We start from the raw sequence: 72,089 nt of genomic DNA on the forward strand, positions 1-72,089 counted from the left end.
ATTGATTTACCTGTTTTTGCAAGGAAATAAAATGTGAAAAAAATATTTCTACATCCCATGGCCTTTCCCAACCATTTAAATTTTTCTCTTACAGGTCTAACACTTCCGAAAAACCAATACAACGCCCACCCGGAACAATATATAAAGCTAAACGAACCGTTCACTGGGTACATATGCGTACGAAAATCCCTATTGATTTACCTGTTTTTACAAGGAAATAAAATGTGATAAAATATATTTCTACATCCCATGGCCTTTCCCAACCATTTAAATTTTTCTCTTACTGGTCTAAGACTTCCGAAAAACCAATACAACGCCCACCTGGAACAATATATAAAGCTAAATGAACCGTTCAATGGGTACTTAGACGTACGAAAATCCCTATTGATTTACCTGTTTTTACATGGAAATAAAAAGTAAAAAAATATTTCTACATCCCATGGCCTTTCCCAGCCATTTAAATTTTTCTCTTACAGGTCTAACACTTCCGAAGAACCAATACAACACCCAACCGGAACAATATATAAAGCTAAAAGAACCGTTCACTGGGTACTTACACGTACGAAAATCCCTATTGATTTACCTGTTTTTGCAAGGAAATAAAATGTGAAAAAAATATTTCTACATCCCATGGCCTTTCCCAACCATTTAAATTTTTCTCTTACAGGTCTAACACTTCCGAAAAACCAATACAACGCCCACCCGGAACAATATATAAAGCTAAACGAACCGTTCACTGGGTACATATGCGTACGAAAATCCCTATTGATTTACCTGTTTTTACAAGGAAGTAAAATGTGAAAAAAATATTTCTACATCCCATGGCCTTTCACAACCATTTAAATTTTTCTCTTACAGGTCTAACACTTCGGAAAAACCAATACAACGCCCACCCGGAACAATATATAAAGCTAAACGAACCGTTCACTGGGCACTTGTCCGTACGAAAATCCCTATTGATTTACCTGTTTTTACAAGGAAATAAAATGTGATAAAATATATTTCTACATCCCATGGCCTTTCCCAACCATTTAAATTTTTCTCTTACTGGTCTAAGACTTCCGAAAAACCAATACAACGCCCACCTGGAACAATATATAAAGCTAAACGAACCGTTCAATGGGTACTTAGACGTACGAAAATCCCTATTGATTTACCTGTTTTTACATGGAAATAAAAAGTAAAAAAATATTTCTACATCCCATGGCCTTTCCCAGCCATTTAAATTTTTCTCTTACAGGTCTAACACTTCCGAAGAACCAATACAACACCCAACCGGAACAATATATAAAGCTAAAAGAACCGTTCACTGGGTACTTATCCGTCCGAAAATCCCTATTGATTTACCTGTTTTTACAAGGAAATAAAATGTGAAAAAAATATTTCTACATCCCATGGCCTTTCCCAGCCATTTAAATTTTTCTCTTACAGGTCTAACACTTCCGAAAAACCAATACAACGCCCTCCCAGAACAATATATAAAGCTAAACGAACCGTTCACTGGGTACTTACACGTACGAAAATCCCTATTGATTTACCTGTTTTTGTAAGGAAATAAAATGTGAAAAAAATATTTCTACATCCCATGGCCTTTCCCAACCATTTAAATTTTTCTCTTACAGGTCTAACACTTCCGAAAAACCAATACAACGCCCACCCGGAACAATATATAAAGCTAAACGAACCGTTCACTGGGTACTTATACGTACGAAAATCCCTATTGATTTACCTGTTTTTACAAGGAAATAAAATGTGAAAAAAATATTTCTACATCCCATGGCCTTTCCCAACCATTTAAATTTTTCTCTTACAGGTCTAACACTTCGGAAAAACCAATACAATGCCCACCTGGAACAATATATAAAGCTAAACGAACCGTTCACTGGGCACTTATCCGTACGAAAATCCCTATTGATTTACCTGTTTTTACAAGGAAATAAAATGTGAAAAAAATATTTCTACATCCCATGTCCTTTCCCAACCATTTAAATTTTTCTCTTACTGGTCTAAGACTTCCGAAAAACCAATACAACGCCCACCTGGAACAATATATAAAGCTAAACGAACCGTTCAATGGGTACTTAGACGTACGAAAATCCCTATTGATTTACCTGTTTTTACAAGGAAATAAAAAGTAAAAAAATATTTCTACATCCCATGGCCTTTCCCAGCCATTTAAATTTTTCTCTTACAGGTCTAACACTTCCGAAGAACCAATACAACGCCCAACCGGAACAATATATAAAGCTAAAAGAACCGTTCACTGGGTACTTATCCGTCCGAAAATCCCTATTGATTTACCTGTTTTTACAAGGAAATAAAATGTGAAAAAAATATTTCTACATCCCATGGCCTTTCCCAGCCATTTAAATTTTTCTCTTACAGGTCTAACACTTCCGAAAAACCAATACAACGCCCTCCCAGAACAATATATAAAGCTAAACGAACCGTTCACTGGGTACTTACACGTACGAAAATCCCTATTGATTTACCTGTTTTTGCAAGGAAATAAAATGTGAAAAAAATATTTCTACATCCCATGGCCTTTCCCAACCATTTAAATTTTTCTCTTACAGGTCTAACACTTCCGAAAAACCAATACAACGCCCACCCGGAACAATATATAAAGCTAAACGAACCGTTCACTGGGTACATATGCGTACGAAAATCCCTATTGATTTACCTGTTTTTACAAGGAAGTAAAATGTGAAAAAAATATTTCTACATCCCATGGCCTTTCACAACCATTTAAATTTTTCTCTTACAGGTCTAACACTTCGGAAAAACCAATACAACGCCCACCCGGAACAATATATAAAGCTAAACGAACCGTTCACTGGGCACTTGTCCGTACGAAAATCCCTATTGATTTACCTGTTTTTACAAGGAAATAAAATGTGATAAAATATATTTCTACATCCCATGGCCTTTCCCAACCATTTAAATTTTTCTCTTACTGGTCTAAGACTTCCGAAAAACCAATACAACGCCCACCTGGAACAATATATAAAGCTAAACGAACCGTTCAATGGGTACTTAGACGTACGAAAATCCCTATTGATTTACCTGTTTTTACATGGAAATAAAAAGTAAAAAAATATTTCTACATCCCATGGCCTTTCCCAGCCATTTAAATTTTTCTCTTACAGGTCTAACACTTCCGAAGAACCAATACAACACCCAACCGGAACAATATATAAAGCTAAAAGAACCGTTCACTGGGTACTTATCCGTCCGAAAATCCCTATTGATTTACCTGTTTTTACAAGGAAATAAAATGTGAAAAAAATATTTCTACATCCCATGGCCTTTCCCAGCCATTTAAATTTTTCTCTTACAGGTCTAACACTTCCGAAAAACCAATACAACGCCCTCCCAGAACAATATATAAAGCTAAACGAACCGTTCACTGGGTACTTACACGTACGAAAATCCCTATTGATTTACCTGTTTTTGTAAGGAAATAAAATGTGAAAAAAATATTTCTACATCCCATGGCCTTTCCCAACCATTTAAATTTTTCTCTTACAGGTCTAACACTTCCGAAAAACCAATACAACGCCCACCCGGAACAATATATAAAGCTAAACGAACCGTTCACTGGGTACTTATACGTACGAAAATCCCTATTGATTTACCTGTTTTTACAAGGAAATAAAATGTGAAAAAAATATTTCTACATCCCATGGCCTTTCCCAACCATTTAAATTTTTCTCTTACAGGTCTAACACTTCGGAAAAACCAATACAATGCCCACCTGGAACAATATATAAAGCTAAACGAACCGTTCACTGGGCACTTATCCGTACGAAAATCCCTATTGATTTACCTGTTTTTACAAGGAAATAAAATGTGAAAAAAATATTTCTACATCCCATGGCCTTTCCCAACCATTTAAATTTTTCTCTTACTGGTCTAAGACTTCCGAAAAACCAATACAACGCCCACCTGGAACAATATATAAAGCTAAACGAACCGTTCAATGGGTACTTAGACGTACGAAAATCCCTATTGATTTACCTGTTTTTACAAGGAAATAAAAAGTAAAAAAATATTTCTACATCCCATGGCCTTTCCCAGCCATTTAAATTTTTCTCTTACAGGTCTAACACTTCCGAAGAACCAATACAACGCCCAACCGGAACAATATATAAAGCTAAAAGAACCGTTCACTGGGTACTTATCCGTCCGAAAATCCCTATTGATTTACCTGTTTTTACAAGGAAATAAAATGTGAAAAAAATATTTCTACATCCCATGGCCTTTCCCAGCCATTTAAATTTTTCTCTTACAGGTCTAACACTTCCGAAAAACCAATACAACGCCCTCCCAGAACAATATATAAAGCTAAACGAACCGTTCACTGGGTACTTACACGTACGAAAATCCCTATTGATTTACCTGTTTTTGCAAGGAAATAAAATGTGAAAAAAATATTTCTACATCCCATGGCCTTTCCCAACCATTTAAATTTTTCTCTTACAGGTCTAACACTTCCGAAAAACCAATACAACGCCCACCCGGAACAATATATAAAGCTAAACGAACCGTTCACTGGGTACTTATACGTACGAAAATCCCTATTGATTTACCTGTTTTTACAAGGAAATAAAATGTGAAAAAAATATTTCTACATCCCATGGCCTTTCCCAACCATTTAAATTTTTCTCTTACAGGTCTAACACTTCGGAAAAACCAATACAATGCCCACCTGGAACAATATATAAAGCTAAACGAACCGTTCACTGGGCACTTATCCGTACGAAAATCCCTATTGATTTACCTGTTTTTACAAGGAAATAAAATGTGAAAAAAATATTTCTACATCCCATGGCCTTTCCCAACCATTTAAATTTTTGTCTTACATGTCTAACACTTCCGAAAAACCAATACAACGCCCACCCGGAACAATATATAAAGCTAAACTAACCGTTCACTGGGTACATACACGTACGAAAATCCCTATTGATTTACCTGTTTTTACAAGGAAATAAAATGTGAAAAAAATATTTCTACATCCCATGGCCTTTCCCAACCATTTAAATTTTTCTCTTAGAGGTCTAACACTTCCGAAAAACCAATACAACGCCCTCCCAGAACAATATATAAAGATAAACGAACAGTTCACTGGGTACTTACACGTACGAAAATCCCTATTGATTTACCTGTTTTTACAAGGAAATAAAATGTGAAAAAAATATTTCTACATCCCATGGCCTTTCCCAACCATTTAAATTTTTCTCTTACAGGTCTAACACTTCCGAAGAACCAATACAACGCCCTCCCAGAACAATATATAAAGATAAACGAACAGTTCACTGGGTACTTACACGTACGAAAATCCCTATTGATTTACCTGTTTTTACAAGGAAATAAAAAGTAAAAAAATATTTCTACATCCCATGGCCTTTCCCAGCCATTTAAATTTTTCTCTTACAGGTCTAACACTTCCGAAGAACCAATACAACGCCCAACCGGAACAATATATAAAGCTAAAAGAACCGTTCACTGGGTACTTATCCGTCCGAAAATCCCTATTGATTTACCTGTTTTTACAAGGAAATAAAATGTGAAAAAAATATTTCTACATCCCATGGCCTTTCCCAGCCATTTAAATTTTTCTCTTACAGGTCTAACACTTCCGAAAAACCAATACAACGCCCTCCCAGAACAATATATAAAGCTAAACGAACCGTTCACTGGGTACTTACACGTACGAAAATCCCTATTGATTTACCTGTTTTTGCAAGGAAATAAAATGTGAAAAAAATATTTCTACATCCCATGGCCTTTCCCAACCATTTAAATTTTTCTCTTACAGGTCTAACACTTCCGAAAAACCAATACAACGCCCACCCGGAACAATATATAAAGCTAAACGAACCGTTCACTGGGTACTTATACTTACGAAAATCCCTATTGATTTACCTGTTTTTACAAGGAAATAAAATGTGAAAAAAATATTTCTACATCCCATGGCCTTTCCCAACCATTTAAATTTTTCTCTTACAGGTCTAACACTTCGGAAAAACCAATACAATGCCCACCTGGAACAATATATAAAGCTAAACGAACCGTTCACTGGGCACTTATCCGTACGAAAATCCCTATTGATTTACCTGTTTTTACAAGGAAATAAAATGTGAAAAAAATATTTCTACATCCCATGGCCTTTCCCAACCATTTAAATTTTTGTCTTACATGTCTAACACTTCCGAAAAACCAATACAACGCCCACCCGGAACAATATATAAAGCTAAACTAACCGTTCACTGGGTACATACACGTACGAAAATCCCTATTGATTTACCTGTTTTTACAAGGAAATAAAATGTGAAAAAAATATTTCTACATCCCATGGCCTTTCCCAACCATTTAAATTTTTCTCTTAGAGGTCTAACACTTCCGAAAAACCAATACAACGCCCTCCCAGAACAATATATAAAGATAAACGAACAGTTCACTGGGTACTTACACGTACGAAAATCCCTATTGATTTACCTGTTTTTACAAGGAAATAAAATGTGAAAAAAATATTTCTACATCCCATGGCCTTTCCCAACCATTTAAATTTTTCTCTTACAGGTCTAACACTTCCGAAGAACCAATACAATGCCCTCCCAGAACAATATATAAAGATAAACGAACAGTTCACTGGGTACTTACACGTACGAAAATCCCTATTGATTTACCTGTTTTTACAAGGAAATAAAATGTGAAAAAAATATTTCTACATCCCATGGCCTTTCCCAACCATTTAAATTTTTCTCTTACAGGTCTAACACTTCCGAAAAACCAATACAACGCCCACCCGGAACAATATATAAAGCTAAACGAACCGTTCACTGGGTACTTATACTTACGAAAATCCCTATTGATTTACCTGTTTTTACAAGGAAATAAAATGTGAAAAAAATATTTCTACATCCCATGGCCTTTCCCAACCATTTAAATTTTTCTCTTACAGGTCTAACACTTCGGAAAAACCAATACAATGCCCACCTGGAACAATATATAAAGCTAAACGAACCGTTCACTGGGCACTTATCCGTACGAAAATCCCTATTGATTTACCTGTTTTTACAAGGAAATAAAATGTGAAAAAAATATTTCTACATCCCATGGCCTTTCCCAACCATTTAAATTTTTGTCTTACATGTCTAACACTTCCGAAAAACCAATACAACGCCCACCCGGAACAATATATAAAGCTAAACTAACCGTTCACTGGGTACATACACGTACGAAAATCCCTATTGATTTACCTGTTTTTACAAGGAAATAAAATGTGAAAAAAATATTTCTACATCCCATGGCCTTTCCCAACCATTTAAATTTTTCTCTTAGAGGTCTAACACTTCCGAAAAACCAATACAACGCCCTCCCAGAACAATATATAAAGATAAACGAACAGTTCACTGGGTACTTACACGTACGAAAATCCCTATTGATTTACCTGTTTTTACAAGGAAATAAAATGTGAAAAAAATATTTCTACATCCCATGGCCTTTCCCAACCATTTAAATTTTTCTCTTACAGGTCTAACACTTCCGAAGAACCAATACAACGCCCTCCCAGAACAATATATAAAGATAAACGAACAGTTCACTGGGTACTTACACGTACGAAAATCCCTATTGATTTACCTGTTTTTACAAGGAAATAAAATGTGAAAAAAATATTTCTACATCCCATGGCCTTTCCCAACCATTTAAATTTTTCTCTTACAGGTCTAACACTTCCGAAAAACCAATACAACGCCCACCCGGAACAATATATAAAGCTAAACGAACCGTTCACTGGGCACTTATCCGTACGAAAATCCCTATTGATTTACCTGTTTTTACAAGGAAATAAAATGTGAAAAAAATATTTCTACATCCCATGGACTTTCCCAAACTTTAAAATTTTTCTCTTACAGGTCTAACACTTCGAAAAAACCAATACAACGCCCACCCGGAACAATATATAAAGCTAAACGAACCGTTCACTGGGTACTTATGCGTACGAAAATCCCTATTGATTTACCTGTTTTTACAAGGAAGTAAAATGTGAAAAAAATATTTCTACATCCCATGGCCATTCCCAACCATTTAAATTTTTCTCTTACAGGTCTAACACTTCCGAAGAACCAATACAACGCCCTCCCAGAACAATATATAAAGATAAACGAACAGTTCACTGGGTACTTACACGTACGATAATCCCTATTGATTTACCTGTTTTTACAAGGAAATAAAATGTGAAAAAAATATTTCTACATCCCATGGCCTTTCCCAACCATTTAAATTTTTCTCTTACAGGTCTAACACTTCCGAAGAACCAATACAACGCCCTCCCAGAACAATATATAAAGATAAACGAACAGTTCACTGGGTACTTACACGTACGAAAATCCCTATTGATTTACCTGTTTTTACAAGGAAATAAAATGTGAAAAAAATATTTCTACATCCCATGGCCTTTCCCAACCATTTAAATTTTTCTCTTACAGGTCTAACACTTCCGAAGAACCAATACAACGCCCTCCCAGAACAATATATAAAGATAAACGAACAGTTCACTGGGTACTTACACGTACGAAAATCCCTATTGATTTACCTGTTTTTACAAGGAAATAAAATGTGAAAAAAATATTTCTACATCCCATGGCCTTTCCCAACCATTTAAATTTTTCTCTTAGAGGTCTAACACTTCCGAAAAACCAATACAACGCCCTCCCAGAACAATATATAAAGATAAACGAACAGTTCACTGGGTACTTACACGTACGAAAATCCCTATTGATTTACCTGTTTTTACAAGGAAATAAAATGTGAAAAAAATATTTCTACATCCCATGGCCTTTCCCAACCATTTAAATTTTTCTCTTACAGGTCTAACACTTCCGAAGAACCAATACAACGCCCTCCCAGAAGAATATATAAAGATAAACGAACAGTTCACTGGGTACTTACACGTACGAAAATCCCTATTGATTTACCTGTTTTTACAAGGAAATAAAATGTGAAAAAAATATTTCTACATCCCATGGCCTTTCCCAACCATTTAAATTTGTTTCTTACAGGTCTAACACTTCCGAAAAACCAATACAACGCCCACCCGGAACAATATATAAAGCTAAACGAACCGTTCACTGGGCACGTATCCGTACGAAAATCCCTATTGATTTACCTGTTTTTACAAGGAAATAAAATGTGAAAAAAATATTTCTACATCCCATGGCCTTTCCCAACCTTTTAAATTTTTCTCTTACAGGTCTAACACTTCCAAAAAACCAATACAACGCCCACCCGGAACAATATATAAAGCTAAACGAACCGTTCACTGGGTACTTATGCGTACGAAAATCCCTATTGATTTACCTGTTTTTACAAGGAAGTAAAATGTGAAAAAAATATTTCTACATCCCATGGCCTTTCCCAACCATTTAAATTTTTCTCTTACAGGTCTAACACTTCGGAAAAACCAATACAACGCCCACCCGGAACAATATATAAAGCTAAACGAACCGTTCACTGGGCACTTATCCGTACGAAAATCCCTATTGATTTACCTGTTTTTACAAGGAAATAAAATGTGAAAAAAATATTTCTACATCCCATGGCCTTTCCCAACCATTTAAATTTTTCTCTTACTGGTCTAAGACTTCCGAAAAACCAATACAACGCCCACCTGGAACAATATATAAAGCTAAACGAACCGTTCAATGGGTACTTAGACGTACGAAAATCCCTATTGATTTACCTGTTTTTACAAGGAAATAAAAAGTGAAAAAATATTTCTACATCCCATGGCCTTTCCCAGCCATTTAAATTTTTCTCTTACAGGTCTAACACTTCGGAAAAACCAATACAACGCCCACCCGGAACAATATATAAAGCTAAACGAACCGTTCACTGGGCACTTATCCGTACGAAAATCCCTATTGATTTACCTGTTTTTACAAGGAAATAAAATGTGAAAAAAATATTTCTACATCCCATGGCCTTTCCCAGCCATTTAAATTTTTCTCTTACATGTCTAACACTTCCGATAAACCAATACAATGCCCACCCGGAACAATATATAAAGCTAAACGAACCGTTCACTGGGCACTTATCCGTACGGAAATCCCTATTGATTTACCTGTTTTTACAAGGAAATAAAATGTGAAAAAAATATTTCTACATCCCATGGCCTTTCCCAACCATTTAAATTTTTGTCTTACATGTCTAACACTTCCGAAAAACCAATACAACGCCCACCCGGAACAATATATAAAGCTAAACGAACCGTTCACTGGGTACTTACACGTACGAAAATCCCTATTGATTTACCTGTTTTTACAAGGAAATAAAATGTGAAAAAAATATTTCTACATCCCATGGCCATTCCCAACCATTTAAATTTTTCACTTACAGGTCTAACACTTCCGAAAAACCAATACAACGCCCACCCGGAACAATATATAAAGCTAAACGAACCGTTCACTGGGCACTTATCCATACGAAAATCCCTATTGATTTACCTGTTTTTACAAGGAAATAAAATGTGAAAAAAATATTTCTACATCCCATGGCCTTTCCCAACCATTTAAATTTTTCTCTTACAGGTCTAACACTTCGGAAAAACCAATACAATGCCCACCTGGAACAATATATAAAGCTAAACGAACCGTTCACTGGGCACTTATCCGTACGAAAATCCCTATTGATTTACCTGTTTTTACAAGGAAATAAAATGTGAAAAAAATATTTCTACATCCCATGGCCTTTCCCAACCATTTAAATTTTTGTCTTACATGTCTAACACTTCCGAAAAACCAATACAACGCCCACCCGGAACAATATATAAAGCTAAACTAACCGTTCACTGGGTACATACACGTACGAAAATCCCTATTGATTTACCTGTTTTTACAAGGAAATAAAATGTGAAAAAAATATTTCTACATCCCATGGCCTTTCCCAACCATTTAAATTTTTCTCTTAGAGGTCTAACACTTCCGAAAAACCAATACAACGCCCTCCCAGAACAATATATAAAGATAAACGAACAGTTCACTGGGTACTTACACGTACGAAAATCCCTATTGATTTACCTGTTTTTACAAGGAAATAAAATGTGAAAAAAATATTTCTACATCCCATGGCCTTTCCCAACCATTTAAATTTTTCTCTTACAGGTCTAACACTTCCGAAGAACCAATACAATGCCCTCCCAGAACAATATATAAAGATAAACGAACAGTTCACTGGGTACTTACACGTACGAAAATCCCTATTGATTTACCTGTTTTTACAAGGAAATAAAATGTGAAAAAAATATTTCTACATCCCATGGCCTTTCCCAACCATTTAAATTTTTCTCTTACAGGTCTAACACTTCCGAAAAACCAATACAACGCCCACCCGGAACAATATATAAAGCTAAACGAACCGTTCACTGGGTACTTATACTTACGAAAATCCCTATTGATTTACCTGTTTTTACAAGGAAATAAAATGTGAAAAAAATATTTCTACATCCCATGGCCTTTCCCAACCATTTAAATTTTTCTCTTACAGGTCTAACACTTCGGAAAAACCAATACAATGCCCACCTGGAACAATATATAAAGCTAAACGAACCGTTCACTGGGCACTTATCCGTACGAAAATCCCTATTGATTTACCTGTTTTTACAAGGAAATAAAATGTGAAAAAAATATTTCTACATCCCATGGCCTTTCCCAACCATTTAAATTTTTGTCTTACATGTCTAACACTTCCGAAAAACCAATACAACGCCCACCCGGAACAATATATAAAGCTAAACTAACCGTTCACTGGGTACATACACGTACGAAAATCCCTATTGATTTACCTGTTTTTACAAGGAAATAAAATGTGAAAAAAATATTTCTACATCCCATGGCCTTTCCCAACCATTTAAATTTTTCTCTTAGAGGTCTAACACTTCCGAAAAACCAATACAACGCCCTCCCAGAACAATATATAAAGATAAACGAACAGTTCACTGGGTACTTACACGTTCGAAAATCCCTATTGATTTACCTGTTTTTACAAGGAAATAAAATGTGAAAAAAATATTTCTACATCCCATGGCCTTTCCCAACCATTTAAATTTTTCTCTTACAGGTCTAACACTTCCGAAGAACCAATACAACGCCCTCCCAGAACAATATATAAAGATAAACGAACAGTTCACTGGGTACTTACACGTACGAAAATCCCTATTGATTTACCTGTTTTTACAAGGAAATAAAATGTGAAAAAAATATTTCTACATCCCATGGCCTTTCCCAACCATTTAAATTTTTCTCTTACAGGTCTAACACTTCCGAAAAACCAATACAACGCCCACCCGGAACAATATATAAAGCTAAACGAACCGTTCACTGGGCACTTATCCGTACGAAAATCCCTATTGATTTACCTGTTTTTACAAGGAAATAAAATGTGAAAAAAATATTTCTACATCCCATGGACTTTCCCAAACTTTAAAATTTTTCTCTTACAGGTCTAACACTTCGAAAAAACCAATACAACGCCCACCCGGAACAATATATAAAGCTAAACGAACCGTTCACTGGGTACTTATGCGTACGAAAATCCCTATTGATTTACCTGTTTTTACAAGGAAGTAAAATGTGAAAAAAATATTTCTACATCCCATGGCCATTCCCAACCATTTAAATTTTTCTCTTACAGGTCTAACACTTCCGAAGAACCAATACAACGCCCTCCCAGAACAATATATAAAGATAAACGAACAGTTCACTGGGTACTTACACGTACGATAATCCCTATTGATTTACCTGTTTTTACAAGGAAATAAAATGTGAAAAAAATATTTCTACATCCCATGGCCTTTCCCAACCATTTAAATTTTTCTCTTACAGGTCTAACACTTCCGAAGAACCAATACAACGCCCTCCCAGAACAATATATAAAGATAAACGAACAGTTCACTGGGTACTTACACGTACGAAAATCCCTATTGATTTACCTGTTTTTACAAGGAAATAAAATGTGAAAAAAATATTTCTACATCCCATGGCCTTTCCCAACCATTTAAATTTTTCTCTTACAGGTCTAACACTTCCGAAGAACCAATACAACGCCCTCCCAGAACAATATATAAAGATAAACGAACAGTTCACTGGGTACTTACACGTACGAAAATCCCTATTGATTTACCTGTTTTTACAAGGAAATAAAATGTGAAAAAAATATTTCTACATCCCATGGCCTTTCCCAACCATTTAAATTTTTCTCTTAGAGGTCTAACACTTCCGAAAAACCAATACAACGCCCTCCCAGAACAATATATAAAGATAAACGAACAGTTCACTGGGTACTTACACGTACGAAAATCCCTATTGATTTACCTGTTTTTACAAGGAAATAAAATGTGAAAAAAATATTTCTACATCCCATGGCCTTTCCCAACCATTTAAATTTTTCTCTTACAGGTCTAACACTTCCGAAGAACCAATACAACGCCCTCCCAGAAGAATATATAAAGATAAACGAACAGTTCACTGGGTACTTACACGTACGAAAATCCCTATTGATTTACCTGTTTTTACAAGGAAATAAAATGTGAAAAAAATATTTCTACATCCCATGGCCTTTCCCAACCATTTAAATTTGTTTCTTACAGGTCTAACACTTCTGAAAAACCAATACAACGCCCACCCGGAACAATATATAAAGCTAAACGAACCGTTCACTGGGCACTTATCCGTACGAAAATCCCTATTGATTTACCTGTTTTTACAAGGAAATAAAATGTGAAAAAAATATTTCTACATCCCATGGCCTTTCCCAACCTTTTAAATTTTTCTCTTACAGGTCTAACACTTCCAAAAAACCAATACAACGCCCACCCGGAACAATATATAAAGCTAAACGAACCGTTCACTGGGTACTTATGCGTACGAAAATCCCTATTGATTTACCTGTTTTTACAAGGAAGTAAAATGTGAAAAAAATATTTCTACATCCCATGGCCTTTCCCAACCATTTAAATTTTTCTCTTACAGGTCTAACACTTCGGAAAAACCAATACAACGCCCACCCGGAACAATATATAAAGCTAAACGAACCGTTCACTGGGCACTTATCCGTACGAAAATCCCTATTGATTTACCTGTTTTTACAAGGAAATAAAATGTGAAAAAAATATTTCTACATCCCATGGCCTTTCCCAACCATTTAAATTTTTCTCTTACTGGTCTAAGACTTCCGAAAAACCAATACAACGCCCACCTGGAACAATATATAAAGCTAAACGAACCGTTCAATGGGTACTTAGACGTACGAAAATCCCTATTGATTTACCTGTTTTTACAAGGAAATAAAAAGTGAAAAAATATTTCTACATCCCATGGCCTTTCCCAGCCATTTAAATTTTTCTCTTACAGGTCTAACACTTCGGAAAAACCAATACAACGCCCACCCGGAACAATATATAAAGCTAAACGAACCGTTCACTGGGCACTTATCCGTACGAAAATCCCTATTGATTTACCTGTTTTTACAAGGAAATAAAATGTGAAAAAAATATTTCTACATCCCATGGCCTTTCCCAGCCATTTAAATTTTTCTCTTACAGGTCTAACACTTCCGATAAACCAATACAATGCCCACCCGGAACAATATATAAAGCTAAACGAACCGTTCACTGGGCACTTATCCGTACGGAAATCCCTATTGATTTACCTGTTTTTACAAGGAAATAAAATGTGAAAAAAATATTTCTACATCCCATGGCCTTTCCCAACCATTTAAATTTTTGTCTTACATGTCTAACACTTCCGAAAAACCAATACAACGCCCACCCGGAACAATATATAAAGCTAAACGAACCGTTCACTGGGTACTTACACGTACGAAAATCCCTATTGATTTACCTGTTTTTACAAGGAAATAAAATGTGAAAAAAATATTTCTACATCCCATGGCCATTCCCAACCATTTAAATTTTTCACTTACAGGTCTAACACTTCCGAAAAACCAATACAACGCCCACCCGGAACAATATATAAAGCTAAACGAACCGTTCACTGGGCACTTATCCATACGAAAATCCCTATTGATTTACCTGTTTTTACAAGGAAATAAAATGTGATAAAAAATATTTCTACATCCCATGGCCTTTCCCAACCATTTAAATTTTTCTCTTACTGGTCTAAGACTTCCGAAAAACCAATACAACGCCCACCTGGAACAATATATAAAGCTAAACGAACCGTTCAATGGGTACTTAGACGTACGAAAATCCCTATTGATTTACCTGTTTTTACAAGGAAATAAAAAGTGAAAAAATATTTCTACATCCCATGGCCTTTCCCAGCCATTTAAATTTTTCTCTTACAGGTCTAACACTTCCGAAAAACCAATACAACGCCCACCCGGAACAATATATAAAGCTAAACGAACCGTTCACTGGGTACTTATGCGTACGAAAATCCCTATTGATTTACCTGTTTTTACAAGGAAGTAAAATGTGAAAAAAATATTTCTACATCCCATGGCCTTTCCCAACCATTTAAATTTTTCTCTTACAGGTCTAACACTTCGGAAAAACCAATACAACGCCCACCCGGAACAATATATAAAGCTAAACGAACCGTTCACTGGGCACTTATCCGTACGAAAATCCCTATTGATTTACCTGTTTTTACAAGGAAATAAAATGTGAAAAAAATATTTCTACATCCCATGGCCTTTCCCAGCCATTTAAATTTTTCTCTTACAGGTCTAACACTTCCGAAAAACCAATACAACGCCCTCCCAGAACAATATATAAAGCTAAACGAACCGTTCACTGGGTACTTACACGTACGAAAATCCCTATTGATTTACCTATTTTTACAAGGAAATAAAATGTGAAAAAAATATTTCTACATCCCATGGCCTTTCCCAACCATTTAAATTTTTCTCTTACAGGTCTAACACTTCCGATAAACCAATACAACGCCCACCCGGAACAATATATAAAGCTAAACGAACCGTTCACTGGGTACTTATACGTACGAAAATCCCTATTGATTTACCTGTTTTTACAAGGAAATAAAATGTGAAAAAAATATTTCTACATCCCATGGCCTTTCCCAACCATTTAAATTTTTCTCTTACGGGTCTAACACTTCGGAAAAACCAATACAATGCCCACCCGGAACAATATATAAAGCTAAACGAACCGTTCACTGGGCACTTATCCGTACGAAAATCCCTATTGATTTACCTGTTTTTACAAGGAAATAAAATGTGAAAAAAATATTTCTACATCCCATGGCCTTTCCCAACCATTTAAATTTTTGTCTTACATGTCTAACACTTCTGAAAAACCAATACAACGCCCACCCGGAACAATATATAAAGCTAAACGAACCGTTCACTGGGTACTTACACGTACGAAAATCCCTATTGATTTACCTGTTTTTACAAGGAAATAAAATGTGAAAAAAATATTTCTACATCCCATGGCCATTCCCAACCATTTAAATTTTTCACTTACAGGTCTAACACTTCCGAAAAACCAATACAACGCCCACCCGGAACAATATATAAAGCTAAACGAACCGTTCACTGGGTACTTATACGTACGAAAATCCCTATTGATTTACCTGTTTTTACAAGGAAGTAAAATGTGAAAAAAATATTTCTACATCCCATGGCCTTTCCCAACCATTTAAATTTTTCTCTTACAGGTCTAACACTTCGGAAAAACCAATACAACGCCCACCCGGAACAATATATAAAGCTAAACGAACCGTTCAATGGGTACTTAGACGTACGAAAATCCCTATTGATTTACCTGTTTTTACAAGGAAATAAAATGTGAAAAAAATATTTCTACATCCCATGGCCTTTCCCAACCATTTAAATTTTTCTCTTACAGGTTTAACACTTCGGAAAAACCAATACAATGCCCACCCGGAACAATATATAAAGCTAAACGAACCGTTCACTGGGCACTTATCCGTACGAAAATCCCTATTGATTTACCTGTTTTTACAAGGAAATAAAATGTGAAAAAAATATTTCTACATCCCATGGCCTTTCCCAACCATTTAAATTTTTGTCTTACATGTCTAACACTTCCGAAAAACCAATACAACGCCCACCCGGAACAATATATAAAGCTAAACGAACCGTTCACTGGGTACATACACGTACGAAAATCCCTATTGATTTACCTGTTTTTACAAGGAAATAAAATGTGAAAAAAATATTTCTACATACCATGGCCATTCCCAACCATTTAAATTTTTCTCTTACAGGTCTAACACTTCCGAAAAACCAATACAACGCCCACCCGGAACAATATATAAAGCTAAACGAACCGTTCACTGGGTACTTATACGTACGAAAATCCCTATTGATTTACCTGTTTTTACAAGGAAATAAAATGTGAAAAAAATATTTCTACACCCCATGGCCTTTCCCAACCATTTAAATTTTTCTCTTACAGGTCTAACACTTCGGAAAAACCAATACAACGCCCACCCGGAACAATATATAAAGCTAAACGAACCGTTCACTGGGCACTTATCTGTACGAAAATCCCTTTTGATTTACCTGTTTTTACAAGGAAATAAAATGTGAAAAAAATATTTCTACATCCCATGGCCTTTCCCAACCATTTAAATTTTTCTCTTAGAGGTCTAACACTTCCGAAAAACCAATACAACGCCCTCCCAGAACAATATATAACGATAAACGAACAGTTCACTGGGTACTTACACGTACGAAAATCCCTATTGATTTACCTGTTTTTACAAGGAAATAAAATGTGAAAAAAATATTTCTACATCCCATGGCCTTTCCCAACCATTTAAATTTGTTTCTTACAGGTCTAACACTTCCGAAAAACCAATACAACGCCCACCCGGAACAATATATAAAGCTAAACGAACCGTTCACTGGGCACTTATCCGTACGAAAATCACTATTGATTTACCTGTTTTTACAAGGAAATAAAATGTGAAAAAAATATTTCTACATCCCATGGCCTTTCCCAACCTTTTAAATTTTTCTCTTACAGGTCTAACACTTCCAAAAAACCAATACAACGCCCACCCGGAACAATATATAAAGCTAAACGAACCGTTCACTGGGCACTTATCCGTACGAAAATCCCTATTGATTTACCTGTTTTTACAAGGAAATAAAATGTGAAAAAAATATTTCTACATCCCATGGTCTTTCCCAACAATTTAAATTTTTCTCTTACAGGTCTAACACTTCCGAAAAACCTATACAACGCCCACCCGGAACAATATATAAAGCTAAACGAACCGTTCACTGGGTACTTATGCGTACGAAAATCCCTATTGATTTACCTGTTTTTAGAAGGAAGTAAAATGTGAAAAAAATATTTCTACATCCCATGGCCTTTCCCAACCATTTAAATTTTTCTCTTACAGGTCTAACACTTCGGAAAAACCAATACAACGCCCACCCGGAACAATATATAAAGCTAAACGAACCGTTCACTGGGCACTTATCCGTACGAAAATCCCTATTGATTTACCTGTTTTTACAAGGAAATAAAATGTGAAAAAATATTTCTACATCCCATGGCCTTTCCCAACCATTTAAATTTTTGTCTTACATGTCTAACACTTCCGAAAAAGCAATACAACGCCCACCCGGAACAATATATAAAGCTAAACGAACCGTTCACTGGGCACTTATCCGTACGAAAATCCCTATTGATTTACCTGTTTTTACAAGGAAATAAAATGTGAAAAAAATATTTCTACATCCCATGGTCTTTCCCAACAATTTAAATTTTTCTCTTACAGGTCTAACACTTCCGAAAAACCTATACAACGCCCACCCGGAACAATATATAAAGCTAAACGAACCGTTCACTGGGTACTTATGCGTACGAAAATCCCTATTGATTTACCTGTTTTTAGAAGGAAGTAAAATGTGAAAAAAATATTTCTACATCCCATGGCCTTTCCCAACCATTTAAATTTTTCTCTTACAGGTCTAACACTTCGGAAAAACCAATACAACGCCCACCCGGAACAATATATAAAGCTAAACGAACCGTTCACTGGGCACTTATCCGTACGAAAATCCCTATTGATTTACCTGTTTTTACAAGGAAATAAAATGTGAAAAAATATTTCTACATCCCATGGCCTTTCCCAACCATTTAAATTTTTGTCTTACATGTCTAACACTTCCGAAAAAGCAATACAACGCCCACCCGGAACAATATATAAAGCTAAACGAACCGTTCACTGGGCACTTATCCGTACGAAAATCCCTATTGATTTACCTGTTTTTACAAGGAAATAAAATGTGAAAAAAATATTTCTACATCCCATGGCCTTTCCCAACCATTTAAATTTTTCACTTACAGGTCTAACACTTCCGAAAAACCAATACAACGCCCACCCGGAACAATATATAAAGCTAAACGAACCGTTCACTGGGTACTTATACGTACGAAAATCCCTATTGATTTACCTGTTTTTACAAGGAAGTAAAATGTGAAAAAAATATTTCTACATCCCATGGCCTTTCCCAACCATTTAAATTTTTCTCTTACTGGTCTAAGACTTCCGAAAAACCAATACAACGCCCACCCGGAACAATATATAAAGCTAAACGAACCGTTCAATGGGTACTTAGACGTACGAAAATCCCTATTGATTTACCTGTTTTTACAAGGAAATAAAATGTGAAAAAAATATTTCTACATCCCATGGCCTTTCCCAACCATTTAAATTTTTCTCTTACAGGTTTAACACTTCGGAAAAACCAATACAATGCCCACCCGGAACAATATATAAAGCTAAACGAACCGTTCACTGGGCACTTATCCGTACGAAAATCCCTATTGATTTACCTGTTTTTACAAGGAAATAAAATGTGAAAAAAATATTTCTACATCCCATGGCCTTTCCCAACCATTTAAATTTTTGTCTTACATGTCTAACACTTCCGAAAAACCAATACAACGCCCACCCGGAACAATATATAAAGCTAAACGAACCGTTCACTGGGTACATACACGTACGAAAATCCCTATTGATTTACCTGTTTTTACAAGGAAATAAAATGTGAAAAAAATATTTCTACATACCATGGCCATTCCCAACCATTTAAATTTTTCTCTTACAGGTCTAACACTTCCGAAAAACCAATACAACGCCCACCCGGAACAATATATAAAGCTAAACGAACCGTTCACTGGGTACTTATACGTACGAAAATCCCTATTGATTTACCTGTTTTTACAAGGAAATAAAATGTGAAAAAAATATTTCTACACCCCATGGCCTTTCCCAACCATTTAAATTTTTCTCTTACAGGTCTAACACTTCGGAAAAACCAATACAACGCCCACCCGGAACAATATATAAAGCTAAACGAACCGTTCACTGGGCACTTATCCGTACGAAAATCCCTTTTGATTTACCTGTTTTTACAAGGAAATAAAATGTGAAAAAAATATTTCTACATCCCATGGCCTTTCCCAACCATTTAAATTTTTCTCTTAGAGGTCTAACACTTCCGAAAAACCAATACAACGCCCTCCCAGAACAATATATAACGATAAACGAACAGTTCACTGGGTACTTACACGTACGAAAATCCCTATTGATTTACCTGTTTTTACAAGGAAATAAAATGTGAAAAAAATATTTCTACATCCCATGGCCTTTCCCAACCATTTAAATTTGTTTCTTACAGGTCTAACACTTCCGAAAAACCAATACAACGCCCACCCGGAACAATATATAAAGCTAAACGAACCGTTCACTGGGCACTTATCCGTACGAAAATCACTATTGATTTACCTGTTTTTACAAGGAAATAAAATGTGAAAAAAATATTTCTACATCCCATGGCCTTTCCCAACCTTTTAAATTTTTCTCTTACAGGTCTAACACTTCCAAAAAACCAATACAACGCCCACCCGGAACAATATATAAAGCTAAACGAACCGTTCACTGGGCACTTATCCGTACGAAAATCCCTATTGATTTACCTGTTTTTACAAGGAAATAAAATGTGAAAAAAATATTTCTACATCCCATGGTCTTTCCCAACAATTTAAATTTTTCTCTTAAAGGTCTAACACTTCCGAAAAACCTATACAACGCCCACCCGGAACAATATATAAAGCTAAACGAACCGTTCACTGGGTACTTATGCGTACGAAAATCCCTATTGATTTACCTGTTTTTAGAAGGAAGTAAAATGTGAAAAAAATATTTCTACATCCCATGGCCTTTCCCAACCATTTAAATTTTTCTCTTACAGGTCTAACACTTCGGAAAAACCAATACAACGCCCACCCGGAACAATATATAAAGCTAAACGAACCGTTCACTGGGCACTTATCCGTACGAAAATCCCTATTGATTTACCTGTTTTTACAAGGAAATAAAATGTGAAAAAATATTTCTACATCCCATGGCCTTTCCCAACCATTTAAATTTTTGTCTTACATGTCTAACACTTCCGAAAAAGCAATACAACGCCCACCCGGAACAATATATAAAGCTAAACGAACCGTTCACTGGGCACTTATCCGTACGAAAATCCCTATTGATTTACCTGTTTTTACAAGGAAATAAAATGTGAAAAAAATATTTCTACATCCCATGGCCTTTCCCAACCATTTAAATTTTTCACTTACAGGTCTAACACTTCCGAAAAACCAATACAACGCCCACCCGGAACAATATATAAAGCTAAACGAACCGTTCACTGGGTACTTATACGTACGAAAATCCCTATTGATTTACCTGTTTTTACAAGGAAGTAAAATGTGAAAAAAATATTTCTACATCCCATGGCCTTTCCCAACCATTTAAATTTTTCTCTTACTGGTCTAAGACTTCCGAAAAACCAATACAACGCCCACCCGGAACAATATATAAAGCTAAACGAACCGTTCAATGGGTACTTAGACGTACGAAAATCCCTATTGATTTACCTGTTTTTACAAGGAAATAAAATGTGAAAAAAATATTTCTACATCCCATGGCCTTTCCCAACCATTTAAATTTTTCTCTTACAGGTTTAACACTTCGGAAAAACCAATACAATGCCCACCCGGAACAATATATAAAGCTAAACGAACCGTTCACTGGGCACTTATCCGTACGAAAATCCCTATTGATTTACCTGTTTTTACAAGGAAATAAAATGTGAAAAAAATATTTCTACATCCCATGGCCTTTCCCAACCATTTAAATTTTTGTCTTACATGTCTAACACTTCCGAAAAACCAATACAACGCCCACCCGGAACAATATATAAAGCTAAACGAACCGTTCACTGGGTACATACACGTACGAAAATCCCTATTGATTTACCTGTTTTTACAAGGAAATAAAATGTGAAAAAAATATTTCTACATACCATGGCCATTCCCAACCATTTAAATTTTTCTCTTACAGGTCTAACACTTCCGAAAAACCAATACAACGCCCACCCGGAACAATATATAAAGCTAAACGAACCGTTCACTGGGTACTTATACGTACGAAAATCCCTATTGATTTACCTGTTTTTACAAGGAAATAAAATGTGAAAAAAATATTTCTACACCCCATGGCCTTTCCCAACCATTTAAATTTTTCTCTTACAGGTCTAACACTTCGGAAAAACCAATACAACGCCCACCCGGAACAATATATAAAGCTAAACGAACCGTTCACTGGGCACTTATCCGTACGAAAATCCCTTTTGATTTACCTGTTTTTACAAGGAAATAAAATGTGAAAAAAATATTTCTACATCCCATGGCCTTTCCCAACCATTTAAATTTTTCTCTTAGAGGTCTAACACTTCCGAAAAACCAATACAACGCCCTCCCAGAACAATATATAACGATAAACGAACAGTTCACTGGGTACTTACACGTACGAAAATCCCTATTGATTTACCTGTTTTTACAAGGAAATAAAATGTGAAAAAAATATTTCTACATCCCATGGCCTTTCCCAACCATTTAAATTTGTTTCTTACAGGTCTAACACTTCCGAAAAACCAATACAACGCCCACCCGGAACAATATATAAAGCTAAACGAACCGTTCACTGGGCACTTATCCGTACGAAAATCACTATTGATTTACCTGTTTTTACAAGGAAATAAAATGTGAAAAAAATATTTCTACATCCCATGGCCTTTCCCAACCTTTTAAATTTTTCTCTTACAGGTCTAACACTTCCAAAAAACCAATACAACGCCCACCCGGAACAATATATAAAGCTAAACGAACCGTTCACTGGGCACTTATCCGTACGAAAATCCCTATTGATTTACCTGTTTTTACAAGGAAATAAAATGTGAAAAAAATATTTCTACATCCCATGGTCTTTCCCAACAATTTAAATTTTTCTCTTACAGGTCTAACACTTCCGAAAAACCTATACAACACCCACCCGGAACAATATATAAAGCTAAACGAACCGTTCACTGGGTACTTATGCGTACGAAAATCCCTATTGATTTACCTGTTTTTAGAAGGAAGTAAAATGTGAAAAAAATATTTCTACATCCCATGGCCTTTCCCAACCATTTAAATTTTTCTCTTACAGGTCTAACACTTCGGAAAAACCAATACAACGCCCACCCGGAACAATATATAAAGCTAAACGAACCGTTCACTGGGCACTTATCCGTACGAAAATCCCTATTGATTTACCTGTTTTTACAAGGAAATAAAATGTGAAAAAATATTTCTACATCCCATGGCCTTTCCCAACCATTTAAATTTTTGTCTTACATGTCTAACACTTCCGAAAAAGCAATACAACGCCCACCCGGAACAATATATAAAGCTAAACGAACCGTTCACTGGGCACTTATCCGTACGAAAATCCCTATTGATTTACCTGTTTTTACAAGGAAATAAAATGTGAAAAAAATATTTCTACATCCCATGGCCTTTCCCAACCATTTAAATTTTTCACTTACAGGTCTAACACTTCCGAAAAACCAATACAACGCCCACCCGGAACAATATATAAAGCTAAACGAACCGTTCAATGGGTACTTAGACGTACGAAAATCCCTATTGATTTACCTGTTTTTACAAGGAAATAAAAAATGAAAAAATATTTCTACATCCCATGGCCTTTCCCAGCCATTTAAATTTTTCTCTTACAGGTCTAACACTTCCGAAGAACCAATACAACGCCCAACCGGAACAATATATAAAGCTAAAAGAACCGTTCACTGGGTACTTATCCGTACGAAAATCCCTATTGATTTACCTGTTTTTACAAGGAAATAAAATCTGAAAAAAATATTTCTACATCCCATGGCCATTCCCAGCCATTTAAATTTTTCTCTTACAGGTCTAACACTTCCGAAAAACCAATACAACGCCCTCCCAGAACAATATATAAAGCTAAACGAACCGTTCACTGGGTACTTACACGTACGAAAATCCCTATTGATTTACCTGTTTTTGCAAGGAAATAAAATGTGAAAAAAATATTTCTACATCCCATGGCCTTTCCCAACCATTTAAATTTTTCTCTTACAGGTCTAACACTTCGGAAAAACCAATACAACGCCCACCCGGAACAATATATAATGCTAAACGAACCGTTCACTGGGCACTTATCCATACGAAAATCCCTATTGATTTACCTGTTTTTACAAGGAAATAAAATGTGATAAAAAATATTTCTACATCCCATGGCCTTTCCCAACCATTTAAATTTTTCTCTTACTGGTCTAAGACTTCCGAAAAACCAATACAACGCCCACCTGGAACAATATATAAAGCTAAACGAACCGTTCAATGGGTACTTAGACGTACGAAAATCCCTATTGATTTACCTGTTTTTACAAGGAAATAAAAAATGAAAAAATATTTCTACATCCCATGGCCTTTCCCAGCCATTTAAATTTTTCTCTTGCAGGTCTAACACTTCCGAAAAACCAATACAACGCCCTCCCAGAACAATATATAAAGCTAAACGAACTGTTCACTGGGTACTTACACGTACGAAAATCCCTATTGATTTACCTGTTTTTGCAAGGAAATAAAATGTGAAAAAAATATTTCTACATCCCATGGCCTTTCCCAACCATTTAAATTTTTCTCTTACAGGTCTAACACTTCCGAAAAACCAATACAACGCCCTCCCAGAACAATATATAAAGCTAAACGAACCGTTCACTGGGCACTTATCCGTACGAAAATCCCTATTGATTTACCTGTTTTTACAAGGAAATAAAATGTGAAAAAAATATTTCTACATCCCATGGCCTTTCCCAACCATTTAAATTTTTCACTTACAGGTCTAACACTTCCGAAAAACCAATACAACGCCCACCCGGAACAATATATAAAGCTAAACGAACCGTTCAATGGGTACTTAGACGTACGAAAATCCCTATTGATTTACCTGTTTTTACAAGGAAATAAAAAATGAAAAAATATTTCTACATCCCATGGCCTTTCCCAGCCATTTAAATTTTTCTCTTACAGGTCTAACACTTCCGAAGAACCAATACAACGCCCAACCGGAACAATATATAAAGCTAAAAGAACCGTTCACTGGGTACTTATCCGTACGAAAATCCCTATTGATTTACCTGTTTTTACAAGGAAATAAAATCTGAAAAAAATATTTCTACATCCCATGGCCATTCCCAGCCATTTAAATTTTTCTCTTACAGGTCTAACACTTCCGAAAAACCAATACAACGCCCTCCCAGAACAATATATAAAGCTAAACGAACCGTTCACTGGGTACTTACACGTACGAAAATCCCTATTGATTTACCTGTTTTTGCAAGGAAATAAAATGTGAAAAAAATATTTCTACATCCCATGGCCTTTCCCAACCATTTAAATTTTTCTCTTACAGGTCTAACACTTCGGAAAAACCAATACAACGCCCACCCGGAACAATATATAAAGCTAAACGAACCGTTCACTGGGCACTTATCCATACGAAAATCCCTATTGATTTACCTGTTTTTACAAGGAAATAAAATGTGATAAAAAATATTTCTACATCCCATGGCCTTTCCCAACCATTTAAATTTTTCTCTTACTGGTCTAAGACTTCCGAAAAACCAATACAACGCCCACCTGGAACAATATATAAAGCTAAACGAACCGTTCAATGGGTACTTAGACGTACGAAAATCCCTATTGATTTACCTGTTTTTACAAGGAAATAAAAAATGAAAAAATATTTCTACATCCCATGGCCTTTCCCAGCCATTTAAATTTTTCTCTTGCAGGTCTAACACTTCCGAAAAACCAATACAACGCCCTCCCAGAACAATATATAAAGCTAAACGAACTGTTCACTGGGTACTTACACGTACGAAAATCCCTATTGATTTACCTGTTTTTGCAAGGAAATAAAATGTGAAAAAAATATTTCTACATCCCATGGCCTTTCCCAACCATTTAAATTTTTCTCTTACAGGTCTAACACTTCCGAAAAACCAATACAACGCCCTCCCAGAACAATATATAAAGCTAAACGAACCGTTCACTGGGCACTTATCCGTACGAAAATCCCTATCGATTTACCTGTTTTTACAAGGAAATAAAATGTGAAAAAAATATTTCTACATCCCATGGCCTTTCCCAACCATTTAAATTTTTCACTTACAGGTCTAACACTTCCGAAAAACCAATACAACGCCCACCCGGAACAATATATAAAGCTAAACGAACCGTTCAATGGGTACTTAGACGTACGAAAATCCCTATTGATTTACCTGTTTTTACAAGGAAATAAAAAATGAAAAAATATTTCTACATCCCATGGCCTTTCCCAGCCATTTAAATTTTTCTCTTACAGGTCTAACACTTCCGAAGAACCAATACAACGCCCAACCGGAACAATATATAAAGCTAAAAGAACCGTTCACTGGGTACTTATCCGTACGAAAATCCCTATTGATTTACCTGTTTTTACAAGGAAATAAAATCTGAAAAAAATATTTCTACATCCCATGGCCATTCCCAGCCATTTAAATTTTTCTCTTACAGGTCTAACACTTCCGAAAAACCAATACAACGCCCTCCCAGAACAATATATAAAGCTAAACGAACCGTTCACTGGGTACTTACACGTACGAAAATCCCTATTGATTTACCTGTTTTTGCAAGGAAATAAAATGTGAAAAAAATATTTCTACATCCCATGGCCTTTCCCAACCATTTAAATTTTTCTCTTACAGGTCTAACACTTCGGAAAAACCAATACAACGCCCACCCGGAACAATATATAAAGCTAAACGAACCGTTCACTGGGCACTTATCCATACGAAAATCCCTATTGATTTACCTGTTTTTACAAGGAAATAAAATGTGATAAAAAATATTTCTACATCCCATGGCCTTTCCCAACCATTTAAATTTTTCTCTTACTGGTCTAAGACTTCCGAAAAACCAATACAACGCCCACCTGGAACAATATATAAAGCTAAACGAACCGTTCAATGGGTACTTAGACGTACGAAAATCCCTATTGATTTACCTGTTTTTACAAGGAAATAAAAAATGAAAAAATATTTCTACATCCCATGGCCTTTCCCAGCCATTTAAATTTTTCTCTTACAGGTCTAACACTTCCGAAAAACCAATACAACGCCCTCCCAGAACAATATATAAAGCTAAACGAACTGTTCACTGGGTACTTACACGTACGAAAATCCCTATTGATTTACCTGTTTTTGCAAGGAAATAAAATGTGAAAAAAATATTTCTACATCCCATGGCCTTTCCCAACCATTTAAATTTTTGTCTTACATGTCTAACACTTCCGAAAAAGCAATACAACGCCCACCCGGAACAATATATAAAGCTAAACGAACCGTTCAATGGGTACTTAGACGTACGAAAATCCCTATTGATTTACCTGTTTTTACATGGAAATAAAAAGTAAAAAAATATTTCTACATCCCATGGCCTTTCCCAGCCATTTAAATTTTTCTCTTACAGGTCTAACACTTCCGAAGAACCAATACAACACCCAACCGGAACAATATATAAAGCTAAAAGAACCGTTCACTGGGTACTTACACGTACGAAAATCCCTATTGATTTACCTGTTTTTGCAAGGAAATAAAATGTGAAAAAAATATTTCTACATCCCATGGCCTTTCCCAACCATTTAAATTTTTCTCTTACAGGTCTAACACTTCCGAAAAACCTATACAACGCCCACCCGGAACAATATATAAAGCTAAACGAACCGTTCACTGGGTACTTATGCGTACGAAAATCCCTATTGATTTACCTGTTTTTAGAAGGAAGTAAAATGTGAAAAAAATATTTCTACATCCCATGGCCTTTCCCAACCATTTAAATTTTTCTCTTACAGGTCTAACACTTCGGAAAAACCAATACAACGCCCACCCGGAACAATATATAAAGCTAAACGAACCGTTCACTGGGCACTTACCCGTACGAAAATCCCTATTGATTTACCTGTTTTTACAAGGAAATAAAATGTGAAAAAAATATTTCTACATCCCATGGCCTTTCCCAACCATTTAAATTTTTCACTTACAGGTCTAACACTTCCGAAGAACCAATACAACGCCCACCCGGAACAATATATAAAGCTAAACGAACCGTTCACTGGGTACATATGCGTACGAAAATCCCTATTGATTTACCTGTTTTTACAAGGAAGTAAAATGTGAAAAAAATATTTCTACATCCCATGGCCTTTCCCAACCATTTAAATTTTTCTCTTACAGGTCTAACACTTCCGAAGAACCAATACAACGCCCTCCCAGAACAATATATAAAGATAAACGAACAGTTCACTGGGTACTTACACGTACGAAAATCCCTATTGATTTACCTGTTTTTACAAGGAAATAAAATGTGATAAAATATATTTCTACATCCCATGGCCTTTCCCAACCATTTAAATTTTTCTCTTACTGGTCTAAGACTTCCGAAAAACCAATACAACGCCCACCTGGAACAATATATAAAGCTAAACGAACCGTTCAATGGGTACTTAGACGTACGAAAATCCCTATTGATTTACCTGTTTTTACATGGAAATAAAAAGTAAAAAAATATTTCTACATCCCATGGCCTTTCCCAGCCATTTAAATTTTTCTCTTACAGGTCTAACACTTCCGAAGAACCAATACAACACCCAACCGGAACAATATATAAAGCTAAAAGAACCGTTCACTGGGTACTTACACGTACGAAAATCCCTATTGATTTACCTGTTTTTGCAAGGAAATAAAATGTGAAAAAAATATTTCTACATCCCATGGCCTTTCCCAACCATTTAAATTTTTCTCTTACAGGTCTAACACTTCCGAAAAACCTATACAACGCCCACCCGGAACAATATATAAAGCTAAACGAACCGTTCACTGGGTACTTATGCGTACGAAAATCCCTATTGATTTACCTGTTTTTAGAAGGAAGTAAAATGTGAAAAAAATATTTCTACATCCCATGGCCTTTCCCAACCATTTAAATTTTTCTCTTACAGGTCTAACACTTCGGAAAAACCAATACAACGCCCACCCGGAACAATATATAAAGCTAAACGAACCGTTCACTGGGCACTTATCCGTACGAAAATCCCTATTGATTTACCTGTTTTTACAAGGAAATAAAATGTGAAAAAATATTTCTACATCCCATGGCCTTTCCCAACCATTTAAATTTTTGTCTTACATGTCTAACACTTCCGAAAAAGCAATACAACGCCCACCCGGAACAATATATAAAGCTAAACGAACCGTTCACTGGGCACTTATCCGTACGAAAATCCCTATTGATTTACCTGTTTTTACAAGGAAATAAAATGTGAAAAAAATATTTCTACATCCCATGGCCTTTCCCAACCATTTAAATTTTTCACTTACAGGTCTAACACTTCCGAAAAACCAATACAACGCCCACCCGGAACAATATATAAAGCTAAACGAACCGTTCAATGGGTACTTAGACGTACGAAAATCCCTATTGATTTACCTGTTTTTACAAGGAAATAAAAAATGAAAAAATATTTCTACATCCCATGGCCTTTCCCAGCCATTTAAATTTTTCTCTTACAGGTCTAACACTTCCGAAGAACCAATACAACGCCCAACCGGAACAATATATAAAGCTAAAAGAACCGTTCACTGGGTACTTATCCGTACGAAAATCCCTATTGATTTACCTGTTTTTACAAGGAAATAAAATCTGAAAAAAATATTTCTACATCCCATGGCCATTCCCAGCCATTTAAATTTTTCTCTTACAGGTCTAACACTTCCGAAAAACCAATACAACGCCCTCCCAGAACAATATATAAAGCTAAACGAACCGTTCACTGGGTACTTACACGTACGAAAATCCCTATTGATTTACCTGTTTTTGCAAGGAAATAAAATGTGAAAAAAATATTTCTACATCCCATGGCCTTTCCCAACCATTTAAATTTTTCTCTTACAGGTCTAACACTTCGGAAAAACCAATACAACGCCCACCCGGAACAATATATAAAGCTAAACGAACCGTTCACTGGGCACTTATCCATACGAAAATCCCTATTGATTTACCTGTTTTTACAAGGAAATAAAATGTGATAAAAAATATTTCTACATCCCATGGCCTTTCCCAACCATTTAAATTTTTCTCTTACTGGTCTAAGACTTCCGAAAAACCAATACAACGCCCACCTGGAACAATATATAAAGCTAAACGAACCGTTCAATGGGTACTTAGACGTACGAAAATCCCTATTGATTTACCTGTTTTTACAAGGAAATAAAAAATGAAAAAATATTTCTACATCCCATGGCCTTTCCCAGCCATTTAAATTTTTCTCTTACAGGTCTAACACTTCCGAAAAACCAATACAACGCCCTCCCAGAACAATATATAAAGCTAAACGAACTGTTCACTGGGTACTTACACGTACGAAAATCCCTATTGATTTACCTGTTTTTGCAAGGAAATAAAATGTGAAAAAAATATTTCTACATCCCATGGCCTTTCCCAACCATTTAAATTTTTCTCTTACAGGTCTAACACTTCCGAAAAACCAATACAACGCCCACCCGGAACAATATATAAAGCTAAACGAACCGTTCACTGGGTACATATGCGTACGAAAATCCCTATTGATTTACCTGTTTTTACAAGGAAGTAAAATGTGAAAAAAATATTTCTACATCCCATGGCCTTTCCCAACCATTTAAATTTTTCTCTTACAGGTCTAACACTTCCGAAGAACCAATACAACGCCCTCCCAGAACAATATATAAAGATAAACGAACAGTTCACTGGGTACTTACACGTACGAAAATCCCTATTGATTTACCTGTTTTTACAAGGAAATAAAATGTGAAAAAAATATTTCTACATCCCATGGCCTTTCCCAACCATTTAAATTTTTCACTTACAGGTCTAACACTTCCGAAAAACCAATACAACGCCCTCCCAGAACAATATATAAAACTAAACGAACCGTTCAATGGGTACTTACACGTACGAAAATCCCTATTGATTTACCTGTTTTTGCAAGGAAATAAAATGTGAAAAAAATATTTCTACATCCCATGGCCTTTCCCAACCATTTAAATTTTTCTCTTACAGGTCTAACACTTCCGAAAAACCAATACAACGCCCACCCGGAACAATATATAAAGCTAAACGAACCGTTCACTGGGTACATATGCGTACGAAAATCCCTATTGATTTACCTGTTTTTACAAGGAAGTAAAATGTGAAAAAAATATTTCTACATCCCATGGCCTTTCCCAACCATTTAAATTTTTCTCTTACAGGTCTAACACTTCCGAAGAACCAATACAACGCCCTCCCAGAACAATATATAAAGATAAACGAACAGTTCACTGGGTACTTACACGTACGAAAATCCCTATTGATTTACCTGTTTTTACAAGGAAATAAAATGTGATAAAATATATTTCTACATCCCATGGCCTTTCCCAACCATTTAAATTTTTCTCTTACTGGTCTAAGACTTCCGAAAAACCAATACAACGCCCACCTGGAACAATATATAAAGCTAAACGAACCGTTCAATGGGTACTTAGACGTACGAAAATCCCTATTGATTTACCTGTTTTTACATGGAAATAAAAAGTAAAAAAATATTTCTACATCCCATGGCCTTTCCCAGCCATTTAAATTTTTCTCTTACAGGTCTAACACTTCCGAAGAACCAATACAACACCCAACCGGAACAATATATAAAGCTAAAAGAACCGTTCACTGGGTACTTACACGTACGAAAATCCCTATTGATTTACCTGTTTTTGCAAGGAAATAAAATGTGAAAAAAATATTTCTACATCCCATGGCCTTTCCCAACCATTTAAATTTTTCTCTTACAGGTCTAACACTTCCGAAAAACCAATACAACGCCCACCCGGAACAATATATAAAGCTAAACGAACCGTTCACTGGGTACATATGCGTACGAAAATCCCTATTGATTTACCTGTTTTTACAAGGAAGTAAAATGTGAAAAAAATATTTCTACATCCCATGGCCTTTCCCAACCATTTAAATTTTTCTCTTACAGGTCTAACACTTCGGAAAAACCAATACAACGCCCACCCGGAACAATATATAAAGCTAAACGAACCGTTCACTGGGCACTTGTCCGTACGAAAATCCCTATTGATTTACCTGTTTTTACAAGGAAATAAAATGTGATAAAATATATTTCTACATCCCATGGCCTTTCCCAACCATTTAAATTTTTCTCTTACTGGTCTAAGACTTCCGAAAAACCAATACAACGCCCACCTGGAACAATATATAAAGCTAAACGAACCGTTCAATGGGTACTTAGACGTACGAAAATCCCTATTGATTTACCTGTTTTTACATGGAAATAAAAAGTAAAAAAATATTTCTACATCCCATGGCCTTTCCCAGCCATTTAAATTTTTCTCTTACAGGTCTAACACTTCCGAAGAACCAATACAACACCCAACCGGAACAATATATAAAGCTAAAAGAACCGTTCACTGGGTACTTATCCGTCCGAAAATCCCTATTGATTTACCTGTTTTTACAAGGAAATAAAATGTGAAAAAAATATTTCTACATCCCATGGCCTTTCCCAGCCATTTAAATTTTTCTCTTACAGGTCTAACACTTCCGAAAAACCAATACAACGCCCTCCCAGAACAATATATAAAGCTAAACGAACCGTTCACTGGGTACTTACACGTACGAAAATCCCTATTGATTTACCTGTTTTTGCAAGGAAATAAAATGTGAAAAAAATATTTCTACATCCCATGGCCTTTCCCAACCATTTAAATTTTTCTCTTACAGGTCTAACACTTCCGAAAAACCAATACAACGCCCACCCGGAACAATATATAAAGCTAAACGAACCGTTCACTGGGTACTTATACGTACGAAAATCCCTATTGATTTACCTGTTTTTACAAGGAAATAAAATGTGAAAAAAATATTTCTACATCCCATGGCCTTTCCCAACCATTTAAATTTTTCTCTTACAGGTCTAACACTTCGGAAAAACCAATACAATGCCCACCTGGAACAATATATAAAGCTAAACGAACCGTTCACTGGGCACTTATCCTTACGAAAATCCCTATTGATTTACCTGTTTTTACAAGGAAATAAAATGTGAAAAAAATATTTCTACATCCCATGGCCTTTCCCAACCATTTAAATTTTTCTCTTACTGGTCTAAGACTTCCGAAAAACCAATACAACGCCCACCTGGAACAATATATAAAGCTAAACGAACCGTTCAATGGGTACTTAGACGTACGAAAATCCCTATTGATTTACCTGTTTTTACAAGTAAATAAAAAGTAAAAAAATATTTCTACATCCCATGGCCTTTCCCAGCCATTTAAATTTTTCTCTTACAGGTCTAACACTTCCGAAGAACCAATACAACGCCCAACCGGAACAATATATAAAGCTAAAAGAACCGTTCACTGGGTACTTATCCGTCCGAAAATCCCTATTGATTTACCTGTTTTTACAAGGAAATAAAATGTGAAAAAAATATTTCTACATCCCATGGCCTTTCCCAGCCATTTAAATTTTTCTCTTACAGGTCTAACACTTCCGAAAAACCAATACAACGCCCTCCCAGAACAATATATAAAGCTAAACGAACCGTTCACTGGGTACTTACACGTACGAAAATCCCTATTGATTTACCTGTTTTTGCAAGGAAATAAAATGTGAAAAAAATATTTCTACATCCCATGGCCTTTCCCAACCATTTAAATTTTTCTCTTACAGGTCTAACACTTCTGAAAAACCAATACAACGCCCACCCGGAACAATATATAAAGCTAAACGAACCGTTCACTGGGTACTTATACGTACGAAAATCCCTATTGATTTACCTGTTTTTACAAGGAAATAAAATGTGAAAAAAATATTTCTACATCCCATGGCCTTTCCCAACCATTTAAATTTTTCTCTTACAGGTCTAACCCTTCGGAAAAACCAATACAATGCCCACCTGGAACAATATATAAAGCTAAACGAACCGTTCACTGGGCACTTATCCGTACGAAAATCCCTATTGATTTACCTGTTTTTACAAGGAAATAAAATGTGAAAAAAATATTTCTACATCCCATGGCCTTTCCCAACCATTTAAATTTTTGTCTTACATGTCTAACACTTCCGAAAAACCAATACAACGCCTACCCGGAACAATATATAAAGCTAAACTAACCGTTCACTGGGTACATACACGTACGAAAATCCCTATTGATTTACCTGTTTTTACAAGGAAATAAAATGTGAAAAAAATATTTCTACATCCCATGGCCTTTCCCAACCATTTAAATTTTTCTCTTAGAGGTCTAACACTTCCGAAAAACCAATACAACGCCCTCCCAGAACAATATATAAAGATAAACGAACAGTTCACTGGGTACTTACACGTACGAAAATCCCTATTGATTTACCTGTTTTTACAAGGAAATAAAATGTGAAAAAAATATTTCTACATCCCATGGCCTTTCCCAGCCATTTAAATTTTTCTCTTACAGGTCTAACACTTCCGAAAAACCAATACAACGCCCTCCCAGAACAATATATAAAGCTAAACGAACCGTTCACTGGGTACTTACACGTACGAAAATCCCTATTGATTTACCTGTTTTTGCAAGGAAATAAAATGTGAAAAAAATATTTCTACATCCCATGGCCTTTCCCAACCATTTAAATTTTTCTCTTACAGGTCTAACACTTCCGAAAAACCAATACAACGCCCACCCGGAACAATATATAAAGCTAAACGAACCGTTCACTGGGTACTTATACGTACGAAAATCCCTATTGATTTACCTGTTTTTACAAGGAAATAAAATGTGAAAAAAATATTTCTACATCCCATGGCCTTTCCCAACCATTTAAATTTTTCTCTTACAGGTCTAACCCTTCGGAAAAACCAATACAATGCCCACCTGGAACAATATATAAAGCTAAACGAACCGTTCACTGGGCACTTATCCGTACGAAAATCCCTATTGATTTACCTGTTTTTACAAGGAAATAAAATGTGAAAAAAATATTTCTACATCCCATGGCCTTTCCCAACCATTTAAATTTTTGTCTTACATGTCTAACACTTCCGAAAAACCAATACAACGCCTACCCGGAACAATATATAAAGCTAAACTAACCGTTCACTGGGTACATACACGTACGAAAATCCCTATTGATTTACCTGTTTTTACAAGGAAATAAAATGTGAAAAAAATATTTCTACATCCCATGGCCTTTCCCAACCATTTAAATTTTTCTCTTAGAGGTCTAACACTTCCGAAAAACCAATACAACGCCCTCCCAGAACAATATATAAAGATAAACGAACAGTTCACTGGGTACTTACACGTACGAAAATCCCTATTGATTTACCTGTTTTTACAAGGAAATAAAATGTGAAAAAAATATTTCTACATCCCATGGCCTTTCCCAACCATTTAAATTTTTCTCTTACAGGTCTAACACTTCCGAAGAACCAATACAACGCCCTCCCAGAACAATATATAAAGATAAACGAACAGTTCACTGGGTACTTACACGTACGAAAATCCCTATTGATTTACCTGTTTTTACAAGGAAATAAAAAGTAAAAAAATATTTCTACATCCCATGGCCTTTCCCAGCCATTTAAATTTTTCTCTTACAGGTCTAACACTTCCGAAGAACCAATACAACGCCCAACCGGAACAATATATAAAGCTAAAAGAACCGTTCACTGGGTACTTATCCGTCCGAAAATCCCTATTGATTTACCTGTTTTTACAAGGAAATAAAATGTGAAAAAAATATTTCTACATCCCATGGCCTTTCCCAGCCATTTAAATTTTTCTCTTACAGGTCTAACACTTCCGAAAAACCAATACAACGCCCTCCCAGAACAATATATAAAGCTAAACGAACCGTTCACTGGGTACTTACACGTACGAAAATCCCTATTGATTTACCTGTTTTTGCAAGGAAATAAAATGTGAAAAAAATATTTCTACATCCCATGGCCTTTCCCAACCATTTAAATTTTTCTCTTACAGGTCTAACACTTCCGAAAAACCAATACAACGCCCACCCGGAACAATATATAAAGCTAAACGAACCGTTCACTGGGTACTTATACTTACGAAAATCCCTATTGATTTACCTGTTTTTACAAGGAAATAAAATGTGAAAAAAATATTTCTACATCCCATGGCCTTTCCCAACCATTTAAATTTTTCTCTTACAGGTCTAACACTTCGGAAAAACCAATACAATGCCCACCTGGAACAATATATAAAGCTAAACGAACCGTTCACTGGGCACTTATCCGTACGAAAATCCCTATTGATTTACCTGTTTTTACAAGGAAATAAAATGTGAAAAAAATATTTCTACATCCCATGGCCTTTCCCAACCATTTAAATTTTTGTCTTACATGTCTAACACTTCCGAAAAACCAATACAACGCCCACCCGGAACAATATATAAAGCTAAACTAACCGTTCACTGGGTACATACACGTACGAAAATCCCTATTGATTTACCTGTTTTTACAAGGAAATAAAATGTGAAAAAAATATTTCTACATCCCATGGCCTTTCCCAACCATTTAAATTTTTCGCTTAGAGGTCTAACACTTGCGAAAAACCAATACAACGCCCTCCCAGAACAATATATAAAGATAAACGAACAGTTCACTGGGTACTTACACGTACGAAAATCCCTATTGATTTACCTGTTTTTACAAGGAAATAAAATGTGAAAAAAATATTTCTACATCCCATGGCCTTTCCCAACCATTTAAATTTTTCTCTTACAGGTCTAACACTTCCGAAGAACCAATACAACGCCCTCCCAGAACAATATATAAAGATAAACGAACAGTTCACTGGGTACTTACACGTACGAAAATCCCTATTGATTTACCTGTTTTTACAAGGAAATAAAATGTGAAAAAAATATTTCTACATCCCATGGCCTTTCCCAACCATTTAAATTTTTCTCTTACAGGTCTAACACTTCCGAAAAACCCATACAACGCCCACCCGGAACAATATATAAAGCTAAACGAACCGTTCACTGGGTACTTATACTTACGAAAATCCCTATTGATTTACCTGTTTTTACAAGGAAATAAAATGTGAAAAAAATATTTCTACATCCCATGGCCTTTCCCAACCATTTAAATTTTTCTCTTACAGGTCTAACACTTCGGAAAAACCAATACAATGCCCACCTGGAACAATATATAAAGCTAAACGAACCGTTCACTGGGCACTTATCCGTACGAAAATCCCTATTGATTTACCTGTTTTTACAAGGAAATAAAATGTGAAAAAAATATTTCTACATCCCATGGCCTTTCCCAACCATTTAAATTTTTGTCTTACATGTCTAACACTTCCGAAAAACCAATACAACGCCCACCCGGAACAATATATAAAGCTAAACTAACCGTTCACTGGGTACATACACGTACGAAAATCCCTATTGATTTACCTGTTTTTACAAGGAAATAAAATGTGAAAAAAATATTTCTACATCCCATGGCCTTTCCCAACCATTTAAATTTTTCTCTTAGAGGTCTAACACTTCCGAAAAACCAATACAACGCCCTCCCAGAACAATATATAAAGATAAACGAACAGTTCACTGGGTACTTACACGTACGAAAATCCCTATTGATTTACCTGTTTTTACAAGGAAATAAAATGTGAAAAAAATATTTCTACATCCCATGGCCTTTCCCAACCATTTAAATTTTTCTCTTACAGGTCTAACACTTCCGAAGAACCAATACAACGCCCTCCCAGAACAATATATAAAGATAAACGAACAGTTCACTGGGTACTTACACGTACGAAAATCCCTATTGATTTACCTGTTTTTACAAGGAAATAAAATGTGAAAAAAATATTTCTACATCCCATGGCCTTTCCCAAACTTTAAAATTTTTCTCTTACAGGTCTAACACTTCCAAAAAACCAATACAACGCCCACCCGGAACAATATATAAAGCTAAACGAACCGTTCACTGGGTACTTATGCGTACGAAAATCCCTATTGATTTACCTGTTTTTACAAGGAAGTAAAATGTGAAAAAAATATTTCTACATCCCATGGCCATTCCCAACCATTTAAATTTTTCTCTTACAGGTCTAACACTTCCGAAGAACCAATACAACGCCCTCCCAGAACAATATATAAAGATAAACGAACAGTTCACTGGGTACTTACACGTACGATAATCCCTATTGATTTACCTGTTTTTACAAGGAAATAAAATGTGAAAAAAATATTTCTGCATCCCATGGCCTTTCCCAACCATTTAAATTTTTCTCTTACAGGTCTAACACTTCCGAAGAACCAATACAACGCCCTCCCAGAACAATATATAAAGATAAACGAACAGTTCACTGGGTACTTACACGTACGAAAATCCCTATTGATTTACCTGTTTTTACAAGGAAATAAAATGTGAAAAAAATATTTCTACATCCCATGGCCTTTCCCAACCATTTAAATTTTTCTCTTACAGGTCTAACACTTCCGAAGAACCAATACAACGCCCTCCCAGAACAATATATAAAGATAAACGAACAGTTCACTGGGTACTTACACGTACGAAAATCCCTATTGATTTACCTGTTTTTACAAGGAAATAAAATGTGAAAAAAATATTTCTACATCCCATGGCCTTTCCCAACCATTTAAATTTTTCTCTTAGAGGTCTAACACTTCCGAAAAACCAATACAACGCCCTCCCAGAACAATATATAAAGATAAACGAACAGTTCACTGGGTACTTACACGTACGAAAATCCCTATTGATTTACCTGTTTTTACAAGGAAATAAAATGTGAAAAAAATATTTCTACATCCCATGGCCATTCCCAACCATTTAAATTTTTCTCTTACAGGTCTAACACTTCCGAAGAACCAATACAACGCCCTCCCAGAAGAATATATAAAGATAAACGAACAGTTCACTGGGTACTTACACGTACGAAAATCCCTATTGATTTACCTGTTTTTACAAGGAAATAAAATGTGAAAAAAATATTTCTACATCCCATGGCCATTCCCAACCATTTAAATTTTTCTCTTACAGGTCTAACACTTCCGAAGAACCAATACAACGCCCTCCCAGAAGAATATATAAAGATAAACGAACAGTTCACTGGGTACTTACACGTACGAAAATCCCTATTGATTTACCTGTTTTTACAAGGAAATAAAATGTGAAAAAAATATTTCTACATCCCATGGCCTTTCCCAACCATTTAAATTTGTTTCTTACAGGTCTAACACTTCCGAAAAACCAATACAACGCCCACCCGGAACAATATATAAAGCTAAACGAACCGTTCACTGGGCACTTATCCGTACGAAAATCCCTATTGATTTACCTGTTTTTACAAGGAAATAAAATGTGAAAAAAATATTTCTACATCCCATGGCCTTTCCCAACCTTTTAAATTTTTCTCTTACAGGTCTAACACTTCCAAAAAACCAATACAACGCCCACCCGGAACAATATATAAAGCTAAACGAACCGTTCACTGGGTACTTATGCGTACGAAAATCCCTATTGATTTACCTGTTTTTACAAGGAAGTAAAATGTGAAAAAAATATTTCTACATCCCATGGCCTTTCCCAACCATTTAAATTTTTCTCTTACAAGTCTAACACTTCGGAAAAACCAATACAACGCCCACCCGGAACAATATATAAAGCTAAACGAACCGTTCACTGGGCACTTATCCGTACGAAAATCCCTATTGATTTACCTGTTTTTACAAGGAAATAAAATGTGAAAAAAATATTTCTACATCCCATGGCCTTTCCCAACCATTTAAATTTTTCTCTTACAGGTCTAACACTTCCGAAAAACCAATACAACGCCCACCCGGAACAATATATAAAGCTAAACGAACCGTTCACCGGGTACTTATACTTACGAAAATCCCTATTGATTTACCTGTTTTTACAAGGAAATAAAATTTGAAAAAAATATTTCTACATCCCATGGCCTTTCCCAACCATTTAAATTTTTCTCTTACAGGTCTAACACTTCGGAAAAACCAATACAATGCCCACCTGGAACAATATATAAAGCTAAACGAACCGTTCACTGGGCACTTATCCGTACGAAAATCCCTATTGATTTACCTGTTTTTACAAGGAAATAAAATGTGAAAAAAATATTTCTACATCCCATGGCCTTTCCCAACCATTTAAATTTTTGTCTTACATGTCTAACACTTCCGAAAAACCAATACAACGCCCACCCGGAACAATATATAAAGCTAAACTAACCGTTCACTGGGTACATACACGTACGAAAATCCCTATTGATTTACCTGTTTTTACAAGGAAATAAAATGTGAAAAAAATATTTCTACATCCCATGGCCTTTCCCAACCATTTAAATTTTTCTCTTACAGGTCTAACACTTCGGAAAAACCAATACAATGCCCACCTGGAACAATATATAAAGCTAAACGAACCGTTCACTGGGCACTTATCCGTACGAAAATCCCTATTGATTTACCTGTTTTTACAAGGAAATAAAATGTGAAAAAAATATTTCTACATCCCATGGCCTTTCCCAACCATTTAAATTTTTGTCTTACATGTCTAACACTTCCGAAAAACCAATACAACGCCCACCCGGAACAATATATAAAGCTAAACTAACCGTTCACTGGGTACATACACGTACGAAAATCCCTATTGATTTACCTGTTTTTACAAGGAAATAAAATGTGAAAAAAATATTTCTACATCCCATGGCCTTTCCCAACCATTTAAATTTTTCGCTTAGAGGTCTAACACTTGCGAAAAACCAATACAACGCCCTCCCAGAACAATATATAAAGATAAACGAACAGTTCACTGGGTACTTACACGTACGAAAATCCCTATTGATTTACCTGTTTTTACAAGGAAATAAAATGTGAAAAAAATATTTCTACATCCCATGGCCTTTCCCAACCATTTAAATTTTTCTCTTACAGGTCTAACACTTCCGAAGAACCAATACAACGCCCTCCCAGAACAATATATAAAGATAAACGAACAGTTCACTGGGTACTTACACGTACGAAAATCCCTATTGATTTACCTGTTTTTACAAGGAAATAAAATGTGAAAAAAATATTTCTACATCCCATGGCCTTTCCCAACCATTTAAATTTTTCTCTTACAGGTCTAACACTTCCGAAAAACCCATACAACGCCCACCCGGAACAATATATAAAGCTAAACGAACCGTTCACTGGGTACTTATACTTACGAAAATCCCTATTGATTTACCTGTTTTTACAAGGAAATAAAATGTGAAAAAAATATTTCTACATCCCATGGCCTTTCCCAACCATTTAAATTTTTCTCTTACAGGTCTAACACTTCGGAAAAACCAATACAATGCCCACCTGGAACAATATATAAAGCTAAACGAACCGTTCACTGGGCACTTATCCGTACGAAAATCCCTATTGATTTACCTGTTTTTACAAGGAAATAAAATGTGAAAAAAATATTTCTACATCCCATGGCCTTTCCCAACCATTTAAATTTTTGTCTTACATGTCTAACACTTCCGAAAAACCAATACAACGCCCACCCGGAACAATATATAAAGCTAAACTAACCGTTCACTGGGTACATACACGTACGAAAATCCCTATTGATTTACCTGTTTTTACAAGGAAATAAAATGTGAAAAAAATATTTCTACATCCCATGGCCTTTCCCAACCATTTAAATTTTTCTCTTAGAGGTCTAACACTTCCGAAAAACCAATACAACGCCCTCCCAGAACAATATATAAAGATAAACGAACAGTTCACTGGGTACTTACACGTACGAAAATCCCTATTGATTTACCTGTTTTTACAAGGAAATAAAATGTGAAAAAAATATTTCTACATCCCATGGCCTTTCCCAACCATTTAAATTTTTCTCTTACAGGTCTAACACTTCCGAAGAACCAATACAACGCCCTCCCAGAACAATATATAAAGATAAACGAACAGTTCACTGGGTACTTACACGTACGAAAATCCCTATTGATTTACCTGTTTTTACAAGGAAATAAAATGTGAAAAAAATATTTCTACATCCCATGGCCTTTCCCAAACTTTAAAATTTTTCTCTTACAGGTCTAACACTTCCAAAAAACCAATACAACGCCCACCCGGAACAATATATAAAGCTAAACGAACCGTTCACTGGGTACTTATGCGTACGAAAATCCCTATTGATTTACCTGTTTTTACAAGGAAGTAAAATGTGAAAAAAATATTTCTACATCCCATGGCCATTCCCAACCATTTAAATTTTTCTCTTACAGGTCTAACACTTCCGAAGAACCAATACAACGCCCTCCCAGAACAATATATAAAGATAAACGAACAGTTCACTGGGTACTTACACGTACGATAATCCCTATTGATTTACCTGTTTTTACAAGGAAATAAAATGTGAAAAAAATATTTCTGCATCCCATGGCCTTTCCCAACCATTTAAATTTTTCTCTTACAGGTCTAACACTTCCGAAGAACCAATACAACGCCCTCCCAGAACAATATATAAAGATAAACGAACAGTTCACTGGGTACTTACACGTACGAAAATCCCTATTGATTTACCTGTTTTTACAAGGAAATAAAATGTGAAAAAAATATTTCTACATCCCATGGCCTTTCCCAACCATTTAAATTTTTCTCTTACAGGTCTAACACTTCCGAAGAACCAATACAACGCCCTCCCAGAACAATATATAAAGATAAACGAACAGTTCACTGGGTACTTACACGTACGAAAATCCCTATTGATTTACCTGTTTTTACAAGGAAATAAAATGTGAAAAAAATATTTCTACATCCCATGGCCTTTCCCAACCATTTAAATTTTTCTCTTAGAGGTCTAACACTTCCGAAAAACCAATACAACGCCCTCCCAGAACAATATATAAAGATAAACGAACAGTTCACTGGGTACTTACACGTACGAAAATCCCTATTGATTTACCTGTTTTTACAAGGAAATAAAATGTGAAAAAAATATTTCTACATCCCATGGCCATTCCCAACCATTTAAATTTTTCTCTTACAGGTCTAACACTTCCGAAGAACCAATACAACGCCCTCCCAGAAGAATATATAAAGATAAACGAACAGTTCACTGGGTACTTACACGTACGAAAATCCCTATTGATTTACCTGTTTTTACAAGGAAATAAAATGTGAAAAAAATATTTCTACATCCCATGGCCATTCCCAACCATTTAAATTTTTCTCTTACAGGTCTAACACTTCCGAAGAACCAATACAACGCCCTCCCAGAAGAATATATAAAGATAAACGAACAGTTCACTGGGTACTTACACGTACGAAAATCCCTATTGATTTACCTGTTTTTACAAGGAAATAAAATGTGAAAAAAATATTTCTACATCCCATGGCCTTTCCCAACCATTTAAATTTGTTTCTTACAGGTCTAACACTTCTGAAAAACCAATACAACGCCCACCCGGAACAATATATAAAGCTAAACGAACCGTTCACTGGGCACTTATCCGTACGAAAATCCCTATTGATTTACCTGTTTTTACAAGGAAATAAAATGTGAAAAAAATATTTCTACATCCCATGGCCTTTCCCAACCTTTTAAATTTTTCTCTTACAGGTCTAACACTTCCAAAAAACCAATACAACGCCCACCCGGAACAATATATAAAGCTAAACGAACCGTTCACTGGGTACTTATGCGTACGAAAATCCCTATTGATTTACCTGTTTTTACAAGGAAGTAAAATGTGAAAAAAATATTTCTACATCCCATGGCCTTTCCCAACCATTTAAATTTTTCTCTTACAAGTCTAACACTTCGGAAAAACCAATACAACGCCCACCCGGAACAATATATAAAGCTAAACGAACCGTTCACTGGGCACTTATCCGTACGAAAATCCCTATTGATTTACCTGTTTTTACAAGGAAATAAAATGTGAAAAAAATATTTCTACATCCCATGGCCTTTCCCAACCATTTAAATTTTTCTCTTACAGGTCTAACACTTCCGAAAAACCAATACAACGCCCACCCGGAACAATATATAAAGCTAAACGAACCGTTCACCGGGTACTTATACTTACGAAAATCCCTATTGATTTACCTGTTTTTACAAGGAAATAAAATGTGAAAAAAATATTTCTACATCCCATGGCCTTTCCCAACCATTTAAATTTTTCTCTTACAGGTCTAACACTTCGGAAAAACCAATACAATGCCCACCTGGAACAATATATAAAGCTAAACGAACCGTTCACTGGGCACTTATCCGTACGAAAATCCCTATTGATTTACCTGTTTTTACAAGGAAATAAAATGTGAAAAAAATATTTCTACATCCCATGGCCTTTCCCAACCATTTAAATTTTTGTCTTACATGTCTAACACTTCCGAAAAACCAATACAACGCCCACCCGGAACAATATATAAAGCTAAACTAACCGTTCACTGGGTACATACACGTACGAAAATCCCTATTGATTTACCTGTTTTTACAAGGAAATAAAATGTGAAAAAAATATTTCTACATCCCATGGCCTTTCCCAACCATTTAAATTTTTCTCTTACAGGTCTAACACTTCCGAAGAACCAATACAACGCCCTCCCAGAACAATATATAAAGATAAACGAACAGTTCACTGGGTACTTACACGTACGAAAATCCCTATTGATTTACCTGTTTTTACAAGGAAATAAAATGTGAAAAAAATATTTCTACATCCCATGGCCTTTCCCAACCATTTAAATTTGTTTCTTACAGGTCTAACACTTCCGAAAAACCAATACAACGCCCACCCGGAACAATATATAAAGCTAAACGAACCGTTCACTGGGCACTTATCCGTACGAAAATCCCTATTGATTTACCTGTTTTTACAAGGAAATAAAATGTGAAAAAAATATTTCTACATCCCATGGACTTTCCCAAACTTTAAAATTTTTCTCTTACAGGTCTAACACTTCCAAAAAACCAATACAACGCCCACCCGGAACAATATATAAAGCTAAACGAACCGTTCACTGGGTACTTATGCGTACGAAAATCCCTATTGATTTACCTGTTTTTACAAGGAAGTAAAATGTGAAAAAAATATTTCTACATCCCATGGCCATTCCCAACCATTTAAATTTTTCTCTTACAGGTCTAACACTTCCGAAGAACCAATACAACGCCCTCCCAGAACAATATATAAAGATAAACGAACAGTTCACTGGGTACTTACACGTACGATAATCCCTATTGATTTACCTGTTTTTACAAGGAAATAAAATGTGAAAAAAATATTTCTACATCCCATGGCCTTTCCCAACCATTTAAATTTTTCTCTTACAGGTCTAACACTTCCGAAGAACCAATACAACGCCCTCCCAGAACAATATATAAAGATAAACGAACAGTTCACTGGGTACTTACACGTACGAAAATCCCTATTGATTTACCTGTTTTTACAAGGAAATAAAATGTGAAAAAAATATTTCTACATCCCATGGCCTTTCCCAACCATTTAAATTTTTCTCTTACAGGTCTAACACTTCCGAAGAACCAATACAACGCCCTCCCAGAACAATATATAAAGATAAACGAACAGTTCACTGGGTACTTACACGTACGAAAATCCCTATTGATTTACCTGTTTTTACAAGGAAATAAAATGTGAAAAAAATATTTCTACATCCCATGGCCTTTCCCAACCATTTAAATTTTTCTCTTAGAGGTCTAACACTTCCGAAAAACCAATACAACGCCCTCCCAGAACAATATATAAAGATAAACGAACAGTTCACTGGGTACTTACACGTACGAAAATCCCTATTGATTTACCTGTTTTTACAAGGAAATAAAATGTGAAAAAAATATTTCTACATCCCATGGCCTTTCCCAACCATTTAAATTTTTCTCTTACAGGTCTAACACTTCCGAAGAACCAATACAACGCCCTCCCAGAAGAATATATAAAGATAAACGAACAGTTCACTGGGTACTTACACGTACGAAAATCCCTATTGATTTACCTGTTTTTACAAGGAAATAAAATGTGAAAAAAATATTTCTACATCCCATGGCCTTTCCCAACCATTTAAATTTTTCTCTTACAGGTCTAACACTTCCAAAAAACCAATACAACGCCCACCCGGAACAATATATAAAGCTAAACGAACCGTTCACTGGGTACTTATGCGTACGAAAATCCCTATTGATTTACCTGTTTTTACAAGGAAGTAAAATGTGAAAAAAATATTTCTACATCCCATGGCCTTTCCCAACCATTTAAATTTTTCTCTTACAAGTCTAACACTTCGGAAAAACCAATACAACGCCCACCCGGAACAATATATAAAGCTAAACGAACCGTTCACTGGGCACTTATCCGTACAAAAATCCCTATTGATTTACCTGTTTTTACAAGGAAATAAAATGTGAAAAAAATATTTCTACATCCCATGGCCTTTCCCAACCATTTAAATTTTTCTCTTACTGGTCTAAGACTTCCGAAAAACCAATACAACGCCCACCTGGAACAATATATAAAGCTAAACGAACCGTTCACTGGGTACTTAGACGTACGAAAATCCCTATTGATTTACCTGTTTTTACAAGGAAATAAAAAGTGAAAAAATATTTCTACATCCCATGGCCTGTCCCAAACATTTAAATTTTTCTCTTATAGGTCTAACACTTCCGAAGAACCAATACAACGCCCAACCGGAACAATATATAAAGCTAAAAGAACCGTTCACTGGGTACTTATCCGTACGAAAATCCCTATTGATTTACCTGTTTTTACAAGGAAATAAAATGTGAAAAAAATATTTCTACATCCCATGGCCTTTCCCAGCCATTTAAATTTTTCTCTTACAGGTCTAACACTTCCGAAAAACCAATACAACGCCCACCTGGAACAATATATAAAGCTAAACGAACCGTTCACTGGGTACTTAGACGTACGAAAATCCCTATTGATTTACCTGTTTTTACAAGGAAATAAAAAGTGAAAAAATATTTCTACATCCCATGGCCTGTCCCAAACATTTAAATTTTTCTCTTATAGGTCTAACACTTCCGAAGAACCAATACAACGCCCAACCGGAACAATATATAAAGCTAAAAGAACCGTTCACTGGGTACTTATCCGTACGAAAATCCCTATTGATTTACCTGTTTTTACAAGGAAATAAAATGTGAAAAAAATATTTCTACATCCCATGGCCTTTCCCAGCCATTTAAATTTTTCTCTTACAGGTCTAACACTTCCGAAAAACCAATACAACGCCCTCCCAGAACAATATATAAAGCTAAACGAACCGTTCACTGGGCACTTATCCGTACGAAAATCCCTATTGATTTACCTGTTTTTACAAGGAAATAAAATGTGAAAAAAATATTTCTACATCCCATGGCCTTTCCCAACCATTTAAATTTTTGTCTTACATGTCTAACACTTCCGAAAAACCAATACAACGCCCACCCGGAACAATATATAAAGCTAAACTAACCGTTCACTGGGTACATACACGTACGAAAATCCCTATTGATTTACCTGTTTTTACAAGGAAATAAAATGTGAAAAAAATATTTCTACATCCCATGGCCTTTCCCAACCATTTAAATTTTTCTCTTACAGGTCTAACACTTCCGAAGAACCAATACAACGCCCTCCCAGAACAATATATAAAGATAAACGAACAGTTCACTGGGTACTTACACGTACGAAAATCCCTATTGATTTACCTGTTTTTACAAGGAAATAAAATGTGAAAAAAATATTTCTACATCCCATGGCCTTTCCCAACCATTTAAATTTGTTTCTTACAGGTCTAACACTTCCGAAAAACCAATACAACGCCCACCCGGAACAATATATAAAGCTAAACGAACCGTTCACTGGGCACTTATCCGTACGAAAATCCCTATTGATTTACCTGTTTTTACAAGGAAATAAAATGTGAAAAAAATATTTCTACATCCCATGGACTTTCCCAAACTTTAAAATTTTTCTCTTACAGGTCTAACACTTCCAAAAAACCAATACAACGCCCACCCGGAACAATATATAAAGCTAAACGAACCGTTCACTGGGTACTTATGCGTACGAAAATCCCTATTGATTTACCTGTTTTTACAAGGAAGTAAAATGTGAAAAAAATATTTCTACATCCCATGGCCATTCCCAACCATTTAAATTTTTCTCTTACAGGTCTAACACTTCCGAAGAACCAATACAACGCCCTCCCAGAACAATATATAAAGATAAACGAACAGTTCACTGGGTACTTATCCGTACGAAAATCCCTATTGATTTACCTGTTTTTACAAGGAAATAAAATGTGAAAAAAATATTTCTACATCCCATGGCCTTTCCCAGCCATTTAAATTTTTCTCTTACAGGTCTAACACTTCCGAAAAACCAATACAACGCCCACCCGGAACAATATATAAAGCTAAACGAACCGTTCACTGGGTACTTAGACGTACGAAAATCCCTATTGATTTACCTGTTTTTACAAGGAAATAAAAAGTGAAAAAATATTTCTACATCCCATGGCCTGTCCCAAACATTTAAATTTTTCTCTTATAGGTCTAACACTTCCGAAGAACCAATACAACGCCCAACCGGAACAATATATAAAGCTAAAAGAACCGTTTACTGGGTACTTATCCGTACGAAAATCCCTATTGATTTACCTGTTTTTACAAGGAAATAAAATGTGAAAAAAATATTTCTACATCCCATGGCCTTTCCCAGCCATTTAAATTTTTCTCTTACAGGTCTAACACTTCCGAAAAACCAATACAACGCCCTCCCAGAACAATATATAAAGCTAAACGAACCGTTCACTGGGTACTTACACGTACGAAAATCCCTATTGATTTACCTGTTTTTACAAGGAAATAAAATGTGAAAAAAATATTTCTACATCCCATGGCCTTTCCCAACCATTTAAATTTTTCTCTTACAGGTCTAACACTTCCGAAAAACCAATACAACGCCCACCCGGAACAATATATAAAGCTAAACGAACCGTTCACTGGGTACATATACGTACGAAAATCCCTATTGATTTACCTGTTTTTACAAGGAAATAAAATGTGAAAAAAATATTTCTACATCCCATGGCCTTTCCCAACCATTTAAATTTTTCTCTTACAGGTCTAACACTTCGGAAAAACCAATACAATGCCCACCCGGAACAATATATAAAGCTAAACGAACCGTTCACTGGGCACTTATCCGTACGAAAATCCCTATTGATTTACCTGTTTTTACAAGGAAATAAAATGTGAAAAAAATATTTCTACATCCCATGGCCTTTCCCAACCATTTAGATTTTTGTCTTACATGTCTAACACTTCCGAAAAACCAATACAACGCCCAGCCGGAACAATATATAAAGCTAAACGAACCGTTCACTGGGTACATACACGTACGAAAATCCCTATTGATTTACCTGTTTTTACAAGGAAATAAAATGTGAAAAAAATATTTCTACATCCCATGGCCATTCCCAACCATTTAAATTTTTCCCTTACAGGTCTAACACTTCCGAAAAACCAATACAACGCCCACCCGGAACAATATATAAAGCTAAAAGAACCGTTCACTGGGTACTTATCCGTACGAAAATCCCTATTGTTTTACCTGTTTTTACAAGGAAATAAAGTGTGAAAAAAATATTTCTACATCCCATGGCCATTCCCAACCATTTAAATTTTTCTCTTACAGGTCTAACACTTCCGAAAAACCAATACAACGCCCTCCCAGAACAATATATAAAGCTAAACGAACCGTTCACTGGATACTTACACGTACGAAAATCCCTATTGATTTACCTGTTTTTACAAGGAAATAAAATGTGAAAAAAATATTTCTACATCCCATGGCCATTCCCAACCATTTAAATTTTTCTCTTACAGGCCTAACACTTCCGAAAAACCAATACAACGCCCACCCGGAACAATATATAAAGCTAAATGAACCGTTCACTGGGTACTTATCCGTACGAAAATCCCTATAGATTAACCTGTTTTTACAAGGAAATAAAATGTGAAAAAAATATTTCTACAACCCATGGCCTTTCCCAACCATTTAAATTTTTCTCTTACAGGTCTAACACTTCCGAAAAACCAATACAACGCCCACCCGGAACAATATATAAAGCTAAACGAACCGTTCACTGGGTAGTTACACGTACGAAAATCCCTATTGATTTACCTGTTTTTACAAGGAAATAAAATGTTAAAAAAAATATTTCTACATCCCATGGCCTTTCCCAACCATTTAAATTTTTCTCTTACAGGTCTAACACTTCTGAAAAACCAATACAACGCCCACCCGGAACAATATATAAAGCTAAACGAACCGTTCACTGGGTAGTTACACGTACGAAAATCCCTATTGATTTACCTGTTTTTACAAGGAAATAAAATGTGAAAAAAATATTTCTACATCCCATGGCCTTTCCCAACCATTTAAATTATTCTCTTACAGGTCTAACACTTCCGAAAAACCAATACAACGCCCACCCGGAACAATATATAAAGCTAAACGAACCGTTCACTGGGCACTTATCCGTACGAAAATCCCTATTGTTTTACCTGTTTTTACAAGGAAATAAAGTGTGAAAAAAATATTTCTACATCCCATGGCCTTTCCCAACCATTTAAATTTTTCTCTTACAGGTCTAACACTTCCGAAAAACCAATACAACGCCCTCCCAGAACAATATATAAAGCTAAACGAACCGTTCACTGGGTACTTACACGTACGAAAATCCCTATTGATTTACCTGTTTTTACAAGGAAATAAAATGTGAAAAAAATATTTCTACATCCCATGGCCTTTCCCAACCATTTAAATTTGTCTCTTACAGGTCTAACACTTCCGAAAAACCGATACAACGCCCACCCGGAACAATATATACAGCTCAACGAACCGTTCACTGGGCACTTCTCCGTACGAAAATCCCTATTTATTTACCTGATTTTACAAGGAAATAAAATGTGAAAAAAATATTTCTACATCCCATGGTCTTTCCCAACAATTTAAATTTTTCTCTTACAGGTCTAACACTTCTGAAAAACCAATACAACGCCCACCCGGAACAATATATACAGCTCAACGAACCGTTCACTGGGCACTTACACGTACGAAAATCCCTATTGATTTACCTGTTTTTACAAGGAAATAAAATGTGAAAAAAATATTTCTACATCCCATGGCCTTTCCCAACCATTTAAATTTTTCTCTTACAGGTCTAACACTTCCGAAGAACCAATACAAGGCCCAACCGGAACAATAAATAAAGCTAAACGAACCGTTCACTGGGTACTTACACGTACGAAAATCCCTATTGATTTACCTGTTTTTACAAGGAAATAAAATGTGAAAAAAATTTTTCTACATCCAATGGCCTTTCCCAACCATTTAAATTTGTCTCTTACAGGTCTAACACTTCCGAAAAACCAATACAACGCCCACCCGGAACAATATATAAAGCTAAACGAACCGTTCACTGGGCACTTATCCGTATGAAAATCCCTATTGATTTACCTGATTTTACAAGGAAATAAAATGTGAAAAAAATATTTCTACATCCCATGGCCTTTCCCAACCATTTAAATTTTTCTCTTACAGGTCTAACACTTCCAAAAAACCAATACAACGCCCACCCGGAACAATATATAAAGCTAAACGAACCGTTCACTGGGCACTTATCCGTATGAAAATCCCTATTGATTTACCTGATTTTACAAGGAAATAAAATGTGAAAAAAATATTTCTACATCCCATGGCCTTTCCCAACCATTTAAATTTTTCTCTTACAGGTCTAACACTTCCAAAAAACCAATACAACGCCCACCCGGAACAATATATAAAGCTAAACGAACCGTTCACTGGGCACTTACACGTACGAAAATCCCTATTGATTTACCTGTTTTTACAAGGAAATAAAATGTGAAAAAAATATTTCTACATCCCATGGCCTTTCCCAACCATTTAAATTTTTCTCTTACAGGTCTAAGACTTCCGAAGAACCAATACAAGGCCCAACCGGAACAATAAATAAAGCTAAACGAACCGTTCACTGGGTACTTACACGTACGAAAATCCCTATTGATTTACCTGTTTTTACAAGGAAATAAAATGTGAAAAAAATATTTCTACATCCAATGGCCTTTCCCAACCATTTAAATTTGTCTCTTACAGGTCTAACACTTCCGAAAAACCAATACAACGCCCACCCGGAACAATATATAAAGCTAAACGAACCGTTCACTGGGCACTTATCCGTATGAAAATCCCTATTGATTTACCTGATTTTACAAGGAAATAAAATGTGAAAAAAATATTTCTACATCCCATGGCCTTTCCCAACCATTTAAATTTTTCTCTTACAGGTCTAACACTTCCAAAAAACCAATACAACGCCCACCCGGAACAATATATAAAGCTAAACGAACCGTTCACTGGGCACTTATCCGTACGAAAATCCCTATTGTTTTACCTGTTTTTACACGGAAATAAAATATGAAAAAAATATCTCTACATCCCATGGCCTTTCCCAACCATTTAAATTTTTCTCTTACAGGTCTAACACTTCTGAAAAACCAATACAACGCCCACCCGGAACAATATATAAAGGTAAACGAACCGTTCACTGGGCACTTATCCGTACGAAAATCCCTATTGTTTTACCTGTTTTTACACGGAAATAAAATGTGAAAAAAATATTTCTACATCCAATGGCCTTTCCCAACCATTTAAATTTTTCTCTTACAGGTCTAACACTTCCGAAAAACCAATACAACGCCCACCCGGAACAATATATAAAGCTAAACGAACCGTTCACTGGGCACTTATCTGTACGGAAATCCCTATTGATTTACCTGTTTTTACAAGGAAATAAAATGTGAAAAAAATATTTCTACATCCCATGGCCTATCCCAACCATTTAAATTTTTCTCTTACAGGTCTAACACTTCCGAAAAACCAATACAACGCCCACCCGGAACAATATATAAAGCTAAACGAACCGTTCACTGGGTAGTTACACGTATGAAAATCCCTATTGATTTACCTGTTTTTACAAGGAAATAAAATGTGAAAAAAATATTTCTAAATCCCATGGCCTTTCCCAACCATTTAAATTTTTCTCTTACAGGTCTAACACTTCCGAAAAACCAATACAACGCCCACCTGGAACAATATATAAAGTTAAACGAACCGTTCACTGGGCACTTATCCGTACGAAAATCCCTATTGTTTTACCTGTTTTTACAAGGAAATAAAGTGTGAAAAATATATTTCTACATCCCATGGCCTTTCCCAACCATTTAAATTTTTCTCTTACAGGTCTAACACTTCTGAAAAACCAATACAACGCCCTCCCAGAACAATATATAAAGCTAAACGAACCGTTCACTGGGTACTTACACGTACGAAAATCGCTATTGATTTACCTGTTTTTACAAGGAAATAAAATGTAAAAAAAATATTTCTACATCCCATGGCCTTTCCCAACCATTTAAATTTGTCTCTTACAGGTCTAACACTTCCGAAAAACCGATACAACGCCCACCCGGAACAATATATACAGCTCAACGAACCGTTCACTGGGCACTTATCCGTATGAAAATCCCTATTGTTTTACCTGTTTTTACACGGAAATAAAATATGAAAAAAATATCTCTACATCCCATGGCCTTTCCCAACCATTTAAATTTTTCTCTTACAGGTCTAACACTTCCGAAGAACCAATACAAGGCCCAACCGGAACAATAAATAAAGCTAAACGAACCGTTCACTGGGTACTTACACGTACGAAAATCCCTATTGATTTACCTGTTTTTACAAGGAAATAAAATGTGAAAAAAATATTTCTACATCCAATGGCCTTTCCCAACCATTTAAATTTGTCTCTTACAGGTCTAACACTTCCGAAAAACCAATACAACGCCCACCCGGAACAATATATAAAGCTAAACGAACCGTTCACTGGGCACTTATCCGTATGAAAATCCCTATTGATTTACCTGATTTTACAAGGAAATAAAATGTGAAAAAAATATTTCTACATCCCATGGCCTTTCCCAACCATTTAAATTTTTCTCTTACAGGTCTAACACTTCCAAAAAACCAATACAACGCCCACCCGGAACAATATATAAAGCTAAACGAACCGTTCACTGGGCACTTATCCGTATGAAAATCCCTATTGATTTACCTGATTTTACAAGGAAATAAAATGTGAAAAAAATATTTCTACATCCCATGGCCTTTCCCAACCATTTAAATTTTTCTCTTACAGGTCTAACACTTCCAAAAAACCAATACAACGCCCACCCGGAACAATATATAAAGCTAAACGAACCGTTCACTGGGCACTTACACGTACGAAAATCCCTATTGATTTACCTGTTTTTACAAGGAAATAAAATGTGAAAAAAATATTTCTACATCCCATGGCCTTTCCCAACCATTTAAATTTTTCTCTTACAGGTCTAAGACTTCCGAAGAACCAATACAAGGCCCAACCGGAACAATAAATAAAGCTAAACGAACCGTTCACTGGGTACTTACACGTACGAAAATCCCTATTGATTTACCTGTTTTTACAAGGAAATAAAATGTGAAAAAAATATTTCTACATCCAATGGCCTTTCCCAACCATTTAAATTTGTCTCTTACAGGTCTAACACTTCCGAAAAACCAATACAACGCCCACCCGGAACAATATATAAAGCTAAACGAACCGTTCACTGGGCACTTATCCGTATGAAAATCCCTATTGATTTACCTGATTTTACAAGGAAATAAAATGTGAAAAAAATATTTCTACATCCCATGGCCTTTCCCAACCATTTAAATTTTTCTCTTACAGGTCTAACACTTCCAAAAAACCAATACAACGCCCACCCGGAACAATATATAAAGCTAAACGAACCGTTCACTGGGCACTTATCCGTACGAAAATCCCTATTGTTTTACCTGTTTTTACACGGAAATAAAATATGAAAAAAATATCTCTACATCCCATGGCCTTTCCCAACCATTTAAATTTTTCTCTTACAGGTCTAACACTTCTGAAAAACCAATACAACGCCCACCCGGAACAATATATAAAGGTAAACGAACCGTTCACTGGGCACTTATCCGTACGAAAATCCCTATTGTTTTACCTGTTTTTACACGGAAATAAAATGTGAAAAAAATATTTCTACATCCAATGGCCTTTCCCAACCATTTAAATTTTTCTCTTACAGGTCTAACACTTCCGAAAAACCAATACAACGCCCACCCGGAACAATATATAAAGCTAAACGAACCGTTCACTGGGCACTTATCTGTACGGAAATCCCTATTGATTTACCTGTTTTTACAAGGAAATAAAATGTGAAAAAAATATTTCTACATCCCATGGCCTATCCCAACCATTTAAATTTTTCTCTTACAGGTCTAACACTTCCGAAAAACCAATACAACACCCACCCGGAACAATATATAAAGCTAAACGAAGCGTTCACTGGGTAGTTACACGTATGAAAATCCCTATTGATTTACCTGTTTTTACAAGGAAATAAAATGTGAAAAAAATATTTCTAAATCCCATGGCCTTTCCCAACCATTTAAATTTTTCTCTTACAGGTCTAACACTTCCGAAAAACCAATACAACGCCCACCTGGAACAATATATAAAGTTAAACGAACCGTTCACTGGGCACTTATCCGTACGAAAATCCCTATTGTTTTACCTGTTTTTACAAGGAAATAAAGTGTGAAAAATATATTTCTACATCCCATGGCCTTTCCCAACCATTTAAATTTTTCTCTTACAGGTCTAACACTTCTGAAAAACCAATACAACGCCCTCCCAGAACAATATATAAAGCTAAACGAACCGTTCACTGGGTACTTACACGTACGAAAATCGCTATTGATTTACCTGTTTTTACAAGGAAATAAAATGTAAAAAAAATATTTCTACATCCCATGGCCTTTCCCAACCATTTAAATTTGTCTCTTACAGGTCTAACACTTCCGAAAAACCGATACAACGCCCACCCGGAACAATATATACAGCTCAACGAACCGTTCACTGGGCACTTATCCGTATGAAAATCCCTATTGTTTTACCTGTTTTTACACGGAAATAAAATATGAAAAAAATATCTCTACATCCCATGGCCTTTCCCAACCATTTAAATTTTTCTCTTACAGGTCTAACACTTCTGAAAAACCAATACAACGCCCACCCGGAACAATATATAAAGGTAAACGAACCGTTCACTGGGCACTTATCCGTACGAAAATCCCTATTGTTTTACCTGTTTTTACACGGAAATAAAATGTGAAAAAAATATTTCTACATCCAATGGCCTTTCCCAACCATTTAAATTTTTCTCTTACAGGTCTAACACTTCCGAAAAACCAATACAACGCCCACCCGGAACAATATATAAAGCTAAACGAACCGTTCACTGGGCACTTATCTGTACGGAAATCCCTATTGATTTACCTGTTTTTACAAGGAAATAAAATGTGAAAAAAATATTTCTACATCCCATGGCCTATCCCAACCATTTAAATTTTTCTCTTACAGGTCTAACACTTCCGAAAAACCAATACAACGCCCACCCGGAACAATATATAAAGCTAAACGAACCGTTCACTGGGTAGTTACACGTATGAAAATCCCTATTGATTTACCTGTTTTTACAAGGAAATAAAATGTGAAAAAAATATTTCTAAATCCCATGGCCTTTCCCAACCATTTAAATTTTTCTCTTACAGGTCTAACACTTCCGAAAAACCAATACAACGCCCACCTGGAACAATATATAAAGTTAAACGAACCGTTCACTGGGCACTTATCCGTACGAAAATCCCTATTGTTTTACCTGTTTTTACAAGGAAATAAAGTGTGAAAAATATATTTCTACATCCCATGGCCTTTCCCAACCATTTAAATTTTTCTCTTACAGGTCTAACACTTCTGAAAAACCAATACAACGCCCTCCCAGAACAATATATAAAGCTAAACGAACCGTTCACTGGGTACTTACACGTACGAAAATCGCTATTGATTTACCTGTTTTTACAAGGAAATAAAATGTAAAAAAAATATTTCTACATCCCATGGCCTTTCCCAACCATTTAAATTTGTCTCTTACAGGTCTAACACTTCCGAAAAACCGATACAACGCCCACCCGGAACAATATATACAGCTCAACGAACCGTTCACTGGGCACTTATCCGTACGAAAATCCCTATTTATTTACCTGATTTTACAAGGAAATAAAATGTGAAAAAAATATTTCTACATCCCATGACCTTTCCCAACCATTTAAATTTTTCTCTTACAGGTCTAACACTTCCAAAAAACCAATACAACGCCCACCCGGAACAATATATAAAGCTAAACGAACCGTTCACTGGGCACTTATCCGTACGAAAATCACTATTGATTTACCTGTTTTTACAAGGAAATAAAATGTGAAAAAATATTTCTACATCCCATTGTCTTTCCCAACAATTTAAATTTTTCTCTTACAGGTCTAACACTTCCGAAAAACCTATACAACGCCCACCCGGAACAATATATAAAGCTAAACGAACCGTACACTGGGTACTTATGCGTACGAAAATCCCTATTGATTTACCTGTTTTTACAAGGAAATAAAATATGAAAAAAATATCTCTACATCCCATGGCCTTTCCCAACCATTTAAATTTTTCTCTTACAGGTCTAACACTTCTGAAAAACCAATACAACGCCCACCCGGAACAATATATAAAGCTAAACGAACCGTTCACTGGGCACTTATCCGTACGAAAATCCCTATTGTTTTACCTGTTTTTACACGGAAATAAAATGTGAAAAAAATATTTCTACATCCAATGGCCTTTCCCAACCATTTAAATTTTTCTCTTACAGGTCTAACACTTCCGAAAAACCAATACAACGCCCACCCGGAACAATATATAAAGCTAAACGAACCGTTCACTTGGCACTTATCTGTACGGAAATCCCTATTGATTTACCTGTTTTTACAAGGAAATAAAATGTGAAAAAAATATTTCTACATCCCATGGCCTTTCCCAACCATTTAAATTTTTCTCTTACAGGTCTAACACTTCGGAAAAACCAATACAATGCCCTTCTGGAACAATATATAAAGCTAAACGAACCGTTCACTGGGCACTTATCCGTACGAAAATCCCTATTGATTTACCTGTTTTTACAAGGAAATAAAATGTGAAAAAAATATTTCTACATCCCATGGCCTTTCCCAACCATTTAAATTTTTGTCTTACATGTCTAACACTTCCGAAAAACCAATACAACGCCCACCCGGAACAATATATAAAGCTAAACTAACCGTTCACTGGGTACATACACGTACGAAAATCCCTATTGATTTACCTGTTTTTACAAGGAAATAAAATGTGAAAAAAATATTTCTACATCCCATGGTCTTTCCCAACAATTTAAATTTTTCTCTTACAGGTCTAACACTTCCGAAAAACCTATACAACGCCCACCCGGAACAATATATAAAGCTAAACGAACCGTTCACTGGGTACTTATGCGTACGAAAATCCCTATTGATTTACCTGTTTTTACAAGGAAATAAAATATGAAAAAAATATCTCTACATCCCATGGCCTTTCCCAACCATTTAAATTTTTCTCTTACAGGTCTAACACTTCTGAAAAACCAATACAACGCCCACCCGGAACAATATATAAAGCTAAACGAACCGTTCACTGGGCACTTATCCGTACGAAAATCCCTATTGTTTTACCTGTTTTTACACGGAAATAAAATGTGAAAAAAATATTTCTACATCCAATGGCCTTTCCCAACCATTTAAATTTTTCTCTTACAGGTCTAACACTTCCGAAAAACCAATACAACGCCCACCCGGAACAATATATAAAGCTAAACGAACCGTTCACTGGGCACTTATCTGTACGGAAATCCCTATTGATTTACCTGTTTTTACAAGGAAATAAAATGTGAAAAAAATATTTCTACATCCCATGGCCTTTCCCAACCATTTAAATTTTTCTCTTACAGGTCTAACACTTCGGAAAAACCAATACAATGCCCTTCTGGAACAATATATAAAGCTAAACGAACCGTTCACTGGGCACTTTTCCGTACGAAAATCCCTATTGATTTACCTGTTTTTACAAGGAAATAAAATGTGAAAAAAATATTTCTACATCCCATGGCCTTTCCCAACCATTTAAATTTTTGTCTTACATGTCTAACACTTCCGAAAAACCAATACAACGCCCACCCGGAACAATATATAAAGCTAAACTAACCGTTCACTGGGTACATACACGTACGAAAATCCCTATTGATTTACCTGTTTTTACAAGGAAATAAAATGTGAAAAAAATATTTCTACATCCCATGGCCTTTCCCAACCATTTAAATTTTTCTCTTAGAGGTCTAACACTTCCGAAAAACCAATACAACGCCCTCCCAGAACAATATATAAAGATAAACGAACAGTTCACTGGGTACTTACACGTACGAAAATCCCTATTGATTTACCTGTTTTTACAAGGAAATAAAATGTGAAAAAAATATTTCTACATCCCATGGCCTTTCCCAACCATTTAAATTTTTCTCTTACAGGTCTAACACTTCCGAAGAACCAATACAACGCCCTCCCAGAACAATATATAAAGATAAACGAACAGTTCACTGGGTACTTACACGTACGAAAATCCCTATTGATTTACCTGTTTTTACAAGGAAATAAAATGTGATAAAAATATTTCTACATCCCATGGCCTTTCCCAACCATTTAAATTTGTTTCTTACAGGTCTAACACTTCCGAAAAACCAATACAACGCCCACCCGGAACAATATATAAAGCTAAACGAACCGTTCACTGGGCACTTATCCGTACGAAAATCCCTATTGATTTACCTGTTTTTACAAGGAAATAAAATGTGAAAAAAATATTTCTACATCCCATGGCCTTTCCCAACCATTTAAATTTTTCTCTTACAGGTCTAACACTTCCGAAAAACCAATACAACGCCCACCCGGAACAATATATAAAGCTAAACGAACCGTTCACTGGGTAGTTACACGTATGAAAATCCCTATTGATTTACCTGTTTTTACAAGGAAATAAAATGTGAAAAAAATATTTCTAAATCCCATGGCCTTTCCCAACCATTTAAATTTTTCTCTTACAGGTCTAACACTTCCGAAAAACCAATACAACGCCCACCCGGAACAATATATAAAGTTAAACGAACCGTTCACTGGGCACTTATCCGTACGAAAATCCCTATTGTTTTACCTGTTTTTACAAGGAAATAAAGTGTGAAAAATATATTTCTACATCCCATGGCCTTTCCCAACCATTTAAATTTTTCTCTTACAGGTCTAACACTTCTGAAAAACCAATACAACGCCCTCCCAGAACAATATATAAAGCTAAACGAACCGTTCACTGGGCACTTTTCCGTACGAAAATCCCTATTGATTTACCTGTTTTTACAAGGAAATAAAATGTGAAAAAAATATTTCTACATCCCATGGCCTTTCCCAACCATTTAAATTTTTGTCTTACATGTCTAACACTTCCGAAAAACCAATACAACGCCCACCCGGAACAATATATAAAGCTAAACTCACCGTTCACTGGGTACATACACGTACGAAAATCCCTATTGATTTACCTGTTTTTACAAGGAAATAAAATGTGAAAAAAATATTTCTACATCCCATGGCCTTTCCCAACCATTTAAATTTTTCTCTTACAGGTCTAACACTTCCGAAAAACCAATACAACGCCCACCCGGAACAATATATAAAGCTAAACGAACCGTTCACTGGGTAGTTACACGTATGAAAATCCCTATTGATTTACCTGTTTTTACAAGGAAATAAAATGTGAAAAAAATATTTCTAAATCCCATGGCCTTTCCCAACCATTTAAATTTTTCTCTTACAGGTCTAACACTTCCGAAAAACCAATACAACGCCCACCCGGAACAATATATAAAGTTAAACGAACCGTTCACTGGGCACTTATCCGTACGAAAATCCCTATTGTTTTACCTGTTTTTACAAGGAAATAAAGTGTGAAAAATATATTTCTACATCCCATGGCCTTTCCCAACCATTTAAATTTTTCTCTTACAGGTCTAACACTTCTGAAAAACCAATACAACGCCCTCCCAGAACAATATATAAAGCTAAACGAACCGTTCACTGGGTACTTACACGTACGAAAATCGCTATTGATTTACCTGTTTTTACAAGGAAATAAAATGTAAAAAAAATATTTCTACATCCCATGGCCTTTCCCAACCATTTAAATTTTTCTCTTACTGGTCTAAGACTTCCGAAAAACCAATACAACGCCCACCCGGAACAATATATAAAGCTAAACGAACCGTTCACTGGGTACTTAGACGTACGAAAATCCCTATTGATTTACCTGTTTTTACAAGGAAATAAAATGTGAAAAAAATATTTCTACATCCCATGGCCTTTCCCAGCCATTTAAATTTTTCTCTTACAGGTCTAACACTTCCGAAGAACCAATACAAGGCCCAACCGGAACAATAAATAAAGCTAAACGAACCGTTCACTGGGTACTTACACGTACGAAAATCCCTATTGATTTACCTGTTTTTACAAGGAAATAAAATGTGAAAAAAATATTTCTACATCCAATGGCCTTTCCCAACCATTTAAATTTGTCTCTTACAGGTCTAACACTTCCGAAAAACCAATACAACGCCCACCCGGAACAATATATAAAGCTAAACGAACCGTTCACTGGGCACTTATCCGTATGAAAATCCCTATTGATTTACCTGATTTTACAAGGAAATAAAATGTGAAAAAAATATTTCTACATCCCATGGCCTTTCCCAACCATTTAAATTTTTCTCTTACAGGTCTAACACTTCCAAAAAACCAATACAACGCCCACCCGGAACAATATATAGAGCTAAACGAACCGTTCACTGGGCACTTACACGTACGAAAATCCCTATTGATTTACCTGTTTTTACAAGGAAATAAAATGTGAAAAAAATATTTCTACATCCCATGGCCTTTCCCAGCCATTTAAATTTTTCTCTTACAGGTATAACACTTCCGAAGAACCAATACAAGGCCCAACCGGAACAATAAATAAAGCTAAACGAACCGTTCACTGGGTACTTACACGTACGAAAATCCCTATTGATTTACCTGTTTTTACAAGGAAATAAAATGTGAAAAAAATATTTCTACATCCAATGGCCTTTCCCAACCATTTAAATTTGTCTCTTACAGGTCTAACACTTCCGAAAAACCAATACAACGCCCACCCGGAACAATATATAAAGCTAAACGAACCGTTCACTGGGCACTTATCCGTATGAAAATCCCTATTGATTTACCTGATTTTACAAGGAAATAAAATGTGAAAAAAATATTTCTACATCCCATGGCCTTTCCCAACCATTTAAATTTTTCTCTTACAGGTCTAACACTTCCAAAAAACCAATACAACGCCCACCCGGAACAATATATAGAGCTAAACGAACCGTTCACTGGGCACTTACACGTACGAAAATCCCTATTGATTTACCTGTTTTTACAAGGAAATAAAATGTGAAAAAAATATTTCTACATCCCATGGCCTTTCCCAACCATTTAAATTTTTCTCTTACAGGTATAACACTTCCGAAGAATCAATACAAGGCCCAACCGGAACAATAAATAAAGCTAAACGAACCGTTCACTGGGTACTTACACGTACGAAAATCCCTATTGATTTACCTGTTTTTACAAGGAAATAAAATGTGAAAAAAATATTTCTACATCCAATGGCCTTTCCCAACCATTTAAATTTGTCTCTTACAGGTCTAACACTTCCGAAAAACCAATACAACGCCCACCCGGAACAATATATAAAGCTAAACGAACCGTTCACTGGGCACTTATCCGTATGAAAATCCCTATTGATTTACCTGATTTTACAAGGAAATAAAATGTGAAAAAAATATTTCTACATCCCATGGCCTTTCCCAACCATTTAAATTTTTCTCTTACAGGTCTAACACTTCCAAAAAACCAATACAACGCCCACCCGGAACAATATATAAAGCTAAACGAACCGTTCACTGGGCACTTATCCGTACGAAAATCCCTATTGTTTTACCTGTTTTTACACGGAAATAAAATATGAAAAAAATATCTCTACATCCCATGGCCTTTCCCAACCATTTAAATTTTTCTCTTACAGGTCTAACACTTCTGAAAAACCAATACAACGCCCACCCGGAACAATATATAAAGGTAAACGAACCGTTCACTGGGCACTTATCCGTACGAAAATCCCTATTGTTTTACCTGTTTTTACACGGAAATAAAATGTGAAAAAAATATTTCTACATCCAATGGCCTTTCCCAACCATTTAAATTTTTCTCTTACAGGTCTAACACTTCCGAAAAACCAATACAACGCCCACCCGGAACAATATATAAAGCTAAACGAACCGTTCACTGGGCACTTATCTGTACGGAAATCCCTATTGATTTACCTGTTTTTACAAGGAAATAAAATGTGAAAAAAATATTTCTACATCCCATGGCCTATCCCAACCATTTAAATTTTTCTCTTACAGGTCTAACACTTCCGAAAAACCAATACAACGCCCACCCGGAACAATATATAAAGCTAAACGAACCGTTCACTGGGTAGTTACACGTATGAAAATCCCTATTGATTTACCTGTTTTTACAAGGAAATAAAATGTAAAAAATATATTTCTACATCCCATGGCCTTTCCCAACCATTTAAATTTTTCTCTTACTGGTCTAAGACTTCCGAAAAACCAATACAACGCCCACCCGGAACAATATATAAAGCTAAACGAACCGTTCACTGGGTACTTAGACGTACGAAAATCCCTATTGATTTACCTGTTTTTACAAGGAAATAAAATGTGAAAAAAATATTTCTACATCCCATGGCCTTTCCCAGCCATTTAAATTTTTCTCTTACAGGTCTAACACTTCCGAAGAACCAATACAAGGCCCAACCGGAACAATAAACAAAGCTAAACGAACCGTTCACTGGGTACTTACACGTACGAAAATCCCTATTGATTTACCTGTTTTTACAAGGAAATAAAATGTGAAAAAAATATTTCTACATCCAATGGCCTTTCCCAACCATTTAAATTTGTCTCTTACAGGTCTAACACTTCCGAAAAACCAATACAACGCCCACCCGGAACAATATATAAAGCTAAACGAACCGTTCACTGGGCACTTATCCGTATGAAAATCCCTATTGATTTACCTGATTTTACAAGGAAATAAAATGTGAAAAAAATATTTCTACATCCCATGGCCTTTCCCAACCATTTAAATTTTTCTCTTACAGGTCTAACACTTCCAAAAAACCAATACAACGCCCACCCGGAACAATATATAAAGCTAAACGAACCGTTCACTGGGCACTTACACGTACGAAAATCCCTATTGATTTACCTGTTTTTACAAGGAAATAAAATGTGAAAAAAATATTTCTACATCCCATGGCCTTTCCCAACCATTTAAATTTTTCTCTTACAGGTCTAACACTTCCGAAGAACCAATACAAGGCCCAACCGGAACAATAAATAATGCTAAACGAACCGTTCACTGGGTACTTACACGTACGAAAATCCCTATTGATTTACCTGTTTTTACAAGGAAATAAAATGTGAAAAAAATATTTCTACATCCAATGGCCTTTCCCAACCATTTAAATTTGTCTCTTACAGGTCTAACACTTCCGAAAAACCAATACAACGCCCACCCGGAACAATATATAAAGCTAAACGAACCGTTCACTGGGCACTTATCCGTATGAAAATCCCTATTGATTTACCTGATTTTACAAGGAAATAAAATGTGAAAAAAATATTTCTACATCCCATGGCCTTTCCCAACCATTTAAATTTTTCTCTTACAGGTCTAACACTTCCAAAAAACCAATACAACGCCCACCCGGAACAATATATAAAGCTAAACGAACCGTTCACTGGGCACTTACACGTACGAAAATCCCTATTGATTTACCTGTTTTTACAAGGAAATAAAATGTGAAAAAAATATTTCTACATCCCATGGCCTTTCCCAACCATTTAAATTTTTCTCTTACAGGTCTAACACTTCCGAAGAACCAATACAAGGCCCAACCGGAACAATAAATAATGCTAAACGAACCGTTCACTGGGTACTTACACGTACGAAAATCCCTATTGATTTACCTGTTTTTACAAGGAAATAAAATGTGAAAAAAATATTTCTACATCCAATGGCCTTTCCCAACCATTTAAATTTGTCTCTTACAGGTCTAACACTTCCGAAAAACCAATACAACGCCCACCCGGAACAATATATAAAGCTAAACGAACCGTTCACTGGGCACTTATCCGTATGAAAATCCCTATTGATTTACCTGATTTTACAAGGAAATAAAATGTGAAAAAAATATTTCTACATCCCATGGCCTTTCCCAACCATTTAAATTTTTCTCTTACAGGTCTAACACTTCCAAAAAACCAATACAACGCCCACCCGGAACAATATATAAAGCTAAACGAACCGTTCACTGGGCACTTATCCGTACGAAAATCCCTATTGTTTTACCTGTTTTTACACGGAAATAAAATATGAAAAAAATATCTCTACATCCCATGGCCTTTCCCAACCATTTAAATTTTTCTCTTACAGGTCTAACACTTCTGAAAAACCAATACAACGCCCACCCGGAACAATATATAAAGGTAAACGAACCGTTCACTGGGCACTTATCCGTACGAAAATCCCTATTGTTTTACCTGTTTTTACACGGAAATAAAATGTGAAAAAAATATTTCTACATCCAATGGCCTTTCCCAACCATTTAAATTTTTCTCTTACAGGTCTAACACTTCCGAAAAACCAATACAACGCCCACCCGGAACAATATATAAAGCTAAACGAACCGTTCACTGGGCACTTATCTGTACGGAAATCCCTATTGATTTACCTGTTTTTACAAGGAAATAAAATGTGAAAAAAATATTTCTACATCCCATGGCCTATCCCAACCATTTAAATTTTTCTCTTACAGGTCTAACACTTCCGAAAAACCAATACAACGCCCACCCGGAACAATATATAAAGCTAAACGAACCGTTCACTGGGTAGTTACACGTATGAAAATCCCTATTGATTTACCTGTTTTTACAAGGAAATAAAATGTGAAAAAAATATTTCTACATCCCATGGCCTTTCCCAACCATTTAAATTTTTCTCTTACAGGTCTAACACTTCCGAAAAACCAATACAACGCCCACCCGGAACAATATATAAAGTTAAACGAACCGTTCACTGGGCAGTTATCCGTACGAAAATCCCTATTGTTTTACCTGTTTTTACAAGGAAATAAAGTGTGAAAAATATATTTCTACATCCCATGGCCTTTCCCAACCATTTAAATTTTTCTCTTACAGGTCTAACACTTCTGAAAAACCAATACAACGCCCTCCCAGAACAATATATAAAGCTAAACGAACCGTTCACTGGGTACTTACACGTACGAAAATCGCTATTGATTTACCTGTTTTTACAAGGAAATAAAATGTAAAAAAAATATTTCTACATCCCATGGCCTTTCCCAACCATTTAAATTTTTCTCTTACTGGGCTAAGACTTCCGAAAAACCAATACAACGCCCACCCGGAACAATATATAAAGCTAAACGAACCGTTCACTGGGTACTTAGACGTACGAAAATCCCTATTGATTTACCTGTTTTTACAAGGAAATAAAATGTGAAAAAAATATTTCTACATCCCATGGCCTTTCCCAGCCATTTAAATTTTTCTCTTACAGGTCTAACACTTCCGAAGAACCAATACAAGGCCCAACCGGAACAATAAATAAAGCTAAACGAACCGTTCACTGGGCACTTATCCGTACGAAAATCCCTATTGATTTACCTGTTTTTACAAGGAAATAAAATGTGAAAAAAATATTTCTACATCCCATGGCCTTTCCCAACCATTTAAATTTTTCTCTTACAGGTCTAACACTTCCGAAAAACCAATACAACGCCCACCCGGAACAATATATAAAGCTAAACGAACCGTTCACTGGGTAGTTACACGTATGAAAATCCCTATTGATTTACCTGTTTTTACAAGGAAATAAAATGTGAAAAAAATATTTCTAAATCCCATGGCCTTTACCAACCATTTAAATTTTTCTCTTACAGGTCTAACACTTCCGAAAAACCAATACAACGCCCACCCGGAACAATATATAAAGTTAAACGAACCGTTCACTGGGCACTTATCCGTACGAAAATCCCTATTGTTTTACCTGTTTTTACAAGGAAATAAAGTGTGAAAAATATATTTCTACATCCCATGGCCTTTCCCAACCATTTAAATTTTTCTCTTACAGGTCTAACACTTCTGAAAAACCAATACAACGCCCTCCCAGAACAATATATAAAGCTAAACGAACCGTTCACTGGGTACTTACACGTACGAAAATCGCTATTGATTTACCTGTTTTTACAAGGAAATAAAATGTAAAAAAAATATTTCTACATCCCATGGCCTTTCCCAACCATTAAAATTTTTCTCTTACTGGTCTAAGACTTCCGAAAAACCAATACAACGCCCACCCGGAACAATATATAAAGCTAAACGAACCGTTCACTGGGTACTTAGACGTACGAAAATCCCTATTGATTTACCTGTTTTTACAAGGAAATAAAATGTGAAAAAAATATTTCTACATCCCATGGCCTTTCCCAGCCATTTAAATTTTTCTCTTACAGGTCTAACACTTCCGAAGAACCAATACAAGGCCCAACCGGAACAATAAATAAAGCTAAACGAACCGTTCACTGGGTACTTACACGTACGAAAATCCCTATTGATTTACCTGTTTTTACAAGGAAATAAAATGTGAAAAAAATATTTCTACATCCAATGGCCTTTCCCAACCATTTAAATTTGTCTCTTACAGGTCTAACACTTCCGAAAAACCAATACAACGCCCACCCGGAACAATATATAAAGCTAAACGAACCGTTCACTGGGCACTTATCCGTATGAAAATCCCTATTGATTTACCTGATTTTACAAGGAAATAAAATGTGAAAAAAATATTTCTACATCCCATGGCCTTTCCCAACCATTTAAATTTTTCTCTTACAGGTCTAACACTTCCAAAAAACCAATACAATGCCCACCCGGAACAATATATAAAGCTAAACGAACCGTTCACTGGGCACTTACACGTACGAAAATCCCTATTGATTTACCTGTTTTTACAAGGAAATAAAATGTGAAAAAAATATTTCTACATCCCATGGCCTTTCCCAACCATTTAAATTTTTCTCTTACAGGTATAACACTTCCGAAGAACCAATACAAGGCCCAACCGGAACAATAAATAAAGCTAAACGAACCGTTCACTGGGTACTTACACGTACGAAAATCCCTATTGATTTACCTGTTTTTACAAGGAAATAAAATGTGAAAAAAATATTTCTACATCCAATGGCCTTTCCCAACCATTTAAATTTGTCTCTTACAGGTCTAACACATCCGAAAAACCAATACAACGCCCACCCGGAACAATATATAAAGCTAAACGAACCGTTCACTGGGCACTTATCCGTATGAAAATCCCTATTGATTTACCTGATTTTACAAGGAAATAAAATGTGAAAAAAATATTTCTACATCCCATGGCCTTTCCCAACCATTTAAATTTTTCTCTTACAGGTCTAACACTTCCAAAAAACCAATACAACGCCCACCCGGAACAATATATAAAGCTAAACGAACCGTTCACTGGGCACTTATCCGTACGAAAATCCCTATTGTTTTACCTGTTTTTACACGGAAATAAAATGTGAAAAAAATATTTCTACATCCAATGGCCTTTCCCAACCATTTAAATTTTTCTCTTACAGGTCTAACACTTCCGAAAAACCAATACAATGCCCACCCGGAACAATATATAAAGCTAAACGAACCGTTCACTGGGCACTTATCTGTACGGAAATCCCTATTGATTTACCTGTTTTTACAAGGAAATAAAATGTGAAAAAAATATTTCTACATCCCATGGCCTATCCCAACCATTTAAATTTTTCTCTTACAGGTCTAACACTTCCGAAAAACCAATACAACGCCCACCCGGAACAATATATAAAGCTAAACGAACCGTTCACTGGGTAGTTACACGTATGAAAATCCCTATTGATTTACCTGTTTTTACAAGGAAATAAAATGTGAAAAAAATATTTCTAAATCCCATGGCCTTTCCCAACCATTTAAATTTTTCTCTTACAGGTCTAACACTTCCGAAAAACCAATACAACGCCCACCCGGAACAATATATAAAGTTAAACGAACCGTTCACTGGGCACTTATCCGTACGAAAATCCCTATTGTTTTACCTGTTTTTACAAGGAAATAAAGTGTGAAAAATATATTTCTACATCCCATGGCCTTTCCCAACCATTTAAATTTTTCTCTTACAGGTCTAACACTTCTGAAAAACCAATACAACGCCCTCCCAGAACAATATATAAAGCTAAACGAACCGTTCACTGGGTACTTACACGTACGAAAATCGCTATTGATTTACCTGTTTTTACAAGGAAATAAAATGTAAAAAAAATATTTCTACATCCCATGGCCTTTCCCAACCATTTAAATTTTTCTCTTACTGGTCTAAGACTTCCGAAAAACCAATACAACGCCCACCCGGAACAATATATAAAGCTAAACGAACCGTTCACTGGGTACTTAGACGTACGAAAATCCCTATTGAATACCTGTTTTTACAAGGAAATAAAATGTGAAAAAAATATTTCTACATCCCATGGCCTTTCCCAGCCATTTAAATTTTTCTCTTACAGGTCTAACACTTCCGAAGAACCAATACAAGGCCCAACCGGAACAATAAATAAAGCTAAACGAACCGTTCACTGGGTACTTACACGTACGAAAATCCCTATTGATTTACCTGTTTTTACAAGGAAATAAAATGTGAAAAAAATATTTCTACATCCAATGGCCTTTCCCAACCATTTAAATTTGTCTCTTACAGGTCTAACACTTCTGAAAAACCAATACAACGCCCACCCGGAACAATATATAAAGCTAAACGAACCGTTCACTGGGCACTTATCCGTATGAAAATCCCTATTGATTTACCTGATTTTACAAGGAAATAAAATGTGAAAAAAATATTTCTACATCCCATGGCCTTTCCCAACCATTTAAATTTTTCTCTTACAGGTCTAACACTTCCAAAAAACCAATACAACGCCCACCCGGAACAATATATAAAGCTAAACGAACCGTTCACTGGGCACTTACACGTACGAAAATCCCTATTGATTTACCTGTTTTTACAAGGAAATAAAATGTGAAAAAAATATTTCTACATCCCATGGCCTTTCCCAACCATTTAAATTTTTCTCTTACAGGTCTAACACTTCCGAAGAACCAATACAAGGCCCAACCGGAACAATAAATAATGCTAAACGAACCGTTCACTGGGTACTTACACGTACGAAAATCCCTATTGATTTACCTGTTTTTACAAGGAAATAAAATGTGAAAAAAATATTTCTACATCCAATGGCCTTTCCCAACCATTTAAATTTGTCTCTTACAGGTCTAACACTTCCGAAAAACCAATACAACGCCCACCCGGAACAATATATAAAGCTAAACGAACCGTTCACTGGGCACTTATCCGTATGAAAATCCCTATTGATTTACCTGATTTTACAAGGAAATAAAATGTGAAAAAAATATTTCTACATCCCATGGCCTTTCCCAACCATTTAAATTTTTCTCTTACAGGTCTAACACTTCCAAAAAACCAATACAACGCCCACCCGGAACAATATATAAAGCTAAACGAACCGTTCACTGGGCACTTATCCGTACGAAAATCCCTATTGTTTTACCTGTTTTTACACGGAAATAAAATATGAAAAAAATATCTCTACATCCCATGGCCTTTCCCAACCATTTAAATTTTTCTCTTACAGGTCTAACACTTCTGAAAAACCAATACAACGCCCACCCGGAACAATATATAAAGGTAAACGAACCGTTCACTGGGCACTTATCCGTACGAAAATCCCTATTGTTTTACCTGTTTTTACACGGAAATAAAATGTGAAAAAAATATTTCTACATCCAATGGCCTTTCCCAACCATTAAAATTTTTCTCTTACAGGTCTAACACTTCCGAAAAACCAATACAACGCCCACCCGGAACAATATATAAAGCTAAACGAACCGTTCACTGGGCACTTATCTGTACGGAAATCCCTATTGATTTACCTGTTTTTACAAGGAAATAAAATGTGAAAAAAATATTTCTACATCCCATGGCCTATCCCAACCATTTAAATTTTTCTCTTACAGGTCTAACAC

Source organism: Paroedura picta, chromosome 4 (genome assembly GCF_049243985.1).
Source record: "Paroedura picta isolate Pp20150507F chromosome 4, Ppicta_v3.0, whole genome shotgun sequence".
In the NCBI taxonomy this organism is placed as follows: Eukaryota; Metazoa; Chordata; class Lepidosauria; order Squamata; family Gekkonidae; genus Paroedura; species Paroedura picta.